General features: G+C 44.1%; 3 protein-coding genes and 1 pseudogene across 6 annotated transcripts in view; all 4 read left to right on the plus strand.

The window, feature by feature from the left end:
• The first annotated feature begins 17,037 nt into the window (after positions 1 to 17,037).
• GPR132 (G protein-coupled receptor 132) lies at positions 17,038 to 28,027 on the plus strand. The gene is made up of 2 exons (XM_063159377.1): positions 17,038 to 17,153; positions 25,642 to 28,027. The coding sequence occupies exons 1-2, from the start codon at positions 17,058 to 17,060 to the stop codon at positions 26,707 to 26,709; spliced, it is 1,164 nt and encodes a 387-aa protein (XP_063015447.1). The 5' UTR covers positions 17,038 to 17,057; the 3' UTR covers positions 26,710 to 28,027.
• Positions 28,028 to 42,427: 14,400 nt separating this feature from the next.
• Positions 42,428 to 43,960, plus strand: LOC134419721 (SHC SH2 domain-binding protein 1-like; annotated as a pseudogene).
• A 1,503-nt stretch (positions 43,961 to 45,463) lies between these two features.
• Positions 45,464 to 56,051, plus strand: CDCA4 (cell division cycle associated 4). The gene is made up of 3 exons (XM_063159805.1): positions 45,464 to 45,578; positions 48,717 to 48,797; positions 51,279 to 56,051. Exons 2-3 carry the CDS (start codon positions 48,759 to 48,761, stop codon positions 52,035 to 52,037), a joined length of 798 nt encoding a protein of 265 aa, XP_063015875.1. The 5' UTR covers positions 45,464 to 45,578; positions 48,717 to 48,758; the 3' UTR covers positions 52,038 to 56,051.
• A 4,506-nt stretch (positions 56,052 to 60,557) lies between these two features.
• LOC134420085 (SERTA domain-containing protein 2-like) overlaps positions 60,558 to 71,047 on the plus strand; it is a 14,074-nt gene continuing 3,584 nt past the window's right edge. The window contains exons 1-3 of one of the 4 annotated variants that reach the window (XM_063159807.1): positions 60,571 to 60,650; positions 62,464 to 62,562; positions 63,580 to 63,698. The gene's annotated coding sequence lies outside the window, so the exon portion shown is untranslated. Of the gene's footprint in view, positions 60,651 to 61,012; positions 62,257 to 62,463; positions 62,563 to 63,579; positions 63,699 to 71,047 lie in introns of those variants that run through there. The other 3 variants (XM_063159808.1, XM_063159806.1, XM_063159809.1) reach the window with 3 other exon arrangements.

Below are 71,047 nucleotides of genomic sequence, written 5' to 3' on the forward strand. Positions count from 1 at the left end.
TCTGAAACTTGGACTCCTTGGATGTCAAAGGCCTAAATGCACTTGGGCTCCTCTTCTCTGAGCCACACACACAGAGCTGTAATCTGAAACTGTGTATGCCTGCATCCAGGTCAGGGAGACAGCACTGGAGCTCATTTGCCTGACTCACTAACTTCCTTGCCAAGAGAGCATGAAATTTTCATGACACTGCAAAGTAGCTGATCCACAGCCTCTTAAATGTTGCTGCTCCAGAGATTTTATACCCAGAGAGCACCCTGAATAATTGATCTGCTTTTGGGATGCAGGATTATTTATTTATTTATTTATGGTAGTGGCCGTGTTAGTGATATATTAGGAAAAATATATTAAATGAGTTGGGGAAAACAAAGTCTCTATAAAAATTTGGGTGGGATGAGACCATGTACCAGCTCTAAAAATCTAGGACAAAGCACAGGAAGGTAATGCCTGGTTGTGATTTTAAGCCCGTCTCTGGGCCAAGGGAATAGTCTCCATCCTTGGAAATTGAATCCTCACCAGTCCACATTTTGAATATGACAGGTGTCAATCACTCAAATGAAGCTGCTGCTCCTCAAGGATGCTCTGTCCAAAAGCTTTGAAATGACAGCTGAAAGTGACCTCTTAGAATCATTGACAGCTTTGTAGGCTTTGGGGTATTCTTTTAAATTTGTGGCCTTAATGTTTTTTTTCCTTGAAATCACTAACGAAAGAAGGCGGATGGCCCAGGCAGTCAATCTGAGTGTTATCCACCCTTCTCAAAGCACCTGAGGAGAACAACAAAGGCCTCAAAGTCTAAATGCTGGCACTGCTCTTCCCCACATTTTTCTCATTGTTGGCTCACGCCACAGCCACAGAGGCACATGAACCCTTTCTCTGTGTCCCACTTTTGCAGCCTGAGGCTCACAGGGGCCTCCCTGACTTTGCTGACTGTACCCACACTCTCAGACCTTTTTCTGGCCAAGATGGAACATTTCCCAAGAGCAAGGTCATGCAGGCAGGCACAGCCAAGAGGAGCTGCGGCGGTGAGGAGCGGATCAAGGGGACAGACTGATGTCTCAGGATGCCCATTCCAAGCTGGATGGGGCTTTCAGCAAGCTGCTGTAGGGGAAGGTGTCCCTGCCCATGGCAAGGGGTTAAAACAAGATCATCTTTAAGGTCTCCTCCAACCCAAACCATTCCATGATTCTGAGCCTGGAAGATGACATCCATTCTGCAGGAACAGTATTTGTAGAGTTGGCCTGGGCCATTCCTGAATTCCTATGGTTTGAGAGGTTCAGACAAAACATCACCAATCAGTCAGAGGCTTGGAAGCCACATTACAAGCTGAGTCTTGCTTCCACACTCAGTGGGGCCCAGACTGGGCTGCTTTATTATTCAAACACACTACATCTTAGTCATGTTATTTTTTCAGCATGGAAACAGCTACATTCCATCTACCAGCAGAAAGGTTGGATGTGCAGCCTGAACAGCCAAGGCATGTCTGAATTTGCCTCTTTTAAACTCCTTGATAGCTTTCTCTATCCCTGAGTAGCTTGAATAGTTTTACAATGAGTGACTCAAGAAAAAACAAGAAGCTATCCCTGACTGCACAAGCTGTGAAGGGTTCTCTTTGGATTAACACATTGTTATGGCTTTTCTGTGCCACCTCTGAGTCCTCTGCATGGAAGTGTGTGAGATCCCTTCAGATATGCAGGGACAAGAGAATCTCAGCATGGGCAACAAGAAAATACCCTCAAAGGTATTTATTGAGGCAGCCAGGCTGACATAACACAGGGAAAATCTAAATGAGCACCAGCTTAGTGCTCATATACCAAGAGTACATGGGCTCCTCACCACCACTGAGGGGTCTCTGTAATAAATAGCCAAGGAAAAAAGGAAAAACAGCTTGATGGCAGCAGCAGGTAGCTCTACTGAGCTGCTCCTGGCCCAGGGTGAGGTTTCCTCCCCAATGGCTTCCTGGGCAGAGCTTGTGTGCTTCCTGTGCTTCTCCATGTGTGGGAATCTTTTGGACATGTGGAAAGAAATATATGGCCATGAGGAGAGAAGAGCTGTGATCGTCCATGAGCAGTAAAGAAGCAGAGTAGCAAAGCACAGAAGAGGTAAAATTTCTACTTTTAAGAGGTAAAATAAAATTAGAGTTTTTTCTTTTAAGTATTGGAAGTTCTCTTTCCCACCAAAAGCAGGGCTGCATTCACATTGTACATTCTCATGCAGCTTGTCAGACCTGAAGTTGTGACCCTGGCAAGGTGGCAGGGTGGTGACAGCCCTGGCTGTAGGTGTTAGGATCCAACCATCCAGGAGGTCCTGAATGGGGACACACAAGCAGACAGACAGACAGACAGACAGACAACCCAGTTCCCATCTGACATGTGCTTTCCCAGTGACCACTCTATTTCCCAGACATAGAGGAGCTAGAAAATTTCTTTTGCAGTTTTGATGCTCAAAAGAAACCAACCACAAAGCAGTTCTGATGCATGCAGAGAGAGCTCTCAGCAGGGCCTTGGGAAATTCTCTGAGTCATTGGGAAGACACCATGGGGCCACCAGTCACAGGATGGAGGGAAACCCCACAAAACTCCAGGCCACCACTAGATGTTCTCCTAACTCCCTCCTGGGGGGAGCTCCTAGGTTCATTTCCTCAAAACCCTGGAGTAGCTCTCCCATCCCTTTCCCCATTTGGGGAAGGTATGCTCAGCTCTCTTGTAGTCACATCTCATTTCCAAAAACTGGTGGCTTCATGCTTCACCTCCCAGGACAACTGATAGTGCCTGTCCACCTGCCCAGTATCTATTTCCAAGCTCCTCTTTACCATTTTCATCTCAGAGGAGAAGCTAACAAATCCAGTGGTGACTCCCTCCAGATCCTCCCTGGTGAACCTTCAGCCCGGTCTGCTCCAGGAGCTGGGCTTGGTGTCTGTCCCTCACATCAGCTCTGCAGGCCCTGCCAGTGAAGGTGCCACCACCATTTGCCAGTCCCTCCTCTGGCAGACTGATCCCAATTTCCCATCACAGTAACCACTTTACTGAGAAGGGCATTTTCATCTGCACTGCTATTCTCACCTCTCTGTAAGTGTGAGCTCTTGCATGGCCCTTGCATGTTCTTGCAGGAAGAGCAGCTCAAAGCCTGTTCTTCCTACACAAACCTTTCTTTTAGACCCATTGCCATTCCTGTTAATGCCTTCTTTCACTTTCATGACACATTCACTCTCCTTTTCTTCTCCTGTCTCCTTAACTTCTCCTTGCAGTCAGACTCAATAACTCCTACCTTTGCCTATAGCATCACCATTCTGGGACTTTTCTCATATTGCCCACACTAATACATCCTGCCCACACCTCCTTCACCATCCCCACCTTCATCAGCTCAAAATTCTTCTCCCCCATCTTCCCATCCCAAATGCCATGGCTGTAGAAACCCCCTTTACCTCCCTGCACCTGCCCACTCTTCCTGCCTCCTCTTTTTGTGCCTACTCTGGCTGTAATGCCTACAAGTTTTGTTCTGACTTTCTAGACATGGCACAATGATGACTCTTCTCCATTTTTACATTTCTTACTGCTCTCTCTGACCCTCTCCACACCCCCTAATGCAACATCCATGGGGTCTGGTCTCTCTCTGCCTCAGCAGCCCCCTGCCAGATGCTTTCACCTGGCTCAAGATTTCCATTATTTTCCCCCAGCCTATTCCAGGCTCAGCAGCCAGAAGCAAGGACATCTCCACCTGGGTGGGTCCTAAGTGGATTTGGCTGCCCTGCAATGGGGTGGGAGCTGGGAAACAGCAGCTGGGATGTCCAGGTGCTGCTGGACACTGCCCTGACATGTTCTGCAGCAGCTCCACAGCTCTCTGGCGCAGGGTGGTTCTCACTTTCCCCCATACACATTCACTGTTACTATCTCGTAGTCTCCTCATTTCCTCCTTCTGGAAAGACATTCCCACCACTACAGCTTGTTTCACAATCACTTTCCCTCAACCCAGATACTACAGATGATGTTTCGTTTTTCATTGCTGTAACAGCAATGTGACTCAGGAGCAATTTCAATTGTCAATATCCATGTGTATCAACAGATCAGCAAAATCGTTCTTGAAACATCCTAAAACTGAAGATTTTTCTCATGAACATTCAGGTCTTTCCTGTTTTCATCCTTCTAGAGTTGGCACAAAATAATAGCCTGAACACACACAAAAAAATATTTGTATTTGACTGAATTTTGGTGTACCAAAGCACAGCAGGACAACTCGTGAATAAACTGTGAATGGCCAGCACAATGAGGCAAACAGGTTTGTTTTTGCTTGTCTCCTGTCTTTGAGGAAGAGAGGTAACATCAGAAACAAGAAAAAAAAATACTGTCACATGTGGGTTGCCCACATTTTCAGAGAGAGCCATAGAAGGCTGGTTAGAGCAGCAACAATAAATATGCACTGCCAAGAAAGTGTGTGTCATGCAACTCCACACACAAACAGCAGCTTGCTGACTGAATGACGAAAGCACTGAATGACAAAAAAAGAGAGCTTGTGGTTGATTATATAGGTGCTAGAAGGGCCAGTAAGATATGAGAGGAACAGAAAGTCACTTGTGATGGAATTTGACGCAGCTGATGTCACGGAAGCCTGGTGAGATGACTGCTCTAATACTGAAATAAAACTGTTGATTAGGAAGGGCAGGCTGGGGGTGGTTCTGTTCAGCACCACTGTGGACTTGTGAGCTGCTGGGTCAGATTGACAAGATGCTCAGCAGAACAGGGAGAGTATCTGAAGAACAATCTGCTACAGACCACCAGACAAAGTCACTGAGTCAAAAAGCAGCATGATTGTTCTTTAAACCCGTTATTCATTTAACCCTCATCCAATTTGTGGACAGAAGAGTTCTGTAGGCACAGAGAGCTTCACGTGGGAGACACATGCTAGAGATGCAAGTAGCCAATAGAAAAACAGCATTTGGGTGGTGCAGGTGAATTCTCTAACCCAAGAGGGTCACACCCATGGTGAGAGCGTTCATTGCAACATAACGTGGTGAACCAAATCCTGGGTGGAAAGTTTGTTGGCCTCTGAATGCCAGGCATCATTGTGACCTGATTGTGACCTGATTATTTACCTGCCCTAAACACGCAGCTTTAAAAAGGTGCATTCTCTAGCTCAAAGGAAAATTACTATCCAGGTTCATGGCTAGACAAAATGTGGGTAGAAGAACCCAGATGAAAGTTCAGGCCTTTGATGAAGGGTTTATCAGATGGTCAAAAAGTCGGGATTTCCAAGTCAAGAGTGCAAACAGATCACACTAAAAATCTCATCCTGGTTCAGCAGCAAAGTGAAGGAATCAATGTGAAACTGAAAAGCAATCACAGCTGTGAAAGTGCGAAACAGCTGCCAGTTAACATAAAATAGAAGTAACTAAGTGAGAGAAATTAGTAAGTAAAATTAGAAGGTGTTCTGCACCTCAGAACAGAGCAAACAAAGTCTTTTTTCTTCTACTAAGAACAAAAGGAGCTTAAAAATAGTGCAAGAATATCACTAGAGAGGGCTAGTAAAATGAATGGCAATGCAAAAAAGAAAATTACTAAATATATATTTGTATTCAGAAAGAAATGAGACTATGTACATGTATAACACAGGGTTATAGATGAACATTTTTGCTCAGTTACATCAAGAGTCTCATAAGCAAGATCTACTAGGGAAAAAATATCTAAAATAAGCACTGTGGCTAATTAGCATTCCCAAAAGAGATGACATGATCTCTCTCCCACTTCCATTTGATGAAGTTCTCATAGTGTATCAATACTCCAAATGGGTAAAGAGGATGAGTGGGGTAAGTACAGTCAAACAGAAATTAATAGAAAATGGTAATTGGCATCTTTCAAAGAATAAGAATTACTTGCCAAACTGAGCTACAGTTTTGATGAGTTTGGCCCAGACATGACAGATTCAGTGTTTTCCAAGGCTGTACCATGCAACAATGTTGTGTCCTGTAAAACACTAAATGTTATCCCATAATTGATGTGAGAGCTGAAGAAGTGAGAGATTGCAAATTCTAATGAACAGTCACAGCACAGGGTCCCAGTACAGCACTATGAGAAAAGGGAATAAAGGAGGCATGAGTATACCCTGTTAGTGTAGGCATGGATGTAGGGACATTATTTCCATGCTCATGCATAGCAGTAGAAAGATCACTGCTGAAACAGTCCCTGACGTGCAGACCCATGGAGTGAGGGAGCAGCTCTGGGGAGGGGACACTGGGAGCTGCCCCCCTTGCACTGCTTTTCCCCAGGAGCTGCTTTGAGCCACCGCTGGAGGCTGGATTTTGAACCAGTCAAACCTTTGGTTGCCCAGGAACACCACTCTTGCTGCCTTCTGTTGTCTGCACAATTTCCATATGTGCAGTTTTCAAAGGAATCTAAAAAGAGGAAACCATGAACTACCTGCAATAGCGACCTGCAAAGACCAGAGCAAACATCACCCTGTGTGAGGTTCAGGACTCACTCTGCTCTTTGGTCTTTTATTTGCTTTATCCATCACATTAAATCTCTTCTCAGTCTACTGTGACTGCATACAGGCTAACTGCACAAATATTTCCACAATACACCACTTGCATCTTGAGTTCTTAACTATCACCACAGAGTCCTAACTGTGCCAGCACAGTTGAGCATGACCTTTGGCAGGGTGCATGGGCAGCAGGCATGTTTCAGACTCAGCTGTCAGGGCTGGTTTTCCATTTGATCCATTGCAGTTGTCAGTTAAAAGATAAAAATAAACTCAGCACCAGAGACTGGGACTTCCTTCTGCGAGCTGAGTTGCCCAGCCACAGCCAGCTCCCCACTGCTTCCCTTCTGAGACATTGATGTATTTTCCACATACATGGCCTGCTTTCAGTGGGAGAGGTACAGCCCTCACCCTCTTCCAGCCTCCTCTCTTCATCATGCCCTTTCTCCAGAGCAACCCAGATCCTGGAGGAACCCACAGGAACGTGGCACTGGCTGGGGAGCCATGGAATTATAGATCTGTATTTATCCAACTGTTTGCTGCGCATTTTGTCCAGAAGGATCCTGTGAGAGACAGTGTCAGAAGCTTTACTGGAATCCAAAATGATTACATCAACTGCCTTCCCTTGCTCAAGGATTATTATTATGACTGGCTACCTTGTCATAAAAAGAAATTAAGTTTGTCAAGCAGGACTTTCCTTCATGAACCTGTATTGGCTGTGACTGGTGTCTGCCTTGTCTTCCAAGTGTTTTTTAATAACTCACAGATTAGTCTCCATAATCTTACCAGGCACTGAAGTGAGACTGCTGAGGTGCTTTACTGCTCAGCACTGGCTCGTATGAAAATTCATCTGTAGGTATCTCAGGACCACAGAAAACAAAATGTGTGATTGCTAAAGAGGAAGCAGACTGTGGTTTAAATGTGGTCCAGAAAAGGGGGGTTCATGGTAAGTGTCTGCTAAGAATGGCTTCTAGGAGGAATGGCTGCCTTTGTTTTGCACCTTGAATTGACACGGAAGAAAACACCAGGAACTGAAGACTGCTTTGCTTTAGGTGGGAAGGCTGAAATAGGTGTGCTCCTTATGTATTAAGCAGGTGTATTCTTTTCATATCAACAACACAGTGTTGTTTGCTGGGTCCAGACTGGAAGAAAGGAGAGATTTCACCAGTGCTCTCTGATAACTGGGACAAAACACCAAACACATTGGGGGACTGGTGGGGTCTGCATCCTTTGCATGTCCAGAGCAAGGCTGCCCATCTCTGCAGGAGATGCTTTAACCCAGCAGGACCTCTGCAGACTCAGCAGTGACAGAGATGTCTGCAGAGATGTCCCAGTCCCAGACCTGGCCCACTGCTGCACACACAGAAATCCAGGGGAGCTTTGGTGAGAAGGGGATTGTTTGGGCTGGTTTTTCTTTTGAACCCTATAATAAGGCTGCTCAGGTCTGGCTGTGCACACTCTTTAAAGAGCTGGGATTCCCCCTTCTGATAGCAGCTACACAGCAGCCACTCTTTTCTTTAATCTCCACCAAACTATTATTTCAACATACCACCCACACAGCCAGATGAAAAAGCACTGGTGAAAGGGTGGTGCTGTTTTGTTCTTTCCTTCTCAGAAAAAAAAAAAAACCAAGGCTTAGAAGAAAAGCTCAGGTCTGTCTCTCTATTGTGCTAACTCCTTTCCGTCTGGAATTTCCCATCAGTTGTACCATAAACAAACTCCCTTCAAATATGCTAAAATAAAGTGAACTGAAATTCAGTAGCAGACATAGAATTAGGGACTACTTGTAATCTGGTGGTTACCAAAGAAAGATCAAGAGCTGATAGAATCTGATTTTTCATGTTAGACTGTTTAAATTTCTTATTCAATAAAGTAATAATTCACTTTATAAATTAGGTTACATTTGAATACAGCTTTTCATTTGATTTTATGATTGAGCTTGATAAGGTTTTTAACTAAAAGAGGTTGCTCCTTCATTCCCAAATAATAGATAATACTTTGAAGAGCAAATACCAGCATGTAATTGCCATTTTTCAAAAGGATTTCGACATCATAACAGATTATTTCTTGTTTTGTTGTCCTATCACTGATGTTTCTACTAAGACCCCCTCTAGCGTGAGACACAAGATGGTGCCCTAACAGAAATGTCATTGCTAGGAGAAAGGGCACAAATCTTAGATTACCATGATAGGCTCATAATTTTTTTTACAACAAACCACTATAAGGGAACCATAGAACTGTAGCAAAGAACACCAGAAGATGTCTTTTTATAAACAGTACAGCAGCTTTCATTACTCCTCCTGCTTTTCTTGCTTTGGATTGCTAAGAAGCTTTTTAGGGAAAGAGGCCTGGTATCCACTGTGTGCATTTTATTAATAATTTTTTAAAGTAAAAATTCAAGGCAAAAAGATTCGCTGACATATCCCTGGCTGTCATTCCACCAGCCAGCAAACAGAAGCAGGAAGGATTAAGAGACCTGCTAGAAAGGACTTTGGGGTGCAGAAAGCCAACCATGTCCTCAGCAGCAGGTCAAGGTAGGGGGTTCTGTCCCACTGCTGGACATCTAACTCTGGGTGTCCCAACACCAGAGGGATGTGGATCTCTTTGAGCAGGCCCAGAGGAGGCCATGAAGATGCTCAGGGTGCTGGAGCATCTCTGCTATGAAGGCAGACTGGAGAAAGTCGTAGATGTATGGCCTGGAGTAAAGAAGGTTCCAGGGAGACCTTGCAGTGCCTGAAGGGGCTACAAGAGAGCTGGAGAGAGCCTTTTTACAAGGAGTGACAGGACAAGGGATAATGGATTCAAACTGTCAGAGGGCAGATTTAGGTGCTGAGAAGAAATTCTTTACTGTGAGGGTGCTGAGGCCCTGGCACAGGGTGCCCGGAGCAGCTGTGGCTGCCCCATCCCTGGCAGTGTTCAAGGCCAGGCTGGAGGGGGCTCTGAGCAAGCTGTTTTCCTGGTCTTTAAAGAAGTCCTGAGCAAAGGGACTGCCTGGCTGTGCAATGTCAGGTTTCTCCAGGCCACCCCAAACCAGGTGCAGGATAGCAGTGGCTGTTCCTGCAGCTTCCCGCAGATATTCACATCCATCTCTCTGCTGCAGACATCAGTTTGTTTATCATTGCCCAGAGCCCCCTTGATGTTGTATCTCAAACATCCTGAAACCAAGCAGAGAAAAGACACTGCATTCTTTCTGCACCATCTTCTTCTGTCCTCAAATCCCTCCTGTTCCTGAAAGTGCCAGGATGTCACCCAAGCTGATCAGGCACCTCAGACAGGAAGACATTTCCTGGACACTCGTGTCTCTTGGAAATGGGAGACATTTTGTATGGGTGTGCTTGCATTTTTGTGGTTTTTAGTGCTTGGTGGCATAACAAGACACCCTTTATTTTCACCCATGTATTTGCTGTGTGTATTCCATAAGCTGCAGCTCCAGGATGATTCCTGCCAGTGACTCTGTTTGCCTGGGACCTGAGCAGTGATGCTCAGACACTTCCATTCAGCCAGGTCAGTGGGAGCACTGGCATTTGGTTCTGGAAAATTCTGAGATTTCCATGTCTCATTATATGTAGATATCTATAGTTGGTTGTTTTTTTTTAATTTGTGATAATAACTGTGTCTCTCACAATATCTTTTTGTCACTTCATCTCAAAATATCTGCAGAGGAAGTCTTTAAAAGAATTCACAGATGTCTTCTAAACAGAGAAAGCTAAAACTCAGAGATTAATGAAAAGAGACCACAAGAGTGGTCCAGAGTCCAGAACTGAGCTGTATCTGTTTTCTTCCCATTATTTGTTAGCACACGCTACCAAAGCTGACAGAGAATTATAAAATATTTGCATTTCTTAAAATGCTGAAACCTGCAGGTTTGGTTGAGCAGAGGTTTCATGCAAAAACATCCCACATCTGGGTAGCCTGGAGTGCACAGACAGCTGTGCTGTCAAGGTCCACCTGCTTCCACTCTGCAAAGTCACTCCAGAAAAGCTGCCACAGAAATCACTCTCACACACCACAGACAGACAGACAGACAGACAGACAGACAGACAGACAAGACCTCCCATCCCCAGTGTCACGTGTTAAAATGTGCCTGTGCCACCCCAGCACCAGGTGAAGCTTCACCATCTCTCCTTTCCATGAGGAATTTTATTTACAAAATGATTGAAGCTGCTATTGTCAGGAGAAAATAGGATGGAAGGGATGATTTTTAATGTCAGAGAATGTTTCCAATTTATATGGTTGCTTCACAAATGAATCTTCAAAAAGTAGATTCCCAGCACTAAGGAGGGCATGGAAATTGTACTTGGAAAACGAGGCTGTAAATTCATTGTTTAAGTGAAACCAAACTGGTGAACACAGAACAAAATCGCAGGTGTCTATAGGAAAACCAATTTATAGCAAGATATATTTATATTGAAAAAAATGTGCCAGAGCTCAAAAGTCAGTGTTTTCAAGGGTGATTTCCAGTAGATTTTTCTGAGCAACAGAGCACAGGGCTCACAACTCTACCCTCTGTGACTCCTCCATCGCACAGCTGAAGTTCAGATCAGTGGCTCAGGAACTGGAAAGGTCTGGTGTGCCCAGGGTGATTCCAGCTGTACACAGCAGGCAATTCAGAGTGCAGAAGGACCCCAAGATGATGTAAGTTGCCCATTTTTATAAAGACAGATACCCTTTTGAACCAAAGGGCTCACAATCCTGAGTGTCCATGTGTGACTGCAGGTTTCCACAACACACTGTGCTCAGGAGAAAACCCAGTACATCAAGTCCTGTTCCCAATGAAACCTGCCAGCCCCTTTTGTTGTCCTCTTGCTTTTTCCTCCCCCTCCTCCTCTGTTCCATTTCCTTTTCCTGTGTGCTTACATGGCAGCCCCTGCACATGTAAATCAGTAAATCAAACCATTTACATACAGAGCATTATTTCTATGTTATCTCTGTTCTGCAAAACATTTCCTGCTTTCCTGTCTGCGGCTTTTCTCTGAGGTGGCCCTCGGTGCTGAGCCCCAGCTCAGCCGTGCTGGGGTCACCCACAGGCACCTGCCAGCTCTGTGACATCCTCCCCCAGCAGGGTACCACCTTCCTAAAGCCACCCACCTGTGGGGCTGTGGTGCAGCTCTGCAGGGTGGACAGCTGGGATCTCTGCCTTGGAGAGCTGGCAGCCAGGGTCCCTGACCACAGCAGGAGGAGCTGATGCAATGCAAACACCAAATCCCTTTGAATCCCTGCTGCATCAGCCAGGCCCAGCCTGGCTGCACAGCAAACTGTTGTATTGAACTAAATAGCTTATTTAGTTGTTGTTTTGCACTGAGTGCAATATAAAGACTACTCAGATTTGCACTGAGTAGTCTATATTGCATTGAATTGTTTATGTTATATCACAGGGCTTGTTTTTCCCCTCTCCTATCACAGGAGCCTTCTTACAGAGCCTAAGGCAAGAACAATAGTCAAAAATATTTAGATTTATGGCAGACTGTTTGAGTGAAATTTGGTTTATCTGAACCCCAGGTTTGTCCAAGGCACTTCTGTGTATGTCAACTCCTTGTCCTTCAGCCACTCCGCTCCCTTGGGATTCATCCTTGGGGAGGATGAATTTTATGACTTTGTTTCCATGGTTGACACAGTTTTTGTATTAACTCAACATTTAATATCCAACAATATAAGAGCCCTGCAGTAACACAGAGCTCAGGGTAGCCATATTAGCTGTTTGCTGTTTGCAGCTTGAACTCCTCTCTGATCTGTGAGAGTTAAACCGATTTCAGATCTTGGCCCAGCACTGCCACTGCTTTGAGTTTGTAAAAAAAATTCTAATTGAGTGTTCTCTGAACCGCACCTTTTTCCTCCCCATGTGCTAACAACTGTAACCTTTCTACCCCTGCGGGGGTGTTAGGGTTTCTCAGTATAAGAGAAGAATTTCTCAGTATAAGAAGGAAAGCCAGACAAACCTGTCACGGGGCTGCACGTGCGGCGTGAGCGGCAGAGCCGAGCCTGGCGTGGCAGGTAGTGATGGGTGCCTGCTAACTCATCATGTTTTCAGTTTCCTTTTATTCTGACAGCTGGAGCTGAACAAAAGGACAAAGTGGATGGGCTGGAATGCTTGGGAGCACACATGTCCAGAGATTGAATTCAAAGTTTGGAGTCAAATTCCCTGAGCTGCAGCAGCACACTCGTGTGTCAGCTTCAGCCACACCACTAGCAGGCAGAGTGACCCAAAAAAGCTGTCAGATATAACCCCACCTCATCCCAAGGACCCTAAGGTACATTTTGGCACCTCTCCACTCTTACCATCAGAGGATAAAGCTGTTGTTGCCCCAGAGAAGTCAGTGGTGCCAAAGGTCTCTCAGAAGCTCTGTGTGACAACCAGCTGTGCTCTGCCAGCGAGCTCCTGACAGGGACCACGTCAATCCCAGCATGGGACAGGGTAGGACTGTCAAACACAGGTAGAGCTTTTCAGAGTGAGAGACCTTTCCTTGATGAGGGCATGATCAGTTGCATTCAACTTAGTGGATTTCCACCCCTGAGGCACACAGTACATCACTACACCGGTGAAAAAGGAGAACTGCCAAATTTCTACACACCACTCACAAAGCCAGGCAAACTTAAAGCAGGAGGGCTTTCCAACACAGATATGAAATGCAAGGATTTATGCAGATTGACTAAGCAGCAGAAATCTGACTGTGTCATCCCACCCATCACATGCAGGAAAGCCACTGAACCAAAAATCTTAGCAACTGACAGCCCCATGATTTTCATTTCCAGCAGCAGGACTTGTCTGCATTCCCTGCAGACTGCATGCTATGGATTGGGTGTGCATGGTCAGACAGAAATCCTTGTAAGCTCTGTGCTGGCTCAGCTCAATGGTTTTGCCACTCAGCTGGCCTGGCTGCCAGGGTGGTACGTGCCTGCACCTCGTGTGTAAGAGAAGCACTCTGCAGGTAGGAAATGACAGTGAGGAAGCTGAGCTTCAGTTTTATCAGAGTTTAACACATCCTGTGGTTGATCCTGATATAGACTGATATAGAAAAAAAGCACCATGGCCAGCTTTTGTCCCTGTGCCAAACCAACAGCATCACAGCCAGTGTCACAGACAGGCCAGGCTACTGAGATTCTTTGCCAGGCACAGTTGTGGATCACACCAGTGCAAGGGCACTCATACAGTGCTTTGGCCACAGCAGCACAGAGCAGAATTCAGTGCTCAGTGCTTCCTAGCCCCTGGACCCTGCTGTCCTAGAGACTCTTGGGCACTTTCCTGGCTTGCTCATGATTAAGAAAGTCCTTTTTGCCATCCTGCATGTGCTGCACTCCCCAGACAGGTTACAGCTCTGTTCCCATTCAGTGCACTGCCTGGTAACAGGAAAACAGACACACATTTGGCTGTTTCCTAAGACCTGTACTTCAAGATACTGTTTTCGTTTCCTCACTTCCCATGCTGCAAATTTAAAGCCATATTCTCTCATTTTCCAAAAAAAAAAAAGAACATTGGTTACCTACACAAAACAACTGTACAAAATTGTCTTCCTGGGTAATCTTTTGCAATACATGACACAACCCTGTATTCCGCTGCAGGTGGAGAAAGGAGAGGCAGATGATCTGACATTTCCTCCATTTATAGGTTCTTGTTGGTCACAACCAGGGGAAGATGACATTAACATAGAGCATTTTCATATGCAGTGGAACAGAGAAATATCTTACCTGTTTTTCTCTTGATAGTTTCTAAATGAAAGAAAAAGGGAGTGAAAAACTCAAGTCTATAAGTCTTTCAAACACATTGGATCCCATCAGCTTTCCACAGTTATTTCTGTTAACTGATCAGTGGTGCATAAGCAATTTCTCTATCATAGTGCTGTAAAAATTAAAAAAAAAAAAAATCTGTGTTATGTAGAACTGAGTTAAAACAGGGCTGGACCTTTTTCTCTCTTATTGTTTGAACAGTCACGGTACCTCAGCAGGAAAATGATGAAGAGTGCATAGAAAACATCACTTATGCAGCTTACCTTGCTTGAACACACAACCTAAAGGCAACTAACTAAAGAGCACCCAGAAATTTAATTGCAGAAAGAAATATTCTCAAAATGCCCAATCTGAACTCACTGAGGTTAAAAGAAACATTTCCATTTACTTCAGTTGGATTTGGCCAGAGAGTTTCTACATTCTGCTTTAAATGGTTCTTCATCTGATCTTTTTTTACTGACTAGGTGAGATTGCAGCTCAGACCAAAATTTATATTGCTGTACCGCTTGTATTATCTCTACCAAAACCAGAGTACACTTGACATATTTGTTTTGGTCTTGCCACCCACAGAAGGTCTACCTCAGTGTTCATCTCCAGTCACAGAAGATCTTATCAAAAGTTTTTGAAAGCATCTTCCAACATGAAATCTTCCATCAGTCTTCATCTTGCAAGACAATGGTTGTGGGTGATGTCAGCTGGGGCTGTACTACTGAAAGAAGCATGAAGAAGATAAATAGTGACATTTTTCAAGTCTGACTGGAAGATTCAAGGGCAGAGAGATGTCTCATCTTTCATTTCCCTACAGAGGATCATGCAATTTTCAAAGTTTCATCATTAAATCCACTTGGAAAATGCAAATGTGTCTCTGACTATCCTAAACCCAACATCATGGAGAAAACAATCAGGCAGGTATTTGACCCCACAGCTGATTGCAGCCAAATGGGAACTGTGAGCTGGTACATCACAAATACCACAGAGGAGCCCCTGGTCTCTGTGAGAACTCCAGTTCTTCAGGTCTCAGAGCACTCTGCTCTTTTCTATCCCACATGTCTGAATGAAAGACAGGCACAGAGACAAATCAGCTGTAGTCATCTCAGAAACATTGTTCCTTCATTGTGTTTTCCTTTAGGTTTAATTTCTACTCAGAGAAGGAACAACATGAAGTCACACATTTGAGGCAGTGCACAGACAGGTTCCAGCAGTATGTCCAGTCAAGCTGAGCTGGCACAAACAAAAATTTCATTTATTCTCCTCCACAGATGGAAACCAGCTTCAGCCTCTTTTTTCCCCAATTCCTTCTGGTTCCTGAGACTAAACTGCTCTTTACAGAAAGACCCATCTCCAGAAACCTCCTCCAGAACAGAACCAAAGTAACCTTTTTACACCAGAATGAAAGTACATACCAAGCATTTCTTTAATTTTCAGAATAAATGTTTCACTTTCAATACAGATACCAAAAGTAAATTCAGTTTTCTGCTTACCTTGGGTTGCCACCCTACAGTTCCTTCCTGTCCTCCTTAGCCCTCAGCAGTCTGCAAGCACTGACAGACCCTCGTGGGGTCCTGTGAGCACCTCACTGAAAGTGGAACTGGTAAGAGATGATGGAGAAGTTGCCTGAAGGTCGTAACTAACTTTGACTGAGTCACACACAGCATCTGCAAAACCACAGGCAACAGGTCTCACATACTGGCACTGTAATATTGGGGTCTTCTTCCTCCCTCACATAAAGCCTGAACTAGGGCACTTGGTAAAGATCATATGGTCCTTCTTATCAATGCTCTTTGCTATTAAGGAACTCCTGCAACTCAATTCTACTTCTAGAAGGTGTTTAAACCACCATCAAATCTCCTTTAGCTTTCTCAGTCTTTGCTATCCCAGCTGGAACCAGAATAGCCTTTCCCTCCTATCACCACACAATTTATTGGGCTCTAACACTGTTTCCCATTTTTCAATACCCAGCCAATTCACACATATTCAGGTGAGTTCATTCCCAGAGTGGGAATTTCCTCCACTGTAGGAACCAGCACCTCCTGCAGGTGCTCTGCCCCAAGGAGCCAAGGGCTTGGGGCAGTTCATCAGTCCCTTGTCTCTCTGGGGCATGTTTGCAGTGAGTTAGGTGCACATCCAGAACAGGGGCCCAAACAGAGCCTGGCAGTCACCAAAGCAACCTCCCACTCGCTGTACAACCTCCCACACTTGTGCAATTCTGTACAAGTGACAGAATTTGACAGCAAACAATTTTTAAGGCTGCTTCTTCTCCTAGGTGCTCTGCTGACACTGGGCAGCCTCTGCTTTCTGTGCACACCCTAGAAGTGACACACTTTTGGAGACTCTGATGAAGTTGTGCCCACAGAAGCTCTTTTAGCTCACAGCACTCAGGACTGCACGTGGTATCGTCAGCTACTTCCTCCAGCTCAGAGCAGCCTCTGAGCACGGCACAAGCTGGAGCACTCCATCATCTCCTCTGTGAAAACCAGGGCAAAAAAAAGGGGCAAAAAAGGTAAGTGTTCTATCTCTGAGTCAAGGCATTGCTTCTATTTGGCAGGGTTTCCCTTTTGTTCTGTTCTGGTCACTGTTTCTCCGTGCCGTGTGTCTCTGCTCAAGAAATGCAGATTGTGTTGATGCCTCACCACAGGCTGACTCTCCTTGTGACTGATGTAGTGCCTGGGTCTGTAATAATTAATTGCAATTGAGGCAGCCCCTCCTACCTGTCTTCCTTATAAATTCCCTTTCCTATAAAAAACATATTTATCTTAAAAATCAACTTTAGTTCCCATCAGGGATAGATGATTACTAGGATTGGAGGATTTTGGCAGAACAGAGGTTGCTGTGAGGTGAGCTTTAGCTATTGCTGCAGTGCATGAGCCATGAATGCAGAACTATAATAGAAATATGAATGCTGGGTTTCTTTTCAGAAGAATTCACATCCAGCCTTTCCTCTCATCCTTCCTCTGCTGGCAAAGCAAGGTAGGCATTTAAATGTCAAGTTTACCTGCTGGTCTATAAAGACTAATTGGATACACTACATTCCTTCTTTTTCTCCAACTTTTATTCCCACAGCACTGCTGATATCTGGCACTCAGGGATGTGGAAGCTAACTGGAGTTTAAATTAACTTTTTTTTGTCAAATATTTTCAGAGTTGACTACTTTTCCAAAGACCAAAGAGCATCTGTGTTTATTTTAAACCTGTCTTTCTCATAATCCCATTTAGATCTGCTGCTGCCTCTAAACCAGCAGCTCTTTAACTTCCAGCAATTTTGTTGTGGGGAAGAGGGGTGTAGGGGAGAAACAAAAAAAAAACCCAAAAGAAAGTAAAAAAAAAAAAAAACAAAACTCCCCTCCTCACCAAAGAAAAACCCAACAAAACCAAAACAAAACCAAAAAATCCACTTATTGTGCTCATTAGCACACAATGGGCAAGACTGATTTTCTTCTGAGAAGTTTTCCAAAGTTCTCTACACAGGACACTATATTTAGAGAAATTTAAAGAATATTTAAAGAAATTTAATTTTAATTGGGCACCCCCTCTGCACAGATTTCTGCCTGAAAGTGCAGATGGCTCTTTCAGGTTCAGCATTTCCCAAGCCTCTTGGGAGACACTGATCTTACAGCCTTACCATGATCATACAAATAATTTTGCTGTCAAGTGTCAGGATGCTTTGGGAAATGTCTCCTTACTGGGATTTTTACATTAACAGCTTCCAGGATATACCCAAAGTGTGCCAACAAACAAAGGTGCTCATTGTGGTAGGTGTAGAGAAGAGATGGTGGTAGAAGAGATCAGAGATGACGACTCAGACAAAATACCACAGATTAGCAGAAGTGAGTGTGCCCACAGAGATGTCAGAGGTGTGTGTACATGCAAAGAGGAACCTTTGAGCCTTTTTTTTGGTATCACTAAATCTTAACAGGAAAGCCCTGCTGTTGGTATGGTAAGGTAGCTACAGGAGGTGACCTAGATGTCAAAAAGGAAAATGGAAGTTCTCCAATTAGCCGAGAGCAAATCAGAGGACAAAAAGGAACAAAGAAATTATGTTTCACGGTAAATGGAGAAGGGGGAAATATTTGTGTCTAAGTTCATATCACTGTTAAATACTATTTGTAGGCATTGTTAAAAATAGGATTGTTTCAAGTAAAAAAGGCACCATGGTTTTTGCAAGGCTTTACAAATCCTACTTGCTCAGAGACATCCACTTTAGACAAAAGTAAAACAATTTTAATATTAAACTACCTGAACTAGTCAGTACCAGCCATTATGTCAGTGAGCCCAGGTTTAACAGATCATTAAATTATTTTGAGCAACTCTGCTCTGTTTTTCCCCAGCACCATCTTTAGTACTGATGATGCCACCACAGCAGCTTCCATAGAGACCCATGAGGGCAGGGCCAAGATTCCCATCAGGGACAGAAAATCTACTGCCACAAGGTCAAAGCCCAACACTATCTTCAGATTTTCCTACTCCTGGAAAAAGAAGCCACCCTATCTGTGCTCACTCTTTGCAGCACAGTTAAGCCATGCTCTGACTGGGGGATTTAACAGGGATGAAAGAGACAAATGCATTTTGGGGATGCAGAAAGAGCCTGTGATCCCTGTGACTGTAATGATTGCAGTGAAGGTGTCAGTGAAGGAAGGAGGGGACACTTGTGGATTTGGGAGTTTGATCAGATGTGTTTGGTTATGAATATGTTCAGTTGCTACCCCAGAGATGATTTTGAGTCACAGCAGGTTGGGGTGGACATGGCTCTGGACTGGGCCTTCCTATGGCTCTTAGTGTGTTTCTCACTGCAGGTGCCAGAGGTCTAGCAGGAGTCTCCTGTTTGAAGGCCTGGAGGCCAAGAATAAGGAGGATGATATCAGCAGTTCTGGGGAAATCCTAAAATCTAAAGGATAACAAATCACCTCTTTTTAAGGGTACACTGGTGGGTTTGGACAGAGGTCTTGGTGCTTCTTTGCTCAGCTGCTTGAAGTCAAATTTTCCTTAAACCTGGCAATAAAACACATTCATCTCTGACAGTGTGTCAGCACAGCCAGACCTCCTCACCTTGTTAAAACATCCTGTTCCCTGATATCTCAGCCTGTTCTCCAACATCCCAGCCTGTTCTTTTAGTAATCCAGAGCAGTATCCATCCACTTCTATACCCTTAGTGCCAAATCTGCTGGTACTTGTCTGTGCTTCAGCATCCTTGAGCACCCTGATGCAGGAGAGAGGACTGGGAATCACCACTCTCATCCTCCTCTAAAACTTCGTAGCTCCAGCACAACCAGAGGGAAAGTTTGGTCAGCTGGGTTTCCAAATGGGCCCCTTCCTTAACAGAAGCTATATACAATTAGCCCCCAATGTCAAGGCCACCAATTAAGCTGCAACAGCTTTAGGGAGACATTGAGTGCTTGGTGGTTTCAGGTGTGGTGAGGTGTGAAGCAGAGCTGCTCTCAGTTGCTCACTTTCACTGCTGCTGCTCCAACACCAACACTTACCTCAGCCTTTTGACTTGACACGCTTTACACTTTAGCCCCAAATTTATGACAGCCTTTCTGGGCTTCCTGTTGCTTCTCCTGGCCATGGAGCCATTCCTCTGGCTCTGGGATCTTTTCCACACAAGCTGGTGGGTACCAGGGAGTAAATCTGCCCTGCAATAGCTGCATTCTGAGATGCTCTCAGGGAGGACTGAGAAACTTTGATAGGTCTGAAGTCACAAAATCCTGACTCATAGTCTTTGAATCATGAAACCAAAGTCCCCTGGTACAGGTGGATTTTGGGGTCTATTTCTCACCCGTGAACTTCCTCTACCTACAATGTTTAAGCAGTTTTACCTGCTTTTATATATGTTGAATGACGTGGTCTTAAACCCAGTACAAGGATCTTTTGTCAACATTTCTCCCACATCCACCAGACATTCTTCTCTCCTGTGCAGTCCCTCTTCAGGTAGCAAGGCACTAGGACACCCAGATTAAGGAAGGATCACATTTTAAAACTGGGCCTTTGTCAAACCTGAATTATGACAGTTCCCCTTAGTAATACCACAGCTGCTCATTTGAGCAAAGTAGCACATTTAGTACTATTGTGGGATTTCTAGATTGTGGAAAGGGGGAAGTGGATGTATGGATTTATGTGATAAAAATCTACAGTCATTGAGAGTTCACAGCTATGAACAGTGTTATCTTGAGGTAAATCAAGTATCTTTCCCTCCTGAGGGAAAGGCTCCTCCCCTCCTGAAAGGCAATTGATTAATAACTTCTCTCTTCTACCATCTACCTTCTTTATTTTTATATTTATTATTATCTTCATATTAATATCTTTGTAATATGATGCAATATAACTGCTTATATCTGCATTACATCTCATATCTGCAACACAGAATTAAATATAAAGGCTGTGTAGCTAATCCCAGGGTATTGCTGCTTTCAGCTACAAATGCTGAAACTTGTTTTAACCAGCACTAGTCAAGAGAGGGATCATCTGCTACACCAGTGGAAGAAAGATATTTTAGCATAGAGTTGTGCTCAGGCTGGATTGCCAGGATAGCCTTAAAAGACTTTTTTCTAAACAGAGTTTTGAAACTATATTGTTCCAAGATTATATATTCATATATTATGTTCAAATTTGAAAGCAAGTTGCTTGAAAATGGGTTTATGTTCAAAATTCAAACTATACAGCTTCAAATCCCACTGTGTTTTGTGTGTCAGTAAAAAGGATTGGTCTGATGGGTAACCAAGTGCAGCCATGGCACTTGGTTTCTCCTTTTTATGCTGAGATTTGCTTATAGGAGTGACTTCATTTGCTAATTTGTTTAAACTAATAATGGAAAAAAAAATATAGCAGTTCACTGACTTGCTGGGCATATGGGCCATGATCTGTTTCTATTCAAAGACACCATAAACATTTTTTCTTCCTTCAAGAACAGCAGAGCAAATAGCACAGCAATTTCTTAGTTTCAAGTTAAGAGACACAAAAGTTTATCAGTTGATAATTTTCAGGCAATTATTGTAAGTTCTGCATGAGGAGAAGCCCAGGTTCAGATGTTGGAGGAGTGACACTGCTGGTGACAAGCGCTGTAGGCGGCAGAAATGTCACATCTGGGAACTGATGCGTTTCAATATAGATCTGAGTGTCCAACTGACGTCCTGCTGGCACCCTCATGTCAAACCCTTCCAGCACCACATCCTACCCAGGAAAGCACACAAAATCCCTCAGGAGAAACTCAGGTCCTCTTTCACTGAAGGCTGATTTATGCTTTGAGACACTCAGGTTGTTTTCCTCTACAGATATTGGGGACAGGAAGGAAAGTGTGAAGGGAAAGTATGTTTTCATTTTAACCATCACAGAGGTTATTTCACGTTGTTCCTAATATCCTCATAAACTCCTCAAAACTTTTGGCTCTAACAATAATGCCTGGAAGAGATGGATGATCAGAAAAATATTAGAAAATAAAATAAACATTAATTAATGTGCTTTGCTCATGCAATTGTACTCATGTTATGGATTTTACTGTGTCCTTTTTTTTCTCCTGTTCCTGTGTATCTCAGATGAGTTAGTCCAAAGACTTCCAACCAGTCTCTGTCCAACTACTGTGCTTTGTAACCATAACTGTAATTTTCTTTTTTTACTTTTTCTAATAGTGGCTATTTTTATCACTCCAACTTCTCCTTTGGAAACTTAAACAGTTTCACATGAGTAGTTCATACACAAACAACAACAACAAAAAAAAAAGTAAAGCCTTTTGCTTTCCCGTTTGTTTTCATTTCCCTTTTCTTTTTCACTTCCGTGTTACTGAAAAGACTTTTCTTGAGAAAGGATTAATGCAACTGGCCCAAATGAGCAGCAGGAGCCACTGCATTTTAGGAGTACGAAACATAATTATCCAGTTGTCTAACAGCATGGAGACAACATAAGAATATTAGAAATGGAAGAGCGTAAATACAGAGCAGGCATGCAGCAAATCTTAGCAGATTACCCCATCTCCCAGTGATTTTTGCTCAGGTGCTTCGTGATCTCTCTGTCCTGGAAGTTGAGATGTTTCACACATCTTGAAGGTGAGAAAGGTGCACGTGATAACTGCGGTATGTCTCGTGCAGTGACACTCTCAGAGCAAGAAGCCTCAGAGTGCTGATAAAAATACACTGAGCTGCTGATGCAACACACAGCAGCTGTAACACCTATGATTGGTGAGACCTACCAGATCAGGACAGGCCAAAAAAGGTGAAAACAGCTACTGTGGAGAGGATTGTTCAACTGAAGGATTCAGGGCAGCAAACATAACTCACTGGAACAGTTTGTGTCTCACAAATGCTTTCTTAGATATTGCTCATCTGTGTCATCATCACTATGTTTTACCCTTTATAAATGCTTGAAAATTGCTGGGTGTGATAAATCTCTTGAGTTCTGGTGTTCAAACCAAGGCTGATCATCACAATTAATAGAAAATGGTGTCTAGTTTTTTTTTCACTGGTGTAATTATTGCTGTTTTTCATTTGAATTAATATTTGAGGTGCAGGTTAGCCTCGACATCCCAGAGAAAGACAAAACTGTGAATCGTCTGGGCTGAGCCAAGTATCAAACTATTAAACTCTAAAGGTCTGAGAAGACAGGAATATGCTTTCAATTGAAGAGGGCTGTACAGGCACAGAAAAGTTGACTTTAGTCACAGGGTGGACAATTGTGGTGTTACTTCCTTCCCCTTAAGGGTGTGTCAACACAACAGAAAATGTCACCAGGAGAAATGTCATAAATTGTCTGCTCAGTGCTGCTTTGTGGAGAAACCTCTCTGCAGGCGTGGAGAACTGAGTGGAGAGAGTGAAGCTCTGAACTGGGGGTGGATGCAGTGGCCAGTGGAAGAAGACTCTTCCCTGGATGGGGCTGAGAGCCTGGAGAAGGTGAGGAGTGGAACAAATGGCCTCCTCTCCTCCTTCCTTATACTGGGCTCCGAGTTAGAGCACTCCTCCTCCAAAGCTCCAAAGCTGACAGGCCAAAGCTTCAGGACAGTCCTTCAGCACCTGATTTTCTTTTGAAGGGTAGGTCCATGCCCATGGCTGCACTTTGTCAGCTGAGGCGTTGTGCTTGGCACTGACAGCCATTTACATGTGAAGGTCTCTTCAGCTCAGCCGCAGCCCTGTGGCTTAGTCCATATGCCAAACACCAAGGAAAAATGCCTGCTCCGGGCAGGTAGCTTAGAAAGTCACAGGCATCTCCTTCCTGAGGCTCCCTCAAGGGTGCTGAGCATGGGAAGGAGACTTGGAGCAAAAGTGGGAGAGGAGGAGGCAAGACAAACAAGCATTGGGAGTATGTGTCCACAGAACTCTTCCACTGTTTGCTGCCCTGCACCATCACTGACTGCTCTGGGGGAAGCTTACAGAAATGAGAATATTCAGACAAGCACAGGATGAGGAGAAGTGTGCAAAACCAGGAGGAGGGAAGGAGAGAGCACCCTCAACCACTCCTGAAGGTGTTTTTATTGAAGTGTGTGGGTAGACAAGCTGATGAGTAACTGAGGTGGTGTGTGACTTGTACCATGTCCCTGCCCTGGATGTCACCATCTGCCTGACTGTGAGCTGTATTCACCTGTTGTGCTTTACCATAGTAAGGGAGGTCTCCAAGGCCCTCTGTGGTGTGCAGTGTACAGCAGCTCTGTGGTGTTCAATGTACAGCAGCTCTGTGGTGTGCAGGTGTACAGCAGCTCTGTGGTGTGCAGGTGTACAGCAGCTCTGTGGTGTGCAGGAGTACAGCAGCTCTGTGGTGTGCAGTGTACAGCAGCTCTGTGGTGTGCAGGAGTACAGCAGCTCTGTGGTGTGCAGTGTACAGCAGCTCTGTGGTGTGCAGTGTACAGCAGGTCTGTGGTGTGCAGTGTACAGCAGCTCTGTGGTGTGCAGGAGTACAGCAGCTCTGTGGTGTTCAATGTACAGCAGCTCTGTGGTGTGCAGTGTACAGCAGCTCTGTGGTGTGCAGTGTACAGCAGCTCTGTGGTGTTCAATGTACAGCAGCTCTGTGGTGTGCAGTGTACAGCAGCTCTGTGGTGTGCAGTGCACAGCAGCTCTGTGGTGTGCAGTGCACAGCAGCTCTGTGGTGTGCAGGTATACAGCAGCTCTGTGGTGTGCAGTGTACAGCAGCTCTGTGGTGTTCAATGTACAGCAGCTCTGTGGTGTGCAGTGTACAGCAGCTCTGTGGGGTTCAGTGTACAGCAGCTCTGTGGTGTGCAGTGCACAGCAGCTCTGTGGTGTGCAGGTGTACAGCAGCTCTGTGGTGTTCAATGTACAGCAGCTCTGTGGTGTGCAGGTGTACAGCAGCTCTGTGGTGTTCAATGTACAGCAGCTCTGTGGTGTGCAGTGTACAGCAGCTCTGTGGTGTGCAGGTATACAGCAGCTCTGTGGTGTGCAGTGCACAGCAGCTCTGTGGTGTGCAGGTATACAGCAGCTCTGTGGTGTTCAATGTACAGCAGCTCTGTAGTGTGCAGTGTACAGCAGCTCTGTGGTGTGCAGGAGTACAGCAGCTCTGTGGTGTGCAGGTGTACAGCAGCTCTGTGGTGTGCAGGTATAGAGCAGCTCTGTGGTGTTCAGTGTACAGCAGCTCTGTGGTGTGCAGTGTACAGCAGCTCTTACACCACCAGGCATGTTTCGAGTCAGGGACACGCTCTGTATGTCAGTTCACAGACGAGGCTTGGGCAGAGAACCACTGCTGACCCTGAAATCAAGCACCTTTTTTATCCCCTCAACACAGCAGATTGGTAGGTGGCCCAGAAGAGATCCCTCTTCCTCCACCAAAGGTGGCACATGCTTAGAGGCAGCAAAAAAAGCATCACCACCAGCCCTCCCTTATTGTATCCACCATGCTCATAAGTTAACACCAGCTCAAGCACCCTCTCTGTTAAGAACCTTTTTGCAAAAGCCAGCCTAAACCTCCCTGAAACCACTTCAGGCTATTGTCTCAGGTCCTGTCACTGGTCTGAGTACTGTGCCATCTTCTCCACATCACAGTGAAGATTCTTTTCTCCAGTCATTCTGAAGATGGGGCAATACTGAACCCAGCTTTTTTTTCAAATATGTCTAAGTTGGTCCACAACTTCATATTCATCTGCCTTATTTCTGTAGGCTGATCCCCATGTGAGAATTTGGGTGCAGGTGACACTTGGCATGAGGAATGATGGCAGTTTTAGCATTTACAGCATGATTTTAGAATGGGAACTGACAAAAAGGAGATGGTTGATTTTATGTCCAGGGACAAAAGTTCAGATCCCCCTTGAGAGAGCTTCCACATAGCCACCAGAATCCAGTACAACTCTCAGAGGTGGAGGGATCTTGTGACCCTCTCTTTCTCAGTTCATGTCTGAGGAGGAACCTTTCAAACATCCTCCATTCTACTTGCTCCACAAACATGTCAAGTTGGCACCTATGGGACCATAACCTTTACTGACATATTTTTAAGTGATGCAATGCTAACTTTCCACCTTGTCTTCTGATTCTTAGGAAATATCAGCTGGAGAAAGAATAATGGAACGCTGTCTAAATGAAAATTGTAACTCCACTTGCCCAGAAATTCCTTATCAAGAGAGTCAGACACTTCTGGTTGCTGTTTACAGCATTGTTTTTGCAATAGGCCTTCCAGCAAATTGCTTAACTTCTCTGCTGACATTTGCACAAATCAAAAGGAATATAGTAGTTGCCATCTACATTTTCAGTTTATCATTGTGTGACCTGATGTATTTATGTACCTTGCCCGTCTGGATTATCTATGTGCAAAATGGGCACGAGTGGACCATGGGTGACACTGCTTGCAGGATAACAGGATTCATCTTTTTCTGCAGTATCTACATCAGCATTCTGCTTTTGTGCTGCATCTCTGTGGATCGTTACATGGCACTGGTGCATTCTCTGGAATCAAGGGGAAGAAGACAACAGAAAAATGCCATCATAATAGTCGGTTTTCTCTTTACTGTGGTTGCAGGAATCCACACGCCGGTATTTTTTATGGAAAATGGGCAAAACTGTACAGAGGTGAAAACCTGCTTTGAGACAGTGCCCCTTAACTTATTATTGGCTTATTGCAGCTGTGCTAGATTCCTGTTTGGATTTTTCATACCCCTCCTGATCCTGATTTTTACAAACTGCAAAATTTTCAAAGCTACAAAAAGAAGCAGCAGCTTGACTTGTCGTGAGAAAGCCAAAGTGAAGCATGTTGCTATTGCCATTATTACTATTTTTGTGATCTGCTTTGCTCCATATCATCTGGTTCTCATAGTAAGAGCCATATACTTTATGTTTCATCAGGACTGCCCATGTCCATTTGAAAATAAGATATATTCAACTTTTACAGTGTTTCTGTGTTTAGCCACTGCAAACAGCATTGCTGATCCAATCATCTACGTTCTGGTCAGTGAAAACGTCAGAAAAGACTGCTATAGGAGCCTGAGAAGATTGAAATTGAACACATCCAAGCCAAATTCATCCACTGATCGCAATACTGACAACATAAAGTTGGAAACGCTAAAAGAATCAGAGGAAGAGGGCCAAAGTAAAGAAAACTCAAAGAAATAACAGATTCATCTGTCATTCAGAAGGCCTGCACCAGTGGCAGAGACCAGGAAAGTGGCAGCTAGCTGGTAGCTGCTGGAACAAATAAGAAGTTCCCAATGCCAGCTGCAGGACACAAGTTTTTACATGCTGACATCATCTTGCACATCCTGCATGGGCCATTAACTCCTTGAGGATGCTATGGGAGCAATAATTCACATTTCTGTTTGTCCCCTACAATAAACTTTGTCCACCAGTATCACTGATGAAAACACTGCTTTGCTAAGGATATGTGAAATAAATGAAGTGATTTACTTGGATTAAAAGTGGGATCTTAAAAGTTTTGGGGGTTTTTTGGACTGACTCTCATATGAAACAAAACCATTTTTATCTTCTGAGCAAATTTTTTTAAAAGCATTGTAGAGGAGAATAATTTACTGTTCTTAATGTTGAAATTTTTGCTTCTTGAGGAGGTACATGCTCCAGTTCTCATACATCACTCTGCTGTTACCGTTTGTGGTTAACCAATGGAAAATATTAAAAATGAGTGAACCTTTTCCTCGTACTCTAGCATGTGACTTCAGGCACATCACACATTCCAGGAGAATTAGATGGCAAAAAAAATGCCTGATAACACAGACCAACAGTACTGCTGCTGCATTAGTCAAGATTCTGCACTGTCCTGAAATTCCTAAAATGTACAGTTCTAATGCTTGATAGCTTACAGATAGCAAATTTTACTTGTTTTGCAGTCAGACCAAGAATGCACTGAAATATACAGAAAATGTATATATTTCCAAATGGAGTCAGGGACTGCTTTTATGCCATCCCCAAATATTTGCTGAACTCGTGTTTCATTTCTGACTAAGCTAACCCTTCCCTTTTGTTATTGATCCTAGTTTTACTGTGCAGGAGTGTGCAGAAGCTGTGGGTAGGCTCACAGATGGTGTGGAAGGTTGGCAGTCTGGAGAGCACAGTCCTTCCTCCCCACAGCTGGAACTCCCTCAGACATGCTGGGGTAAATTCCACTGTTGCTGCTGTTACTTCTATTATGAATAACTTGTTGATGGTAGTACCTTGTGCCTTCTAGCAACTATTTAAAAAATAAGAATGGTACAAATCTGGCAATGTTTATCTAAACAACTTCATATTTTTATGTGATTCAACAGACAGATCATGAATCATTTTGAGTACAAGTTTGTAGAGTGTTTCATAGCATCATTCCATTTAATCTGTGGTGTTGTATTCCTGTGACATGTTGAAATTGTTATTGACATTGACATTTCTGCATTGAATTGATATTAATCAGTCTTAATACAAATGCAATACTTTTTATCTTAAAACTGCCATAGATATCTTTGTATGTTATATTTTTATACATTCTTACATTTTGTAAAGAACTTTTATGCCAAAATTATATTTCCTCAATTCACTATTTTATTACATATTTCATTTTTTAATTATTGAATGACTCCTCTGGTATTTATATGTGAAATGGCTTTGTCCTCAAAAGTAGTCCATATATTACTAAATTGGAGATTGTTTCTTTGAAGAACCTGACATTCTGTTGAGGTGCTAATTAAAAACTTCTGGATTTCTATTTTTATATGCATCTCAGAGATCAAATTCTCTAAGGTATCATGGAGAGAGCTGCAAGGTGCTGAGTATCTGTAACTTTCAGTTGCTGAAGAATTCTGCAGCAGCAGCAGAACGTGGCTGCTGACAGCCCCTGCCAGACAGAGCACTGGTGACTCATCTCGGAAGATGTACATGCAAACCACCCGACCTCAGGATTTTCATAGTCTGAAATCAAACCTTAATGAAAAGCGGCAGTGAATTTAGAAGAAACCAGAAGTACAGGCTTCTGAACTCATTGACATGGATGTAAGTTAGCTATTGACCTCGATGAATTTAAATATCTCTGATGATTTTCCTCTGATAAGGAGTGAGTGTTGAGGGAGGGGATTGTCCCGCCCTGCGCTGAGCTGCTGCGGCCTCACCTCAAGTCCTGCGTGCAGTTTTGGGAGCCACCATATAAAGATGACATTAAACTGTGGCTCTCCTGCAGTCACAGAGTGTTGGAATGCTGGCTAGCAAAGCTTCCTGAGTGACCAGAGGGGCACACAGGAGAGGCTGCCCCTGAGCCTCCACCCAGGCCTTTCAAGTGGCAGTGGGTGCAGCGCCGTGGGTGACACCGCAGCACGACACCACCAGGATCCCAAGGGAAAGAGCCAAAGGAGAGGACACTCTATGCATTCCAATGAAGCTTTATTCAAAGATGGGTTGGGGACGAGTGACAAGGGAACAGTGGTCCGGCTAGGGTTTTTAAAGGAGGCTACCTTAGGGGATGGGAACATCACATAACCAAGGGGAGAACACTCAGGGAGGAGCATGGGATCTAACAAGACCAATGGGGTTAACATAGGGGAGGGAGAAGCCTCTAAAACAAATCAACTGTTAGAACCAGGGCATCAAACATTCAGAAACAAAAAGGGTGGATCTAGGTCGATGGACAAGGGAAGGGGACAGCACAGCTTGGATAGACAGGTCTACACCAGGGAAGGAAGGGAGAGAGGAGCAGGGAAACAGGCAGGGTGAGTGGCGGCTAAGGGCGGGAAAACTTAGGGGTAAACAACTTGGGAGAAACCATTGTGAGGGGATAAAACGGGGGTACAGGGATCAAAACATTTTGTTTAATTAACATTGAACCACTAACTGTTGCAATTGGAACAACTGTAGACCTCATAAAATACACTGCCACATCAAGCTATTTGAGAACAACCAAAGGAGGGCCATGAGGATGGTCAAAGCTCTGGAGGGGAGGATATGAGGAGTGTCTGATGTCACCTGGTCTGTTCAGCCTGGAGTCTGAGGGGAGACCTCGTCATGGTGGGAATCAAGGGAGCAGGCACTGGTGTCTTCTCTCTGGTGACAGGGACAGGACCTGAGGGATGTCCTGAAGCTGAGGCAGAGGGGACTTAGGTCAGATGTTAGAAAAAGGTTCTTCACCCAGAGGGTGGCTGGGCACTGGAACAAGCACCCCAGGGAAGTGGTCACAACACCAACCCTGAGAGAGTACAAGAAGCGTTTGGACAATGCTCTCAGGTGCCCTGCACAGAGTCAGGAGTTGGGACTTGAGGATCCTTGTAGGTCTCTTCCAACTCAGGATATTCTATAATTCTGTGAACCAACATTAGAACCCAGCAGCACAGATGCAGGGGCCAGGGATTATAAAGGTCTGATGCAACAGCTACAGTTCTGCTGCCTTAATGAAGGTGCATGCTGTTCTAAATTACTATGTCATTCTGCATCCTCTCTTCATGAAAATCCTTGGAGTTTCTTTGTTCAGCCACACTCTGAAACAAAAGCTTTAGAAGTGACAGACTTGTGCAGCCTGATATAATTTAAAAATTTACCTAGATAATCTCCAGTGGTGCTTTCCAAGTTATAATATTCTGTGATAAGATTACTGAAGGGGTTAGGGGCATGGTACCAAGCAACATAACCACATGGGAAAACTGCACATGCTGACTTATTTGGATAAACCAAAAAGCAGCTTTATGGCTGAATGAGGGCATCAAGAAACATTCCATCTTGTTAAAATATCCCACCAGATAAAGTGACTGTTTCTTGTCTGGTAATTCAAGTACACTGTTATAAATGACCAAATCATGAGCCAAACTTATAAGAAAATTTAGCCAAGATTTATTAATTTGTCTGCGAGACCGAAGTTCGGTCGTCGAAACCACCACAGAGTCAGTGTCAAGCCCAGGATCGGCGCTGGGTGAACACACGGATGTGACTTCCGAATGCCAGAGTCTCCCCAGTTCACGAATGCTGCCTCGCAGCAAGTTTTTATACACTTTATTCTGCCCGAGGCAGAGATGACCAGATGTTCTTTGTGTCTCTTCACATGCATCGCCGTGGCTTTACATGTGCAGAGCTGGGCAAAGGTTCAGTCCAGGTGTCCCGATGTTGTCAGTCGATTCTGGGGAAGCCATGTATTCGCACGTATCAGGGTGGTTTATCTTGGAAGATGTAATCAGTAAGGCGATAATCACTCTTAGGTGGGCCCAGCGACCCAACCCGACCCAGGGAAGCCAGCGATTATCGACCTGGAAACTTCTATTCTTACGTTAAAAGCCCGATGTTTATCTTAACGTGCAGGGATCTCGATGTATATGAATAAGACACTGCTCCCGGCCAGGATGGTCAAAAGACATAGTTTAGATTTTACAATATTTTATACATTAATAGCATGAATTATCTCTACTATATACTACATACACAATCTATTTTTTGTCAGACAGTATGTGACTGTGCCACTCAGGCAAAGGAAAGGTCTCAGCGGTGGCACAAGTGTGAGGTACACAGCCAAGGGCACTCTTCTGTTCAGAGCAGATCTGAGGGGTGGATTGATTGTGTGGGTCTTTCCACCCTTTCCTCCTGCAGACACACCACCAGTGAGCCCACAGGGGCTGCTTCATGCTGTGAAGAAAGGTTCACCTGCTGCATCAGATCTGCAGTTCTCAACACAGCCATCTGGATCTGTACCCATATGGATCTGGCTCCCAACCTCCCCAACTCAGTCCAAGCTATGAGTTAGAGAGAATACAAAACAAAACCAAGGCTGTGCCTCCCAATTTGGTCTATAGATGGCCAGGTCTCCACACATAAGGCGCCGAGCAGGTAAACTGCTCACTGCTGTAAGGGGGTGGGATTAGAAAACTTCACTCTTTTATACTCAGCATTTACTCAGGTATAACGTCAATCATTTGACTAAAAGAAGAGTGGGATACTGTATAAATAAAACATTATTTTATTTTTACATGTGTCTCAGACACTTATAATGTACCTGGGAGATAAGCTCATTGCTGATTATTTTAAGTATGATTAGAAAACACAAAGTGAATAATTTCTGGCTATGAACTAGAGCTGGCCAGACTAGTTTTTGCAGACAATATATGTGATTTGTTTGCTTATTCAACAATTTCAAGTTATATCTGAAGACTGCATTTTTTTTTAAGTAAATGTTTAGGGTAACTCATTTATAAAACTCTATTCCTGACTAAGAAACGCTCTCATGTTCTGTATTAAATTTTGCCACAAGAGGATTGCTACAATTTTGCTACAAAGCTGGCAAAACACAGGCATGAACTCAGACTCTCCATGTGTGACAAAGTTTCTTGTGCAGTTGGTCACCTTGTGACTGTACATGGACAGACATTAAGTTGTACTCATGTACAACCTAATGTCAAATTTCTGCTGGGTGGTGAATGATGAAATCTAACTCAGAACAAGGCTTTCAGAAACACCCACAACTTAACAGCTTTTCTGAGTGAAGATACTGTCATTCTACAGCTCACACTGTGGGACTGGACCTCTAGGAAACTTCCTCTGTACAGTGAAATTATGCCAAAGTTCCCTGGCAGTTTGGAATGCCCATCTTCTTTTCAAACCAGCACAAACTAACAGCAGCAAACAAGAGTGGGGGGACTGCATCAAAGAGATGCAATAATTCTTTTACCTCTCTGGCATGCAGGGAAGCATACAGGTGCCAGCATCCCCAGAGCTGGACCTCCCAGCATGTGTTCTGCAGCCGGGCCTAGAGGATGTGACACCAGTTCTCACCAGTTCTCCATCTCTTCGGTGCCTGCTGGAAGTGGGTGGTTTGCACGGCATTGCTCTCCCTCCTTCCCTGCAAAATGAACCTCTGCACAGGAGAGGGCGCTTCTGCTTGCAGCAGGGATGCAGCACGGCCTCAGAGTGACAAGAATGTGAAGCACAAAAAGAGAAATGTTATCCCAAACTGGACTCATACTAATACCCTGGTAACAGCTGTCAGTAGCTGCCATCATGAGCTGTTGGTAAGAAAGGATAGGGATCTGAACTCATTATGTCTAATCTGTAATTCACATCACTGAGAACTTCTTGGTCTTTACACTCTTACTCTGTCCTGTAAGAAATGCTCAGAGGTGATGAAGCAAAAACCAGCCTTTCAGACAGAAAGTCTGCTGAGGACATATAATAAGATGTCGTAAAAATTTTACAAAGCATCACATGGATATTGCCTACAAGAGCAACCTCTCACTGCACCATGAAATGATCCATCCTGTTAGGTAGTCTCTGTCAGTGCAATTCAGCCCATGATCACAGAGCATCCCTCTATATTCAAAGGTCTGTCTTGAAATATTTTCTTGAGGGCAATGAAGAATCAAAAAGAAGACAGATACTGTGGCAAGAGGGTTCTGTATGATATACAAAGTCCTTAAAAACCTTGTAAACCTTAAGTCACAGATGTTCTGAACAAATATGCAAATATCCATGTTCAGAAAGCTACTTAGAAATGCAGCAGCTTGTATCACAGTTCCCCATCTGTAAAATGTGAAATTTTTTCCCTTGAGCATTGTCTGGCTCCTTGGTTTAAAATACAAGCCCTTGCAGGAGATACTAGAAAGTGTGAGCAGGTGTGTCTATGCATATTCAGAGCTTACTGCAATGGAGCAGAGAACAGTGTGGAGGCAGATAGGAGGTATTAAAACACAAATTCTAATTAGTCAGCACTTTCAGGGTCAGATTCAAAGTACTTTATTTGCTTCTATTTATGCTGAGGCATCAGAAGAAAATATACACAGGCTTTCATTTTAACTTTGTGTCTCCTTCTGGTAACATGGGCATTAGACCCTTGGGGATTTTGCTGGGATTTTCCTCACTGTGATATTCTAGTGTTTGGAGGTGTCTTGTTGTTTTCAAAAGATAAGAGTGATACTGATCTGCAGAGTTGATTTCCAGACTGGAAACACTCAGTGCCAAGCACTCACAAGGCTCATGTACCTGTCTAGGTATAGGACTGAAGACACCAGTAGCACTATTGCAGTGCTGTACACAGGAGGCCACCAGCAATAATCTCTAAAATCCCTAGTTCTTGAAGATCTGTCCATGTGGACTCTGCCTCTCATCTTCCCTTCCTGACAGTACTTTCATGAGTTTGGAAGCACTTTCTTAGCACCAGTTTTCTGGGATGAAGTCTCTGACAGTGTGAGTCTGACATACTTGAGACAACAGAACTATTACTTATCAATTTGATTAACTGGGGGCAGGGGAGTGTTGCCTTTCTTAAATATAGTCAAGAAGATGAGGCTCACACTACCCACTAGAGGTAATTTTTATTCTAGTATGTTTGACATTTATAGGTGATGAGGCAATGTGTTTGATACAGGAAATTTGATAAGGTATAAAAAATCCTGTAATTTTCTGTTTAGCTGCATGTATGGCTTCAAACTGTCTCGAATTCTTTTGTTCAAATCCTCCCTAAAATAAAGCTCTCGGTGGAATGGTGCATCACTGCATCACTGGCAGGTACAGCTGTATCCCAAAGGGGACAAATCCACAAATTTCACACTAAACTCAGGACTGGATGGAATGGTATGGAAAAGGGAAGGAAAAAAGTACATTAAACAGCAAGGGAGCTCAAGGAGTATCACCAAATCTTGCTGTCTTGATGTGGGGGAATGGCCCACCAGCAAACTCTAGGAGACTCTAAGACAGGCTAAGAACAAATCTGAAGTTTCAGCAGAAACAAGAAGAAGAGAAATGAGGATCTTCCTCTGTACACAGTGGTGTGAAGCAGATACAGGCAGACTGTAAAGTCAGAAAAGTTTGATGGGAAACTAAAGGTCAGTGGGTGACTTCAGTGTACACAAAATCAGAATTCAGAGGTGTGTGTGATTTTATAACTCAGCATGGGGCTTTCCCTAGAGAGGCTTAATGGACACTTCTTGATTTCTTAAAGGATGAGTCATTGCCTTTTCTGACCAGAAATATTCCCCTCTTATGAGAGTGGGGAAGCTGGAAATTATGCTAAATGTTTTTCTTCAGTTTCAGATACTAGAAAAAGTTCTTAGTCAAATTCAGAAAAATAACACAGTAGAAGAAATCAGAAATCCCAGAAAGTATTTTTTTCTTTTTTTCTTTTTTTTTTTTTTTTTTTTTTTTACCCCTGGAGATACTAAAATCCATTCCAAATAAATCAATGTGAAATTAAACCAAAGCCATGAAAATAGCCATCCTCCTCCTCCTCCGTTAAGGCTGTGGAAAATTAAATGTGAATCTGAACTTTTTTTGCTGGACCATAGTTTCAGATCATGACTTAAACCTCTCAGAATTTGGAGAATTTGAGTAGTTTTTAATTTAGAAATGTAGTTGGACATAATCTTCCATTATGCAAGGCAATATTAATGTATAACTCTGACTTGTCCATCCTTCAGTACCATACCTAGCTGATTAGCATGAAGAAGAGTTTTTAGGAAAGCAACATGTCATTGAAATATTCAGTATATCAGTCAACTCTGAGTTGTGACTACTGCCTCTATTCTGAACCACGTAGAATTTTCATCTCAGAAATAACACTGAGAAGTTAATTCACCCTTTTTGATCCTTCCAGCTTTTGTTTAGGATCAATTTCTTTGTGTTTTCCAGTGCAGTTCACGCTCTGACCGCTTTAAAGTCAGAGTATAATGTTTTTCCAGTAGTTCAATGCAGTCACAAGAGGGCACCAGACTCTATCCTATTTCTCCTGCTGAGCGTGGTGGACTTCACAGTGAAAGAAAAAACATTAGTACCTCTTATATCCCTAAAGTTCACATCCTGTAAACATAATCTGTAAGAGTTTGTGCTGCTCCTAGGTAGAACAGTCTGTACAGAGGAGTGTGCCTGTGTGCTTATCCTCACCATACAAATAGCTGTTGAGCCACACACAAGATCAGGCTGTAATATTTATCCAAATATGGCAGAAACACAACCTTTTGCAAAGGATGGCTACAAACAAGCTGAGAAACAAGAAGAAAACAAAACCAAAACAAAAAATCAGGGAAATCACAGGGAGAAAGAGACAACTCCCTTGCATTAAAATAAAAAAAAAATGGAGGATGATGGAACTTGCCAGGATGTGTCCATGATTCCCTGGACAGGATGTAAGTAGCAGGAGGCAGGCAGACCATCTAAGGCATTCAGCTGAGCCCCATGCAGTATCTAAACACCCAGCAAATTCTAAACAACTCTTTGATGAGCCCCACTTTGCCTCTCTGCCTCAGCAAACCTCTCCACATCATCCTGCACCACTGCTCACAGCAGCTCCTGCAACTTTATCCCAAGTCTGTTGGCATTTGGTGCTACTTGTAAGTAACACCAATTAAAGATTTATTATTCCATTAATATGAGAAATGTTGAAATGATTGCTGGGAAACCACTGGCTACTGGCAGGCCACCAGGAGACAGGAGTTAACATTCCTTTACTGCTACTAAAGTCAAGGCTGTCATTCCCATCGAGGTGCAGGGCCAGAGCAGGGAACAAGACCAGCTCCCAGCCTGTTATCTCTGTTCATAGTCAGAGATAATCGGGTTCTAATCGGGTTAACCCTTTAAACACAAGGTACACATGTGTTAGCAATCATTCTCTTAGGAAAAAAAAAATCACATTTTTAATATGCCTTTTCATACTTTACCTACTTCTTATCCTCACTTTTTGATACTCTTAATAATTTGTAATTGTTTTGTTCCTACTATAATTTATATTTTTACAGACTATGGCGTTCTGCTAAGCCACCAGCAAATCAACATCAGCAATAATTTGTGGCTACAGTATACTTTCCTTTTAACTTATTGATTCATCAGACTCTCAAATAAAATTTGGAAACAATCCAAACACTCCAGTAAGCCATCACAGCTGCTTTCTACTCTTCAAGGCTCATAGAGGGTCATTTTAATTTGCAGATAAAGCATTTATTTCTATAACCAGCATATTTCTCTTACTGATGCCTCATTTTATTCTCCTTGTTGTTTATGATGGGTCTAAAGAAAATAGCATTTCTGGTTTGGAAAATGTAAAACAACTGTCAACAGCTTGTTACTGAAGTCTCAACCACCAGAATTATTATTGCATATGAAACTCAGTGTTCTTATTTTTCTACTTTTCCCCCATAGATTTCATGGTCCAAATGCTTACCAACTTTAAGGTAAGCATAAAAATAAATAACTACACCACATATTCCTAAAAGTTTTTTTTTTTGTTTTAACTGTGCTTTTGAATTATAACTCTCTAGTCTGCCATGACTGCAGAAATTAGTTTCCCACTGATATTGTAATTTTCAAGGACACGGCTTGTAGGAACAGCACGGTGCCTCCTGAAAGGCTGGTTTCAGGAGCAAAACACTGTCATATCAAAAGATGCAGAACAGAAAAGGTGCAAGCTCAAATCTGGACTAAAAGATTTGAAAGCCACACTCTAATGTATGTTCAAAAATATACGAAAAAAGGAATTATTCATTAACTTCTTCAGCCTGCAACCACTGCAGGCTATTTTGTTCTTACAGTATCTGCTGTTTCAAAGGAAGGTAGAGCTGATGGGGGAGAAAAGATCTTCACATGACCAGCACAAATACATTCATCAGAAACAGACTAGCTCCTGAGATGAAAATACTGTTCTTAGCTGGCTGAAAAGAAAGGAATACCTTGTGTACTGACAGGCTGCACATGGTTTTTCAGCCTGTGGGTGCTATTTAATAGTAGATGCTTAGTTGCTATAGCAACTGTCATAGCCTATGGTATTTATGCTTAGATACAGAACACATATTTTAAGCAGCACCAGATAACATGGCACTCAAGTATCCAAAATGCACGTTTAAAAAAATCCCTATTAAGAAGTAGTTATGTTCTTTTAGTTATTAAAATTCCTTTCTAAGGCAGCACTTTCGCAACAACAAAACAATCTTGTCCCTCACAAACGTAAACCTGAACTATCACAATGAGCTACCTTAAAATAAAACCCCAAAGGACATTTAGGACTTTAAAATCCATCTTTGCTGACTGCTAGTGCAACATTTGGAGACTTTTGCTGTTTGGTCTAGTGCATGGTGCTTTGTCCCTAGAGGTTCCTATTGCCATTAACTTGGTATCATCTGGGCTTTGGTATCATCTGGGCTTTGTTCCTCCCTGCCAATGTCCACTACAATACACTTTTCACCTGCCATGGAGAACACATTCTCTGAATTGGCTGGCAGCTGTAGATCCTGCTGAAAACACTGATTTTTACTTTGATTTTGTCACATCGTCCTGGCTGAAGAGATTAAACAAATACTGTAATGAGGGCACTCCCTTTCAGTGCCTTTCCACTGTAAGAGGAAACTCATAGTCACTGACTTCAACAGTGAGGGCCTGTGAGGGGTCTTTAACTCCAACCAAACCATTTTATCCAAGCAGGCTAAGAAAGTGAGTGGACTACTGCAAGCCTAACTGCTTCCCTGTGTCCTGTCTTCACTCTATTTCCTGCAATCAAAACATACAAATACTTCTTAGCAGTTTATTATTGGTTCCATAAAGCTGCTAGCTGGCTTGGGTAAAAAGAGCAGGGCTGCTTTTAGCTCACAGAGTATCTTCGTCTGTACAAGTTCTTACAAAGAACTCATTTCTTGGCTCATGTCACTGCTAATCCCCATGGCCTCCTTGCAGATAGATCAGATACAGCCATAAAACCCAAGGCCTGAGGCTGGTGGCCTGAGGCAGACAGATTTGTGCCTAGGAACAGAATGCTTTGCCATTGTTATGCTGACAGCCACACTCCCCTCCCATCACCTGCCTACTACCACTGCTCAGTTTTTCAAGCCCCAGCTGAGCCAACAGTGTCATATTCAGACATGTATTAGCATCTGCATGGATTAGCTGGGGTGATGAATGCTCCGACTGTGCTATTCTCATTTTGTAAGCCACCTACATTTGATGCCAGCACCATTATCATCCAACATCAAGCTACAGTTAGCCCACAAATGTTCACTCGCTTATTACAAACCTTTTGGTTTGTTTTACAGGCTCCAGTTGCCCACTGCTCTTTGTTTAATTCTTCCTACAGGTAGGAGTAACAGCCAGGCCCAGAGCAGTGGAGAGAAGCCTACCCTCACAGAAGGCTGAGAAGTTCCAGCCACCTTTGGTGATCCATGCATTAACACACTGCAACGACCCAAAACCACTTTCTCTCACATTCAGTGCACTGTGACTGCAGACAACGCAGTGAAGTTGGATCCTGTACCTGGCTTATGGGGCCCAGCTGAGCTCCTGCTACAGGCTTGTTTCTTGAGGAGCAGCCACATTTAATTACTCCTTAGCTCTTTTTCCATCTGCCTCTGGATTTTTTAGGGGAGCTCTGCTGCAGGAATGTGCTTGTCTGCAGAAGCACTCAGGACTGATTCATAATGCTGCCTATCTCAGAAGTAATCAGAATTTGCCAGGTTGGGCTTAAAGGAAACTATGTGTGCTAGGAATGGGCCTCCTGCCGTACTCTAGAGCAAAATTAAAAAGACAAACATATCTTAAATGCTTTAATCAAACAGTAATTATGAGAGAAACAATACAGACTCAGAACAAGTCCACGTTGTCTTTAGCAGGCAGAGGCAAGCAAGCTCTGTCCCTGCTCTGAACCAGTGGGATCACAGCCAAAAAACTCTTCCAAACCACAGGCAGTTGTGCTGGTAATGCACAGAGCTTGAGCTAACACACCTTGTCTCTCAAAGAGTCGCCAGCCAGAGCAGAGCACTGCACTGGCGACAGCTCACAGCTTCCAGTTCAGGGCTGAGTCATGTCTGGTTTTGTTGGGTTTGGGGTTTTTTTGTCTTTTAAAAGGGTGGTGTCAGTCGTGCTCCTGGACACTGCGTTGCTGTTAATTTTTGCGGTTTTATAAACATTATCCAGCTCTAAACAGCTTTCCCGTCACAGCCAATGTGTGAAAGACTGGCCAGCTCAGCAGGGGCCTGAGCAGCTTTGAGAAAGGAGCAGCAAAGCTCCCGAGGCATCAAGCACAGCCCAGCACAGGCTTGCTCCAGACGGGAAGGAAGGGGGCTGGGCGGGAGGGAGGGAGCAGTGGCTGCTTTCCAACGCCCGTGGCACGCAGGTCACACCAGCCGGTACCAGCCGCGGCCGGAGGGAGAGGCAGGCAGGGCTCCCGGCCTGCGGGCGGGCTGCAGGATGGGGACAGCCGGGGCTGGCTGCGAGACGGGGAGAGCGGGAGCTGCTGCGGGATGGGGAGGGCCGGGGCTGGCTGCGGGATGGGGAGGGCCGGAGCTGGCTGCGGGTGCGGGATGGGGAGAGCCGGAGCTGGCTGCGGGATGGGGAGAGCCGGAGCTGGCTGCGGGATGGGGAGAGCCGAGGCTGGCTGCGGGGTGGGGAGAGCCGGGGCTGGCTGCGGTTCAGCTTCCGCACCGCGGATGCTCCGCTCGGGGAGGCGGCACGGCACGGCACGGCACGGCACGGCACGGCTGGAGACACGCAGCTCTCAGGGAGGGACTGAAGCCAAGCCCGTCCTTCCGCCGAGCACGAGGCATCCGCTGCCCGGCCAAGGGAAGGCAGCTCAAGGCAGCCGCTCCGCTCGGGCCGGCCCTCCTGCTCTGAGGCTGGGGCTGCAGCTCAAATCACTCCCTCCATGTGCTGAGGATGGATCTACACCTCAGGCCTGGTTGGAAAGATCGAGGCAATGCCTGCTCCTGTTACACCAGCCCTGCTGCCTCCTGCTTCAAAGAGAGCATCCCATTCATATTTTATACAGGCTGCCAGTGCTTTTAAATCCCTTCAGAACTTCCACTCGCTCTGGAGATCTTGCTGCATGTCAGTGGTGACCCGGCTTCCCAGGAGAGACCTGCTGAGCTGATTTGCACCATTGTCCCTGTCACCCATGTTATTCACTCCCTCAGCAGGCAGGCTGCTCTGCAGTGTCTTACTAGGTGCAATGCCTTCCAATTGTCTAGAAGCTTTGGGTATATGCTCTTGTGAGAAATGGATTTGTAAAGAATTCTTAAAACCTGATAGAAAGTTCACACAATCTTATACATTTGTATGTAAACACTTAGATAAGGTGTGTTGATTTAGGAAGGCTATAGAATAGAGATTATATTGCTGAGAGAGACTGAACTACAAACAAGTTTCAACAAGTTTTAAAATATGGTCTTGTAAAAATACTAGATATTTTAAAGAACTAGAACTATGAAAGATGTAGTAGGACTATGTGGGGAAAAAATATAAGTGATTGGTGTTAGAAGTAATAGTAGCTCTCCTGATGTTAGGAATATTAACACACAAACACCAGAGGTTTATGTCCAAAAAGGAGACAGAGGAGTCCTTTCTGGCTTTATTCGAATAAAGGGAGAGGCCAAGGGGCATTCCCCTGGGATCTCTCGAATTTTTGGAGGACACAGCGTCATTTTTAACCTAATTTCCCGGCCGCATTTCCTTTCTCTCTTTCCCCATTGGCTGAGGTACTTGAGAGGTACAGACTGCCCGATAACCTGACACCAAAGATCTCCCTTTAATGTAAAACCCTCCCTTTTAATTTTTAATTCTTACAGAATTTAGGGTTTTTTCTTCCCCATTGTTTCTGTCATCTCTCAATGTCTAATTTCGTTTATCAGCAAACCTAAAGTTTATTTGTAAAAGCAAATATCTTTTTCCATTCATCAATCAGTGGAATCCTTCCCATTGTTTCTTTTATTTTCCAGAGCTAGTTTTATGTACCAACATACCCACAGCTTGTTTGTAAAGACAAATCTGCTGTTCCTCTCACTGACAATCCTGGCCAGTGATTCCCTCACTTTTTTCCTTTTCTTTGTATGCAGTTACTTTCTTCATTTCAGGTAGTTTTGCAGACATCTCTTTCCAGCTCTCTAGTAAATACTTCAGGCTGCATTGTTTTGCAAAGATCTGTCCAGATTCTTCCATTTTGACTTTTCAAGTTTTGTTTTTCACATATGTGAGATGTGAGAGCTGCTTTCTGCTGATAATCAAATGAGGAGACATCACTAGTTTCTCAGATTTTTAACGAAGATAGAGAATCTTTCACAATTTTTCTTTCACTGGTTTAGTCAGAAATAGATTATGTAGTTCTTAAGCCATAAAACATCCTCCAGTTTTACTGAAGAGGTTATTGAGGGGGAAAAAAACCATAAAAATGTTGTGTAGCTACACAGAAAAAAAAAAAAAAAAAAAAAGAAAAAAGCATCAGGAGAGGGGACTTTAGTACCTTACTCTACATAGATGATGCTATCACTAGGAAGGGCAATGCAAATGAACTCTCCAAGCTGTGCTCCTTCAGGGAACAGCCCCCACACTGCCTCCAAAGGGGCCTCCACGGAGGCTCCAAGGTTCTTGCAGGATTGTTGTGGGAATACCTATTTGAATTCCTGCTGAGCAGGGACTGCCGGGGGCCGCGGGAGGAGGGTCGGGCCCTGCTGCCGCCAGCTGTGGGAGGCGGTGCCCTGCGGGAGCAGCCGAGGCAGAGCCTGGATCAGTCTGCTCCAGGAGTGTGATGGCTCCCGGAGTGACTAAGGCATCATCGTGACAAACCAGGCACTGCTTTGGGAAAGACTCTGCCCAACGGGAATGTACTTTTTCCAGATATTTTTCACACTGACCATCTTTTGTTTCACAAGCAGTTTAGAGATTACCAGGATTACATCTTGGCTGACTGCATGTTGGGGATTACAATGTTAGAAATTAATTGTCTAGGGTTAAGTTTAATTGTAACTTGCTTTCAGTTTAGCATGAGTGGGTCCTGCTCAAAACTTGTGTCAAGGAACTTTAAGTGAACTTTGTCAGCATGGAGAGCTAAGCAGGGGAGTAAACAGAGAAAGACTGGGTATCTTCAGATAAGAGCTGAGATCTTGAAGGGCCCCAGGATGGGAGATAAGAACAATTATGGCTTGCCCACATGGACATGGAGAAAGAATTCCATGAGGTGTTAGAAGACTCCAGACCATAAACCACCATTGGGCACAGGAAGATCAGGTGCACAGACTGTGGGATATAAGGGCCCAGGAATTTCTTGGTTTGGGATTCTTCTCCAGAAGCACCACCTCAAGCTGAAAGAAACAAATTCTGGCTCAGAACCCAGGGTCAAAACTCTTCCTTAACATTGCAAAACTTTGGAGGTGACGCAGTTCACAGCTGAGCACCTGGACAAAGTCTTTGCACCTGTGGACAGCAGGAGATCTGGCGTACAGATGTGTTTTAGGTTCTTGTTGGTGTGGCTGGTACTCAGTTCTGAAAGCAGAAGCTCCTTGAAGCTTAAGGGACACCAGATACCAATGTGGGAGCTGTGGGCTGTGTACAATGACTCAGGAGAGTTTTACCAAACAGTACAAGCTGTAGAGCACGTCAGGCTCTTCCACCAGTGCACGTGGAGGACTGGGACAGGGAGGAGGAGGAGGGTAACTTGGATTACTTTGTGTTGAGCCTTGACTGAGACTGCACTCTGACATTGGAGAACATGGTGTGATTCTGGGCTTGTAGCTGATTGTGGTAAAGACCTAGAAATACAGTTTCACCATAATCCACTGACAGCTGGAAATGCCTGTTATGAAGGAGACACAGCCATCATCTATTGAGTTCTAGAGGGCCTGTTCTGCAGTGCTGATTCAGTTGAACTCAAAGGCTTTTATGCCTTAGTGCCTTTTATGTTGACAAAAGAAAGGAGACATCTTTCTTGACTGTACAGAATCCAGTAAAAGGACCTCCAGTTTGAAGTGTCACATGAAGTTGTGAAGGGGATTTTAAATGTCCATCATGGGAAAACCACCCTGGAGAACTGTGTGTTAGAGTGTGAAACCAGAGGCGTAACAGTGCAGATATCAGCCAAGCTATTAATGAAAAACTCAGATCTGTGTGATGCCAAAGGTGCTGCTATGGAAATACATCCAGGTAGTGCATGCACTCTGTTGAACAATGCTGCAAGAAGGGAATACTTATAGACAACTTCTTAGATGAGTATTATGACATTTTCCAAGGTAACCATGGTCAACAATGCGATCCACAATAATAAAGGATATAGCGTGTTCCTGGTCAGATCAGTGATGGTCTCTGACATAAAGGATGTTTCAAGCAGCCAGAACAAAAGGGAACACAGCCCACCCAGTCGGGGGATGGCCAACCTGTGTAGAGGCTTCAGGCATGAACAACTACCTGAATGCACAGGAGAGAGCTGACATTTCTGAGCAAACTGAAAGCAACTACGAAGTTGCAAATTAACTTGGGGCTACTTCTACAAAGAAGAGCCAGAAGAAGTGAAAAGAGATGACTGAGTCTTCTCCCAAAAAGCAGATCTTGTTGTGCTATGGAAATATTATTTCTTCCTGCTTTACTGTATGCCGCTCCAGCTCTGCTGTTTCCCAGCCTTTCCTACAGAACCTCAGCCGCAATCCTCCAGCTCCGGCTGCCTATCCCACCCTTCCTCCAGCTCCTTCCCCTCCCCGTCCCGCCGCGCCCGGGGGCGGGAGGCAGCAGCTGCCGCCTGTGCGGCGCTCGGCAGCCCGGGCCAGCCGCGCCTCCTTCCCCCGGGCTGCTCCGGAGCAGCCGGCACGTAGCGGCTCGGCCGGGAGAGCGACCGAGAGACGCTGCGGCGGCCTAAGTGCTTGCAGATGTGCAGCTGCATCGGGCTGGGGTCACGGCGGCCAGCAGGGTTTGGGGAGGGGGTTTTGCTCAGCAGGGCGGCGGCAGCTTTAGGACAGAATGAGTTAGGTTGGAAAAGACTTCTGAGATCGAGCCCTGTCAAACAGGACCTTGTCAACTAGACCACGGCACTAAGTGCCATGTACAGTCTTCCTTCAGCACCTCCAGGGATGGTGACTCCACCACCTCCCTGGGCAGTCCATTCCAGTGCCTAATCAACTTTTCTGTGAGGAAATTCTTCCTAATGTGCAGCCTAAACTCCCTACAGCACAGCTTAAGGCCATGTTCTCGCTTGCGCTGTCACTCGTTCCCTGGGAGCAGAGCCCGAAGCCCAGCTAGCTGCACCCTCCTGTCAAAAAATTGTAGAGTGATAAAGTCCCCCCTGAGCCTCATCTTCTCCAGGCTAAACACCCATAAGCTGCCTCAGCTGTTTCTCATAAAACTTGTGATCCAGACCCTTCACCAGCTCTGGTCTCTTCTTTGACACTCCAACCACCGTAATAGCCTTCCCGAACTGAGGGACCCAGGACTGGGCACAGCACTCCACGTGTGCTCAGCACAGGGGGACGATCCCTGGTCCTGCTGGCCACACGATTCCTGACAGAGGCCAGAATGCCCCCGGCCTTCTCGCCCACCTGGGCACTCCCTGCTGACTCGTGCTCAGACGGCCGCTCCCTGCGGGCTGTGAGGCATCACCCCGCCCCCAGCACGCGGGTTCCTGGCTCTGGCTGCGAGACCCGGGGCTGTCGGCCGGGCCCGAACAGGAAATGCCACAGGCCTTGCTAATAGAGTGCTGAGGCCTCCTGTCACCCCGCGGGGCGCAGCTCCGGGGCTCCCTGGCCCTGAGGGAAGTGGCGCCTGACGGCGGGGAGAGCCTGGACCGAGGCGGCCAACGCTCGCTCTCCGCTCCCCCGCCAGGGCTCCCCGCGGGCTGCAGCGCGGCCAGGTCTGAACTTGTTCCCGCCGGAGCCCGTGGCCGGGAACCCAGACTCACCGCGGGGCCTTGGCTGCGATTTGAAATCGGGGCGGCCCCGCCTCGCCCCCGCCCCCGCCTCCCTCAGCCTCTCACGGCCGAGGGGCAGGGCCCGGCTGCCATGGCAACCCCACAGCCTTCGGGGGCGGAGCCCGAGGGCGGGACAGGCGGGCGCTGTAGCCAATCGCAGCGGCGAATGGCGCCTGCAGCGCCTGGCGGCAGCCAATAGCAGCCGCCGTCGCTCCCTGGTGGGCGCGGTCTCCGGGAAGGCCCGCCCCCGGCGGACGCGGGTCCCTTTGTGGCGTTTGACAATAAGATGGCGGGCGGGGGGAGGCGGGGCCGGTTGGTCCCGCCCGTCCCTCAGGCGCGGAGTGGACGGTGAGGCGGGAGCCGAGCGGGAGATCGTGCGCGGGCGTGCGGCGGCGACAGCAGTGACAAGGCGGTGAGTACGATGGGCTGGGTCGGGCTGGGCTGGGTCGGATCCGCGGGAAGCCGGTGCCGGCGGAACCCGTGGAAGAGACGGGATCGATTCAAAATGGCGGCGAGAGCGCGGGGGATGAGTAACCGCCGGGAGCGCTGAGGGGGCCGGGGCGGCGGGACAGGGGACCCGTTCCGCACCTCTCCTCCGCTCGGTCCCTCCCGCAGCCGCACTCCCTCAGCGTCCGCGCCTTTCCCGGGCGCTCCGCTGCCCTCTCACTGCCGGGGAGCTCCCCCTCGCTCCCCGCCCCGGTCCCGCCTCTCCCCCCGGCTCTGCGGGCTCCCCCTGCCCAGTGCTCCCGGCCCCCACCTGCGTGTCCCGGAGCTCCTGCCCCATCCGCTCAGCCTGCCGCCCTTCCTTCCCCGGCTGCTGGGACCCCTTCCCAAACCTCTCGAGTGCCGGAGAGGTGCCTGCCAGCCCCCTACGCCCCGGGGGTGGGCAGACCCCAGTGCTTCACAGGGGCCTTTGTTCCAGTGTGAATAGCGATGCTTCTGGCCTTACCATCCCTGTGCTGTGACTGCATCCCACCTTGTACCTCGACACCACCACATGGGCAAACGTGCATGGCTAAAGAGGAGGAGTAGCTCTCTTCCCGTCTTTTTCTCCGCTGTTACACAGAGTTCTTCCCACGGTTCTTAGAAAAGCCAGTGTTGGAGTGGAGAGGATTAGTGTTAGTAGAGGGGAGATACGGCCCCTTCTTGCCTTCCCGTGCTAACCATCATCACTGTACTTACGGCTGTACAAAAAGCAGCACCGTGCTTCACTGAACCTCCAGCACTGGCCTAGGTACGTCTTGTCTGCTTTCTCCTAAAGATAAGCACTGCTGAAATTCCCTATCTTCTCTGTTAGCCCAGTTAGTGGGAAGCAGCTTTTTTCCATTAAGTACTTAACTATATCTTTGGTGGGATATCACTACGAGTCTAAATTGAGTATGAACCTGGAATGTCTTAAGTTGATGCTCTAATAAGAATTGGATCAAATTTCAAGCACCTTTTTTGTAAAGCAGACTGGGAATTTGTTGATCCTACAAGCAAAATAAATAATGCTGTGCTATTATTTATTAAAAAAAGCAAAACAACAAAACCCACAAAACTTTTCCCTGAGTGCACTGTGCTGCAGCTAGCTGCTGTCTCCTTGACAACTTTTCTTTTTGCATAGCTGTTTCAAACAGCAGTTTAGTTGAATACACAAAGTTTGGGCTCATGACACTGAGGTAGCAGAGGAAGAAAGGAGATGATGTAGCTCATCCAGATGCTGCCTCTTGGATGGAGAAAGGTGCTGCTTGAAATTATCAGGGGATTTTGAACACCTTGACTCTGAAGCACCAAAAAAGGTTTTGCACAATGGCTAATGCATTATACTAGCAGAGGTGCACGTGGTTTGGTTATTGACCTAGGGAAGAACCTGGAATCACATGCAGCAGGTTTTGCACATTATTATATTGCATGGGAAAACTTTCCCTCTGTAGTATGTAAATAGATAAGAGATTACAGACTGGCCTGGCCTGCCAGCATCCCCTGTCATTTAGGCTGTGGATGTGATAATGGCTCTTTCACCAACAGCAATGGTCCCCTCCTGCATTGTCCAATATCTTGGCAGGCAAACAGCCACAGCCTCTCCTTCTAAAATTGTCAGATGTACCAAATATCAATTTGTTTTTCTCATGACTGCACCATCTTTACCTGTAGTTCTTGGCAGGGGGTTGGGGGGGATGTTTGGTGTTGGATGTTTGTTTATGCCCTTGTCACCTACCCTCCAATAAAGTAGAAATGTTGGGATTCAAATAGTTACCAGACACAGGCTCTCAAAGAGATTACTTTTCATTTACAGAATGTGTTCAAAGTGTACCTGGGGAGCAAAAACTTCTGAACTTTTACAGTGTCATAAAGTGTTTGCCAGAAATAAGAGATAGTTTATTGCCTTGATAGGGAGTCTGACTGAAGTTGTAGTTCAGATGCCTTGAGACGCTGTTTCTAAAGCTGCTGAGAGCTCAGTCCATTAAAAAGAGACTATGAGTTGTTTGAAATACAGTTTCCATGACATAACATCATTTAGTTTGGATATCTGGGATCAAGTCAAAAGCTTTTGGCTTGAGCATGTTAAAGGTGTTTTTTTTCTCCCATTGTAGTATTTTAACGAGTATGCAGCTTCTTGAGGAAAAACATGTTTTCTGCTGTCCCACCCCCAAGTGCTTTGTCATCCACCTTCTTCTCCCTCCATTTGAGAACAAGCAATCTTGAAAAATTGTTTATGACTACACAAAACAGAAAATAAGATCAGATGTCCATGTGCATCCTCTTAATTTGTTTCTTTTCCAGGTATGCATTTCAGTTGCAGACACAGAACTGTCTTGTACTGCACAGACATGTCTAGAAAAGTATCTGAATTGTTTCCATAGTTTATTATAAAAGTTTTTATAGCCTGTTGGAACAACATCCTTTTTCATTTCAGTAGTTCAGGGAATTGTTGCATGTGATGGGAATTTGTATTTGAGATATCAAATCTTATTATGATTTAAATGGGTTTTCAAAAACTCAGCCTTTATTGTTAAAGCAGTTTAATTACTGTCATTACTTTCATTATTGTCATCTTGCTAAGTAAAAATTAGTCATAAAGTTTCTATGCAGGTAAAGGAAAATTCTCTCATGTTTTGCTGTGTTAGAGTTTTGTGTTTGTGCCACCTCATTTTCTCTAGATGCTACAGAGATATACATGGGTTTGTACAAAAAGTGAAAACTATAGTTTTGTAATAAAATTGCTTTCATTACCTTTTGTTTGTGTACACTTTAATGCTCATATGAAAGATTTTTGTTTGCTCTTTAAGTGGCAGAGCTGTAGCCATAAGGCAAATGCTGGTCCAAAGGTCAGGGCAGTAGCCTAGGACCTGGAATTAACCTGGCATTTTCCTCCTGCTGCAGATTCTGGGGGTATTGTTGGCCAAATCACATTTGTGCTCTAACTGTGCATTGGGTTTAATGGTACTATTCATGTTTGTGGGAATGATGCTCACATCCTACAGGACAGACATACTGAAGGAAAACTGCCTTGTTCTGCATCTCCTGTCCCTGCCTGACATCCTGCTTGCTTCCCTGTGCTTGGCAGGTGGTGCTGTCACTTGTACTGCATGGACTCTTGCTCAGTAGCATGGGAGAAGAGGAAGGACTGCATCAGACACCATTCCTGGTATGTCACTTTTTGCTTCTTAAATGAAACCCTGACCTGGCACTCTGTGCAAGAACAGGATGGCAAAAAACTGTACTGGCTTTATGATGTAAGATACTAATTAAGATTCTAATTGAAAGCAAGTGTTAGAAAAAAATCAGTGAATGCTGTGAAAGGTTTATCTTTAAGAATAGATAAATGTTTTTCCTCTGCTTCTAGGGGCCCAAGTGTGTGTGATGTATTCTTTCTTATTCTTATTTTCAAGTTTTCTCCTGTGCTCTGTTCTCTTGGTGTGCCTTAGAAATGCCAAATTATAGATGTATGAAAACCAGGTTAACATTCAATTGAAGTTTTAATTACTCTTCACAAGAATGTAAGTTGAAATAAAAGAAGCTTCAAACTCTGCACAGTGTTTAATGTTTGATGATGTGATCATACATGATTTGTAAACAGTCCCCAAAGTTTCTAGAGGTTGTTTCACAAGGGGGAGGAAGGGTATGTCCAGAAATTACTGCACATAGAAGTGTAGGAAAGATTAAATAGGATATCCTCTGATAGGAAGTTTGCAGGAATGTCTGAAAATCTGGAAAAGGAACTATAGAGCAACAACAATATCCCGTATTTAAAAGGAGTAATGGAAATATGTTGGCTTTCAGGATGAAATTTCAGAAGCAACATCCAAAGTATTTAATACATAGCTAATCCATGGATAGCTTTTAAGAAGTTATGAAAAATGACTGCAAGACCAGGTTTATTCTATATTGTAGTCTCTGCACATTATGATTTCTAAAGAGTTTTGTACCTTCACTGCAAAGAAATCTTTTAAGAGTTGGCAAATCCCACTGAAGGTTATTTCATGGATATATACAGCAATGTTACAAGTGTTGTTCAGAGTCAGACCAAGTGTTTATCTAGCTACTGTGCTATCCCCAGGTTTTCACAGTAGATAAGCATGTAATGTATTTTGAAAGGAACAGTGTTGTTGCCCTTTGGTGGATTTTTGGTGTCTCTGAAAAAGCTGAGAGAAAATTCCTTGAAAATACGTGGAATGTACCGTAGCAACCAGAAAAGCAAGGCAGAGTTTAAGGCTTATCTAGGAAGATGGGAGATTATATAGAAAGACACTGCAATAGTATTTTGGTTTTATTAACTTGTAGTTGAAAAACTGTTTGGGTCACTGCCTTGAAAAAAAGCCCCAAATATTGGGCAAACAGGAATTCTAAGGACAGAAGACTTAGAAGGAAAACAAGGAAGATGCATAAATGTAAAGATCAGGTATCAGCTTTCATTTGCAGCCCACTTTTTATAAGACTTAAAGAGATGCTATATACTGCATTAAAAAAAATACTTTGTATTCCAAGAGACCACCTGCACTGCAATATTTGCACGGGGCACTGTTGTCAAAATTAGTGCAGTTCAGAAGAGCTGAGGCTGGTACTTGAGAGGTACCCCTTGTGTAATTCAGCAGGTGATTTTAGGTGTGAATACTGAATAGCCTGCATGCACTCTGTGTATTTTTAGCTGGTGAACCCAAGCTGTGAATACAGGAATTTTCCTGTCTTACAGTCAGTGGGAAAGGAGTACAGAAGCCCATACAGAGGATGACTGGGACTGTCCTTACTGCACTTGCCCAGTTCTTATTGGAATTACTCAGTTCACTTACTCACCTAAGGAAGGGAACCAGAAGGACTGCCTTGGGCACCTCTGCTCAATGTCTCAAGTTACATGGAACAAATCTAGATATTGCTGTCTTTGTAGCCAAATATGCTAATCTTTTCACATGTGCTGCCCATGGGGTTTTTTTCATGTTACTCTGTTAGGCATATTAATGTTCTGGAGGGATCAAATCTTTTAAAGATGGTGTGCCAGGTTGTATTTTTATTTCCAAAATCAGAGGTTAAGCATGCCAGTAGAAACTCTACTGGCAGAGAGGAATGAGGAGAAACTGCCTGTGTAGTAGAGTAGGGGAAATGCAGCAGGTGAGATGTTTGCTTCTGTGCGAGGCAGCAGCTCCTGGGTTGCATCAAGTGTGGAGCTCAATGGGAGCTTTCTCCAGTGCCATGCCTTGTGGGAGCCAGGAGCTGGGGGCCTCTGCCCTCTCTGATGCCTTGTGTGAGCCAGGGGCTGGGAGCTCCAATTGCAATGCCTTGTGTGAGCCAGGAGCTCAGAGCCCCAGCCCTCTCTGATGCCTTGTGGGAGCTGGGAGCCCCAGCCCTCTGTGATGCCTTGTGGGAGCTCGGAGCCCCAGCCCTCTCTGGTGCCTTGTGGACCTGCTCACCCCTGGTTCCCGGATGTCGCCTTTGGGACCCAGTCCACAAGTTCCTGACCCCTGTTGTACCACACTGGCCATTCTAGAACATGGTATGACAATTCTGATGTTTCTTTTTAATAAAAGATTAAAGTTCACTGTTCTCTTTTTTTAGTGTCATTTTTTTCCTCCTCCCTCTTGAACTGTTTATATTGTACATGATTTTTTTTTTATTTGTTTCGGTTTTATGACAGGACACAATGTTTGTGCGAGGATTAAAGAGAAAATGTTTTGATGGTGAAGAAGATATTGAAGGCAGTCTGGCTGGTATTAAGGCTATTCCTTCCTACAATCTGCAGCGGCAGTCACTCCTGGACATGTCCTTGGTTAAACTTCAGCTGTGTCACATGCTGGTGGAACCCAACCTTTGTCGTTCGGTGCTCATCGCCAACACGGTACGGCAGATCCAGGAGGAGATGACCCAAGATGGGACTTGGCAGATGATAAATACACAGAGCACAGGGCAGGCATCCCTGGATCGTCTCGTTTCCACAGATATCCTCTGTCGTTCATCTAGGGATCACCAAGCTGAGGGAAAGCATGGGCCAGCCTATGGTACCTTCAGTAAAGACTTTGAGAGTGACCAGGCACAAGATAATTCAGAAACTATGTCAACAGCCCCTGCAGTGCAACCACCAAGAAACCTGCAGAGCAACGTGTGGGAAATGGAGAGTCCACAAGAAAATAAAGGAAACTTTCAAAAATCTTTAGATCAAATATTTGAGACACTGGAGAATAAAAGTCCTAATACTGTTGAAGATCTGTTTTCAGAAGTTGACAATTCTTATTATGATCTTGATACTATGTTAACTGGCATGATGAGCAACACAAAAATGGGACACTGTGATAGTCTTGAAACATTTTCTTCTCCAACAAATACAGCTTCTAACTCTAATTGTAAATCTGATCTTAATGACCTTGATCATATTGTGGAAATCCTTGTTGAATCCTGAAACTCCTTGTGTGGAGGTAAAGATGTGTTAGTGGGAAGAAAAGACTGGAGAGAGCAATTTCCACAGTTGGTTCTATCAAATCTGCACGAGTATTTTACAAATATCTATATATTATATAGATACATATATTAAGAAGCACTTCATATTGCAAAATAGTGTTAACTCTTAAAGTTAACCTGCAACTTGTAGTGTAATAATCTGATTTATTGTCCACTGAACTGTAAGTACATATGGTAAATGTTTCTATGTTGGGGGTCAAAGGCTCTTGAAATTGGATTCCTTTTACCAATTTGTTTTAGCCTTTGATGGAGGATATCCTCAGGGAGAGGGATTCTCTTATCTTCTTACACTTCTCCCATAAAAATGGTAATAAACAGAAGAGAGAAGAAGTTGGATAACTGGTTTCCTGTTCCCTCCAGTTTCCACTTTGTTACATGACAAAACTCCTACCACACCTGCTGCTTCTGTGTTAAGTCCCTACATGGCTCTTAAAGAGCAGTATGCAATAGTTCTTGTTATCCTTGCTAGCTTCTTCTGGGTTTTGCTACAATTTTTACTTCAAAAATAGTTTTAAAGTGTTTATTGGTGTTTAGATTTTTCCAGGTATTTTCCTAAAATATATTTTTTACTACAGATGTTATGTCAGCTGCTAACTTAGTAACTTTTGATCATATCTGCAGTTGATGTATTTTTTGCAAGATTTTCAAAAAGGGATGTTTTTTTACCATGAGCTACCCAATGTAGTTCAGTAAAGTGTATGTAAATGTAAATATGCAATTTTATACTTTGCATTAAAATGTAAGAGCTGTTTTCATGATTCTGTTTTATAGAGTAGTACTTTACTAAATTGAGAATTGTACATCTATGCTTTTCATACTCCACATATTTGAGTATCACTATAGGAAGATCTTTGATCTAGCTAGACACAATTACATTTAATTCATTTCAGACCATACTTTTTTGTTAACTACAAACCTAAATGATGCAGGTTTTTATTTATGTGTATTTATATGTAAATGTCATCAAGTGAATTGTTTATCATTGAAGTCTACCATCAAATATTTGTTTATATGGGATAACTATCTTGCACTAATTACTACAAAAAGTGTTATTAGTGGCCTTTAAGTCTCACTGGTTGGTATGTCATGATGTCTTGTCATAATTAATATGCTCCACTCTTACCAAGGGTTTCCTCTTGGCTTTTTTAATAACAAAAAATGTAATACAACATGGGATGGTGGTCTTTTCTTCCAGCACATTTGGTTTAGAGTGTATCTAACTAATCTTCTTTCTAGGAGACTTTTTTGGGGGGAAAGGGATAATTTGAGTATAGCCTGTGATTTCATTATAAAATAACAAATGTTTCCCATCAGAAGCTGCTACTGGGGAAAAGCCCCAAGCTAGCAGGATGTAGGGAAGGGGGGAAATATGGATTGGTTTCTAGAATATGTGGGCCATGGCTGTGCCAGGGGAACACATCTGTCAGTAACAAGTTGTTTTCTGTAGATCTGAGCCAAGCCAGCTGCTGAAGAAGAAAAGAGAACCTTGCTGTGTGTGACAGGCTCTGCCTTGCCATGAGTGACCTCACCTACAATGCAGATTCTCAAACCTGAAAGGGGATTGGAGGTGCCAAAGGGGTGTTAGAACATCTGAGTATCACTTCAAGAATAAGGAGACCACTGAGCTTACCTGCTCTAGAATCATCTGCTTTGAGGAAAGATATCATTTAGCTAAATTTTGCAAACTCAACAGTCGAATGTGTATTGGCTCCATCTTCTGAAACCATGCACTTAGTGTGAGTCTTCAGTGAACTAGAAGATGTTTCCTTGTATTAAATTTGGCATAAGATAACTTGTAGTTGCTGTAATTAAACTTTGATTAATAACTTCATATTAAAGGAAGAAATAGCAAATAGGCACTTGCAAGTTCAGTCTGTGGGATACAGCTGGACCACAGAGAAGCCCATGCCTTAACAGAGAGATCATTTATAGGCATTGCAGCAATAAATGCTGATTCAGCAGGATCCAAATACAGATAAAAACTCATATCTCACAGTGAAAAAAAAGCTGGCTTATGGGGTAGTGTTTGTTGTAGTATCAGAAAGTCTTACAAAAATTATAAATCTGCAGGTAATTTTTCTTGATGCTTTTCTGTGTGTGAACCACAGAAGTGGAAAGCAGATGCCTTAGGGTAAAACAGAACCAGTTTCAGTTTTATAAAGGGAACATCAGCATTGATTGGAATAATTAAATATCTTCTGTTCCTCTGGGAAACTTTTCCAAAACTGCTCTGAACTGTGTTGAAAACCCACAAGTTTGAGCAACTCTGTGTGTTCCCCTCTGCCCCCATACCCTCCATTTTCATTAAATGTGCAATTTCATGTTTAAATATTTTAAAAATGCTCTTCCCCACCTCCTTAGTGTGCATCAGTCTACAAGTTACAGACAGGAATCAGAATAACTTGTTCATAACTGTTAAACTGTGTATGTCAAGTGCACATGTGTGTATTTATAACTCTATACTTCATCTAGCTGGGTGCATTCCTTTACTGAGGAAGCTGTGCCTACTAAAAACAATTTATAGAGTCCACTTGGCTTAACAGGAAAGCTGTTAGGTAAGCAGGCATTTGTGGAGTTGAGCATTTAGACAGAAATATATATCCTGTTTTATTACATTCTTAAAACTTATGCCAAATCTTATGTGCTCTTACAAGCCTGGTATCTTGGCTCAGCAGGGTTAAGAATTGGTATTGCTGAAACTTGCACAGTCACCATGCAGAACTGTTGGGTGCCTGCAACTGGTCTGACTTTGCAGAGACCAGTCTGTAAAATCAGCTTGTCTCCCTATTGCTTTAATAATGTGTCTCACTCTAATTCAGCTTCTCCTGGTTAAAAAAAAAAAAAAAAAAAAAAAAAAAAAAAAAAAAAAAAAAAAAAAAAAAAACAACATAGAAAAAAGAAGCTTTATTTTTTTAACTGCTATTCTCATTTCTTTAGTGAGCTGTTACAACAAATGGTGAGAGATGATATTTGCTGCTGGGGATCTTCTTAATTTCTACATGTAAATGGGAAATTTAAAGAACATGGCTTCTGTAATTAGGAAAGGCTTCTGACAGATTTTGCTGCCACTCCCAGCAGCCTTTTTTCTCTCGTGCTCCTAGGGAAGAGTTGTGGAGCTTGCACAGCATCAGTGCCATGTCAGACAGGGCTGTTGGTGTGCTGATGGCACTGGGCTGTGGAGCTGCAGCACAGCAAGCACTGTCAGGCACACAGCTCATATCCAATCTGCTTCCTTTGCAGGTAGCACTGAGTATCTGTGCCCTTCTTCTGTGCCTGGGGTTTTATTTCTCCTTTTCCCTTGCCAGAAAATCAGAGATCAGGCACAAGAAGTGCAAGGATCCAGGCTGCTGTAACAATGGCTTGTCTGCTTATTGCTTCTCTGTTTGTGTGGTGTTTTTTAGTTTCTTTTAACCCCCTCTCTCTGTGCAGCTCTGGAAGTTTGCCTAGCAAAAAACATCACCTGTCTCTACAACCAGAGCTGCATTTGCCTAAAGAACAAATTTGGTCAGTGAAGAGAGAATCAGTGTTGGAATTTAAAAAGCACCTTTCCTGAGCAGACTGCCTTGGAGGCACAGCAGTGAAGGGTTTCAGCCTGGAGCAGGTGAGGGATTCACACACGAGCTGAGCCTTCAGACTCACCAGGAATTACCTGTTCTCAAAGCTGTCCTTAGACTTTTTTGAAGTCTTGGGTATGTCTGGGCTACTGTAGTAAGCATTTTAAAAGGCATTATTGTAAATTGACTGAGAGTATAGTTTAATATTGTAATTATCAGACCATCATGGATTTTTTTGTGTCTCAGAATATTGATTTGTGTGACTGCTTTACAGTCTTGCAGCTTATTCCATATTCCCTTATAGGTAAATGAACTGTCAAAAGCTGGAATGAAAAAAAAAACCCAAGACATTTGCTTTCTGACATCCATGATAAGACAAATAAAAATGCTTTCAAAAATTACTTTTGTTCAAAGTGAAAATATGCTTGTGTTTCAAGCCTGGGATGTAGTCCCATATGCAAAAAACCCCCATGACTGATGATGACAAATTTTGTTTGCTCATCAGTTCTTATATGAGTGTTATTTCACACTCTGACTAATACTAAGAGTACAAAGCCACCAAGTTTCAAAGAAATGAAATAAACATCTTGGGAACATGCACATTTTTGTCAATCTGGCTTATTAAATACAAGGTTTTGCAAGGATTGTCTGAACTTCTTTTGGTGTCTCTTGCAAAGCTGACAGCTAAGATAAGTTTTCCTACTTTTTTCCCAAGGAGTTTTCATGGAGAGATGAAATCCCATTGAATAATTTGTCAGAAAAGAGACTTTTTTGAGATGTTTGTAAAAAATCTTTTGTTTTGAAAAAAAACTAGTGAAAAATACAAAAACTCCATTACTTGACATGATTTTCTTAACTTTGTATGGCAGCTCTTAAAAAAACCAATAATTATTCATTTGCTTAGCCAACATTCCCCCAAAAGGAGTGGTTTATGACCTGAAGAATTATTGAGGTAAATGTCCATGCATGACAAACATGTCAACAGGAAAACCTAATGCCAGCAGCTGCTTTGCATTGCTAGGGAAACATTTGAGTAATTTCAACTGGCATCTTTTTAGGGAAGAGTAATTGAAGGTACAGGTGATTACATGACTGCTTGCAAAACCAGAATTAAACAGAAATTGTGTCCCCATGTATGCTGTGTTTGGAAGTCCCCGTGGAGTGGGAAGTGCAAGGATGTACTGCAGTAGTAAAATGCTGCAGCAAAGGAAATAGTATATACTAGTTTTCATGTTCCATTCACAGACAAGATTTGGAGAGGAAATCAAGAAAAAGTAACTTCAGCCTGGAGTTGTACAAGCTGACAAAACAGGACTTCCAAAGGAAAGAGTGGGTATGTTGATTAAAAAACTCTAAACTCAAAAGAGTTTAACATGTAAAAGAAAAAAAACCCAGTGCTTGTAACAAATTCACTTTTCTGTGTTTGAAATCATTACTGAGAAAAAGGCTAGACATGGAAAGCACTGGGTGTTTGCATTATTTTGTGTCCAGTGAACTGACTGAAGTTTAAGACAAAATTGTTGAATGGTTAATTATTTAAATTGAAGCTTGGTACCATCATTTGCTTTTTTACCTCTGCTTTGTTTGAAGGGTATAGGGGGAAAGTGCTTTTTCTTGTAAATTGTGATTCTTTTGACAAAAGAGAACAATGGCTAATTTCCTATCTGAGAAATATTCAATAAGGTGTTGTTAGGTTTTGTAATAAGCATCTTGTGTCATGGCCTTTCTAATAAACTTGGGTAGGTGTAGGAATAGTTTGTTCACAGAGGCTTTACACCAAGAAGAGGTGGTAAAACTAACCAGGGTTTGGTGCAGTGTGCTCTGCCTTTCTCACTTCCCCTATGGAAGGGTGGCATTACAGGATCATTCTGCCATTCAGCTTTAGAACAGCTCTTTCATTTCAATCAAATCCATCAGATCTCACAGTCACTACATTTTTAGAATGTTTCCAAGCGTGGAGAAATCAGAAGAAAACAGCATTCTGTACTGATAACCAGTAATCCAGATAAGGGAGAGATAAGCTTCCAGGCATGAGACCAGCTTCAATTAGAGCTCATACCTTAGACACAGAGTAATTAATCATAGGCATAAATCCATAGGAAAGCAGACTTCATTAGTTCTTGTGTTCCTGAACTGTGTTTTGGAATAGATGCCGAGTGTGAAGGTAAGAAGAAGTAGCAAACCCCCAGCATTCCTTTCAGATGAGTTATATGGAGATCTTGATTGGTTTGGGGGTTGTGTTTTTCCCTGGTTTATGTGAAATTTGCTGCAAAAGCAAATATGCTGTTCGTGAGAATGGCATCCTGGCCTGCTGCAGTGAGTATAGTCATACTGAAAGCCCGTGTTTAAAGCTTTAAAAAATCATATACAATCCTTGGTTTGCCTCAAGGTTAGTTCAATTCAAAATGGGAGAGCATTAGACTCCTAGAACATGACCTCATTTGAGAATGTAAGCACTTTTTAAAGGAAGATTTTTGTCAAGAAAGATCTTGTATGTGAGCTCAGCCCTCTGAATTCTTCACTGTGTGAGACAAGCATGGCTCCTCTAGCACAGGAGACATTAAATATTGCCAAGCTAAACGAGGTTCCAGTTCTTTTATGTGAATCCCACTGTTTACAGAAGCAAAAAGTGACCAAACCCTTTGCAAATAATCACCATATTTTGTGTCACTTATATTAACTTCTTCGGCTGTTAAGCCATGAATCCAAAGTTCTGATGCATGCGTTGAAACAATTCCGGGTTCTTTTTTTCTGTAGCTCTTGTCAGATCATGCTTGAAACAACTGACCTTTCTAGAAACTCCCACTGTAGAAGGCACATTCAGCCTTTTCTATTGCACAGAACAAAAACTGCTTACAGAACAGCTGACCACCTCAGGTTAATCACTCAAGCAAGAGTGAGGAGAGCAGGGAGACCAGTGTTGGTGCTCTCTGGAAGGTCTGCTGGGCTGGAGGAGAATTGCTGTACCAGAGGCTCAAGCGCTGAGCTGGAGAGGGAGAATTGTCCAGGACTGTCCTGGTGCTGCAGGGATGCCCAGAGGTCACAGACTTTTGGCCAGCAGGCATCAAGTCTGCAAAGCCTAATCTTGGCTCAAGCTCTGGGGACACTTTGGTGGTACTGCTAGTTAAACTATCCCTTCATATTCTGTATTAGACATAATGATTCCAGGTCCATCCCTTCTGCACCAGCTCCCTTTGTAGGCCTGTCCTGTGTCTATTCCTTGGAGATAATCCCCAGCAGATGGCAGGGGTCTGTCCTGGTGCCACACTCCTGGCTGTCCCTGGTTGACTTCAGCAGACAGAAGAATCCTGAACATCTCAGAGTTACTCCTCCACTTAAGCCACAGTGTGTGGTGGAAGGAAGGGATCTGGGGGAGGTGTTTGGTCCACTCCCCCCCCTCAGAGCTGACACTGGTCCTGCACTTACCCTTGGTGCAGCAGATGGACCATGGGGGTCGGGGTGTCACCCCCAGCTCCGGCAGCATGTCAAAAAGGATTCATTAGTGCTCCTCATGGCAGCACTCGCTCCCTTCTGTGCTCCCTGACCCCCAGCAGCGAGGTCAGAGCGCAGCTGTGCCTGGGGAACTGGGGACACCATGCTGCAGAAGAGAGGTGGCCTGGAGAGACGATGTCCCTGTCCTCAGCAAGGGACACCTCACCCGCGGGGGGTCACCCTGGCTTTCTGTCTCTTTGCCCTTCGCCCTCATAGCACACTCCTACCCCGAGTGCCCATCAGGAGACACAAGGGTTAAAATCTGTAGGACCTGAGGGTTTAAAAGAAAAAAAATCTCCTTTGCTGAATAATCACAAAAAGCAGCTGATCTTTCCTCGAAGTTGTAATGTATCTCCACCAGAAAACTGCAAATGTTTCTGCAGTGTTTATGAGACCGACATGGAAGCTTGTGTGTGAGCTTGGTCTGTGCTTGCTGTCCATGTAGGAACCCGTCTGTGCAAATGTCCTTGAGTTAGTTTGGTTTTAATGTCCTAGAGATTGCCTCTTCCAGAGATGGGTTTAGATCAAGCAGCTTTGTGGGATGCATCAGGTAACCAGCTCATGGCAGGGTTCGACAAAGGACCAAAATCGATCTTTACAAATACTTCAGTGTCAGATTTTGAAATCTGGTTCGTACAAACGCTCGTGTCAATGTAACTTGATTACGCAAATGCCCATGAAAAGCAAACATGAGGTTTGAGCACGGCTAAAACCACCTCCTCTTTGAAGGGAAAAAAAAAATCAAGTGAATATTCATAGGCGAATTGTGCAATGTTTGACGTAGCTGTAGGGCTGGTCGGAGACGTGTGCGCCTGGTTTCCCAAGAGGCCTGGCACCGGGGCGTTGTAGGAACGCCGCTCTGTAGAGGCCCTGGGCGTGCCTTTCACTGAAATTCGGTAGTTTTGGTCACAGACGGACTGCGAGTTTATACAAAAAAAAAAAAAGGGTGGGAGGGAACGGGGGTGGTTGTGGGCTTGGGTGCGGGCTGGCCGGTGGCTCCGCGGTGGTTTCAGGGCGGCAGCAGCGGGCGGAGCAGCGCGGTGCGGGCAGAACCGAGCCGAGCCCGGCGCGGCCGCTCCGCCATCGCCGGCAGCGCGGGCGGGGCCGCCCCCGGAGCGCCGCGCCGGGAACGCGGGACTCGGCGGCGCCCGCGCCCCCATTGGCCGAGCCCGCCGGGAGGCCCCGCCCTCCCGGCTCTCCCGGCTCTCTCATTGGGCGCCGCCGCGGGACCAGCCGTAGCCCCGCCCTCCCGGCTGGCCGGCCAGTCAGAAAATGGTTGCCGGGCAGGTTGAAAGGGCCGCCGGCCAATGGGAGGGCGGGCAGCTGGCGCGCGCGGCGCACGCAGCGCCCCCCCGCGGGAGCCGCGGGCGGAGGGAAGGGCGGAGCGGAGGCTGCCGGGGCCCGGCGGGGGTGGCGCTGCCTCCGCCTCCTCCCGGCCCGAGTCCCAGCCCCGCCGAAGGGAGGGAGCGCGGCCGGCCGCGAACGAACGGGGCTTCCTCCGCTCCCAGGTGGGGCGCCGGGCGGGAGGCGGCGGGAGGGCGCGGGGCTGGCAGCCGCGGGCAGGGGGAGGGCGGCGGCGGTCGCGGGGTGACGGCGGGGCACGGCGGGAGGCCGAGGCGGGGGCGGCGGGAGCCCCGACGGCGCGGGGGGGGGCCTGCCGGTGAGGGGCGGAGGGGCAGCCGGCGGTGCGGAGGGAGAGGAGGGGACAGCGGGGACAGGTGGAGCGCACGGCGGGCCCCGGGGCGGTGCGGTGCGGTGCGGGGCGGACAGACGGCGGCCCCGGGGAGCCGGGCTGGGCGCGGGGGCAGAGCGGCGCCGGGTGCGGGTGCGGCGGCCCCGGGGAGCCGGGCTGGGCGCGGGGGGAGCGGCCGGAGCGCGGGCGGCGGTGGAAGTTGTTCGCGCAGTTATAATTAGCCCGGCCGGGGTCCGAGCGAGCCGGGCGCAGGGAGGAAGGGGGAGGAGTGTAACTTTTCGCAGCTCGGGAAGCCCAAGGTTGTCTCTGGTTACCGCTGCCCGCGGCCGCGGCGGGGGCGGGACGGCCGCAGGAAGCACCGACGCTCCTTCCACAAAGGCCAAATGGTGGCAGAGCCGCGGGAGGGCGGCAGGAAAGGGCTCCCCCCGAATCCCGGGCGCTCCATCCTGGCTCTCCTGATCGCTGCCGCTCCGTACTTGCGACTCATGGATAAGCTGCATTTTTAATAGCAGGTTTTGCTGGGTTTAATAAACGTGTGTTAGTCTGGGCTACGAGCAGGTGGATGGGACTGGAGGAGAGTAAGATTGGTCGCTGTGCATATTGCAGATTGAGCTCGCGAATAGGTGCAGTTAATAATTTCTGCCCTAGTTAGGCCTGGAATTTTTCGAACTGTGTTGGAATGCTCGTTTCTAAAAGCATAGGTGGGAGCCTTATGCAGTAGTTTTCCACTTTATTTTTGATGTGGCTAAAATTCCATAGTTCGGGCAGTTAACTGTAATGTGGGAAATTCCATTAACACTTAAATGATGCTGTAATTCCAAATTCTAAAGTGACCCCTAAACACGTACTAGAAAGGGAAGACAGAAAGTAATCTCTAATTCATAATGATTTGCAGCTACTCTGTCTTCTATAGTTGTTTTTTTTTTTCCTAACAGATTGTAAAAATTACACCTAATAACCTTACATTTTGTACTTCTTCCTGACACTTAACCCAGTGTGCCTAGAAATCATACAGGGCAAAAGTCAAAACCTCCACAATTACTTCTGCAGGAATCCTTTGAAGTATCTAATAAAGAAATTAAATTTGAAAACTTCTTGACTTCATCTCCTTCTAGCAAAATATTGGACTTCTAAACCACAAGTAACAGTTCTATTTTTTTTATCCAGTGCTTCTAATTCTGTTGGGTTTGGGGTTTTTTACCTAAGGTGCTGAAATCTAAAACTTTTCAAGATTTTGTCTTGCTTGTTAGCGTTGTGAAGTTGTTTTAGCATTAAAGAATCCTAAAACTCTAAAACATGTGTTTTTATATTTAGTGTATAGAAAATGCAGTGACTGCACACATCTCCCTGTGACCTAACAAGTACACTTAAATGAACGTCAATAGTGACCACCTGAAGTCCTGCTGTTTCAGAGCAAATAGGTTATGAATATTCATTTATCTCTTTATTTGAGTTTCTTTATTTTGTAATTATTTACAGATAGCGTGGATATCATTATACTGGGAAAGAAGTCAGCTTCGAGGAGGAGGAGGAGGAGGAGGGAGATGTTGATGTGTTTGTTGCTGTGGGTTAGGTTTGGCTTGCTGAGGTCACGGGCGTTTTACTGCTGTTTTACTGCATTTTTACAGTTCCGAGGTTCTGTAAGCGGAGGAGCCCTTTGCTAGCATCAGGCTATGAGTTGCTATGTAAGATGAACTGTAGGCGTTTACTTGCCCGTCTGTCTGAATGTAAGACTGCCTTTCACTATGTATTATTTTGAGATTTGTGCAATAACGTGTGAACTCTGGGTTTTTGCTCACCGAGGGCTGTGTTGTGCAGCCAGTGCTGATCCTTGCTCCTGCGGTGCATTTTGTGATTTGAGGTTTGCCGTAGCTGGGTCAGGTGTCTGTGTGTGTGATGTGCACAAGCTGGCATGTCGCATCCACTGCTGCCTGCAGGCTCTTAGCCCCTGCAAGGCCTTCCATCCTTGGAATTTGTGCACTGTTTGGTGCTCCAGGTGGAGGTGAGACCTCAAGAGCATGGATCCTGCGATTCCCTCCACGTTTCCCAGCCTAGCCCACAGTTTACTGTCACTTCAGCCTTTTCACGTTTCCCAGTTACCAATGCCTTGAGCTAATCGTGATTTAATCCCTGTAGTCTCTGGCCATACTGCAGATGTTGCTATGTCAGGGAGTTTGATGGAACTGCTGCCACATTGAACATTAGACACAATCACAGGACTTCTTGTCAACTGCCTCCTCATACTGGTTTTGTGTATGCTGAAAAAGAGGAAAGTTGGAGAATTAAATAAAAATCTAACTGCTTTTGCAGCCTGTAAGCATTACGGGATAATTGTGAAATGTAGTTCTTCACAATGCATGGTATTCTCTCTCCTGATTATGTAATTTTGGAGATGATTGCAATTGTAAATTGGTGTTCAATAACCTTAGGAAGTAGCAGTGCAAGTCCTTATCCTAAAGCCTAATGCTCAGAGGATCAGCATTCTGCAATACTCATTTACAAAATATAATTTCCACATTTTATGTGTTCACAGGTAAAACTGTTAGCTCCTCTTATTTCAGTGTATTTGTGAATTTTAGGGGGTTTAACCCACATTTATCTGCTTTAATAGAATTTACCACAAATAATTTAAAAATTTGTATTGAATTGTGTGCTTAATGCTTCTAGTTAAAAAAATTAAAAACCACGACATGGTAATTAAATACTCTGATTTTGTTGTTTTTTTTTTTTGTTTTCCTCTTAAGTTGCCTCATCCTACCTCGGTGGATGGCTTGGCCTCTGGGATAGCTCAAGGCTCTTGGATGACCACGCTTTATGCAAAATCCAGAATCTTCCTGCCTGGACTCCTCTCTGTTTTCTAAGGGTAACTACTTCGTATGTTTTTATGAAATTGTATCTTATGCCTAGGACGTGTTCTGATAATGGGCTGCAGATGTTATATGTGGATTAGAATGGTAAACTGAAATATATCTTTTAAAAATGAGATATATAATATAAAGTGAGGTAAAAACTTTGGTTTGAGTATTCTGAATTTCCTTTACTATTTTTTGCTTGATAAGGAGGGAATTATTACAATGCAATAAAACATTGCTTTAAGATCACATTCTTATTGGAAATTACTTAACTGAGATGTCACTCTTATGGTAAGATCCACTGTTCAGCTGCTAAAATTGAGTGTTGCAGTTCTGTCTTGTGAGAAGGTGGCACTTTGGATACTGAAGTAAAGTTGTATACTACAAGAGAAAATTCAATGATTTCTGATATGGTTATTGAAAGAATAAATGCACAGTCTTCTATCAGGAAAGGAGCTTTTTTTCTTGTTTGCTTTCACTGTTAGATCCAGTTTTTTCTGTTAAAAGTATGGGCATGCCAATTTTTAACATTTAATAAGCTGTAACTTCCTTTATTAGCAGATCTTTTAGATCACTGTAGCCCTAAAAGGTGTGTCAGTGTTATGTAGGGGAATGCATCTAGTATCTCTGTTGGAGGCAAATGTGGGATTGAGAACTGTTAGTTGACTAGAACAAGCTGTGAACAGGTCTGGCATTGCATTTACAGCTCGAATGATCCTTTGTTTCTCCAGTGAAATGCTTTGGTGGAACCATGGTGGTTTGGTTCTTCTTGTTTCCTTTATGAGTCTTAGGTTCTCATTTAATTATAGTTTAGTTTTACTATGGGAGTTTCTAGGTTTAGTAACTCTTGATTATGTATTAGATTTTGCCAGCTACTATTGATTCTTATTTTAAATTATTCCAGGCCTTTCTTCCACTTAAAAAAAATCCACCCAGAATCCCTGAAAAAACCTTCCTAAACACACTCCCATTGAAAATATACACACGAGATTTATTAATAAATGTGGAACAAGATACACGAGTGATAGGGGTTTAGTTTGGGGTTTTTTATGGGTGGAAGTTTCTCTGTACTGAGCACTGGAACCCACTTGTTGTAGCTGTGGAAGGTACAGATCCTAACAGAGTTGCTTTTTCAGAGTGAGATGCCATGCTCTGAAACTCAGCTGCCACAGTTTGTAAACCAAAGCTCTTATCAGTGCTTTGTGAAATGAAATGAGAGTAAGGAACTTAGAAAGATGTCCTTAAGTGCAGGAATTTTCCAGATCCCAGTAGACATAACATAAACAGGTTGTTTTGGGGGTTTTCAGACTAACTTTTAAATCAAAGTAAAACTCCTTTCCAAGTGCTTCCTGAACATCATTTCAGCTCCTAAAATATTTGTGTATGATACAGGTTTATTTTCTACTTCCACACATAGTGAAGTAGCATTAAAGAATCCTAAAACTCTAAAACGTGTGTTTTTATATTCAGTGTATAGAAAATGCAGTGAAAGACAGTGGGAACATTATTAATTCCAGAATAATTCTGTACTAAACTCAGTCTTCCTCTCATTCCTTTCCTGTACCTAATGAATGCTATTCAGGCTAGTCTGACTTTCAAAACGTGGGGAAATCCTTAGGTGTGGGGTTTTTTCTGTTTTGTTTGCAGAGTTGTGTGTGTGTTTGTTTTGGGGTTGTTTGTTGTTTTTGCTGGGGTTTCTTGAGTCTGAACAGTAGCCTGTCTTGGTTCTGTGTTCCAGTTCTTTGTACCAGACTGTGGGTGTGTTATAGGTCAGGATTTGTTGACCAAAAAGTTGACATTAAGTGTTCTCTCTTTGAGCAGCCATTTTCTGGTGATTTGACTGCTGTGGAGAAGCTGTTGCATAGGAGTTTAGGTATGGGAGTGAGCTGGTAGGACTGCACTCCTCCCTGTATGCACACTTTTAGTCACTCGTGCCTTCTCCAGCAGTTACTCATCTTGGCTAAACTGGGGCAGGGCTGAGGGGGATGGGGAGGCAATGGATTTAAGCACACTTCTGTACGTTTGGAAGCATCTTCAGGTCTGAACTTTTTCCATTTGGTGTTCCCTAAGGCAATTAGTCCTTCCCTCATTGCTCAGGGTAACAGGCAAGATGTAGTGTGGGGATCTCCAGCTCAGAGATGTTCTGTGTGCTCTGACAGCTTACACTGTTATGTAAGGCATGTCCAAGTGATCAGCACTAAGCCTGGATGGGAGGAAGGGATTTGTGCTGTGTCTGTTAACTGCACCTTCAGCCTTTCCATTTCCTTGTGCACTTTCTACTATGTGAAATACCAATAGCCAGTCCAGCACTCGATTAAAACTGCTTGTGAAGTTGTGTTGCCTAAAAATGTGTGTCAGGTAGGGGAAGGATTATCATTAAAAATAGTGTACAGCATACATCAAATAATTCTGGGGAACAGCTGTAACTGTTGGGGTGTTTGTCTTCCTTTGCACTTCTGCAGATGGATGTGTGCTTGTGAGATGTGTCCATGGAGAGAGGGGAAAGCAGAGCACCAGGTTGTCAGCCAGCCTTGGTCAGTCCCTAACACTGATCTACAGCCCAGAGAGTCTGTCTGTCTTTACCCTTACATGGTTTCTATAGTTACAAGACAAAGGAGACTTTGAAAGGGAATTGCCCAAATTACAATAGCAAGGAGTCTCTTAATTTTGATTTTAATACCTAAGTTGTATTACTGCAAACTGGACAGGCAGCTTTCACTCATGAGGTGCTTACACACCTGCAAAGCTGGTATTTTTGTCCTGTAAGAAAAAGTAGTATTTCAAAATTTGAGACAATCTTGTTCTGAAAAATACAGCAGTGTGGCTGTGGAGAAAGGATCAAGCAAGTTTGAATTTAGTAATACTCTAAAAAGAAAAGCCATAAGGTACCACTGTGAATTCAGTTATCTTTACCTGGATCGTAAAGGCCAGGTACAAGGCCAGATACTTTATTGATGATCTTGCTATTTAAACATATTTAGTGGTAAATAAATAACTGTTGTGTAGTTTAATACAGAGCATGAGAAGTTTGTGTTCAGACAATATTAACCGTGACACTTGTGTTTCATACTCTCATTTTTAAGCTCTTCCCTACTGAAAATAAAAGCTCTGTGAGGTCCTAAGTTCTAAACATTGTTTAACTTTTTAGTTCTCCCTCATATTCCAAAAAAGTTTTTTAAGTAGTAGTTTGCCCAGCTAGAAGTAATTGAGGGTTTTCACATGTTGCTTTATTCCTTGAGAGTGTTCCCAGCTGTGCTTCAGCCGTGTGGCAGTGGCAGCTGCACTGTCAGGCCGTGTGACAGATGGAGCTGAAATGGTGGCACGGGCCCTGCATTGTCCACAACACGTTGCAATGTGAATTTTTCTTGGTAGCCTGGAATGTTTCTCCTGAGTAGCTGCGCCCTGACCAGGCCTGTTTGTTTGGTATTGTGTGGATTTGCCAGCCAGGGACGTGATTCCTCCCTCCCAAGTTTTTTCAAACCCTGGTATGGTGTAGGATTACAGTGCTTGGATGCTTCTTCCCATCCTAGCAGGGAGGAGTTGCAATGAAATGTCCTCCATGGAGGACTGGAAGGAACTGAGGAACATGCTGAATTTCCATGTAGACTCCATTGTAGTTCAGTGATGTGAATAGAGGGTTTGGTACTCCCAAATACTAAGTTCACTTTGCTTCCTTTTCTCTCTATCTGAAAAATTATTTTCATTAAAAAGGCATTCTGCCATAAATGGGCTGTGGCTCAGTTTGCATTACTATAATGGGAGAGGATGAGAAGATGCCAGGAAAAAAGTTGAGATGTGTTGCTCCTTATTGTTTCTGTGTTTTTCATGACAAAAGATTTTAAAATAGATCATCTGAACAGAAAAAAAAAATTGTTGTGACAGAAAAAAAAGATTGTTGTGGAACTTTTTCAAGTTCAAGAAGAGGGTGACTTAAGTTTGCTGCTTTTATAATTGAACAGCTATGTGAGGACCTTACATTTGAAGTTGGCATCAACTTTTCATTTTTATTTCGTTTATTTACTTACAAATCACAGAGTTATCAGATTGGCACATTCCAAAATCCTGTTAGTTGACCCAGTTTTGTGAGATGTGAGTAGGTTCCTGGAATTAAGCTGGAGTGAGGAGAGTGCAGTTTTTGAAGACTTTGCTTTGGTGTGCCCAGATTGTGCTGCTGTGAGCTGATGGAAGGGCTGACACTGCTCCTCTCTGATCAGCAACTGGAGGTTTGTGTGTGCACGGCTGCTTGTTTGCCTCACCACCAAAAATTGAAGTGGGATAAGCATTGCATAATTAAATAATGCCATCAGCATCTTCTGCTGCAAAGTAATGCTGTGAAAGAGAGCATTTGACGGTGAATTTTGGGTTTGGGATGAGGTGTCAATGGCAGTGCTGCAGCAGAACAAGGTACTTAAAAATACACAGAAGTGTGTTAAGGATCTGATCCCATCAGAAATTCTCGTGTTAGAAAGTAAAGCAAAAGGCCTGATAAAATGTAGATTAGCTGCTAACAAAGGGGCTTTGTGTCTTTTGTAGGTCAGCAGCTGAGTGTGTTTGACAAGAACTGAAATTTAATGTCTCCTGTAGCAACCATGACACTAGTCATTTTAAAATCCACTGTACCAATGGTACTCTGGTTTTTATTGGCCTTTTACAAATTTTTGTGTAACCTCTGAAGTCATCTTGCTCCTGGAGGGGAGAGTAGAGGATCCTTACTGTTAGGAAATAAATCAGTGTTAGGCAGAATTTCTGAAATGTAAGGTAGTACTATGTTTGTTTATTTTAAAAACACATCTTGAGAGTGGGGAGTTAAGTAGAAACATTTTAAAGTTGGAGTAAATAGTGTTTCTTGCACTTCGTTTTCATAGTCAAGTGCTGTTGTACTCAAGCATTGTTTCATGTTTGTAAAATGCTCTGGGACAAATTTTATGAAGGAAATTTGTGGAATTAAAAAGGGGGTGTCTGCCGATACGAGCATGAAGTATTTAGTCTAACAAGACTACTGTTTGAATTGAAAAGTAAAACATGTGATATAAAGTTGTTTCTGTGAAATTATACATCCTTGCATATCATAGTCTGCTTGCTCTTTAAGCTTGCTTACAGAATTTAAATACTAGCACATTTTTGAGATGCTAGGAATTAACATCATTTTTATAATTCAAAGAGATAAGAATAGTATGTCCTGTGTGTCTAACAAAGTATAAATGTGTATTTTAAAAATATATTAAGAGCAGTAAATTATCAAAACCAAGCATTCTGAATGTGTGATATGTCAGAATTGCTGTTTCCTGTGTGGTCATATCTTCATTCCCTTATGGGTGTAAATTTTGGTCGGTTTAATTAATTGAGAGATAAACAAACAAACCCCACTAGTGTGCAGTGTATGGGAATGATGGTGCTTAGTGAACGAAGAGCTGTTTTGTTGCATAACTTTTGTTCTTACAGTGATGCTGTGAGGTAATGCTTGAGGTAGTACACAACATTTAAATGCTACTTGAATGGAGAGTTCTCAGTTTTATTGTGAGTTTATGATTTGCATAAATTGTTTCCACTACGACGGTGTATTTAGCTGTAGTCTACTTGTACCACATAAATGTGATTTTCCATAGATTGTGTCAAAAATTAGCAGTTACTGACATTATTGTGAATAGTTTGAGGATCCTTGACACACACACACACACACACACACTGCCTCCCCAGAATGCTTTTATATTTTGTGCCTGAACTTTGTATCCATATTTGTTCTGATTTTGTTGTAATGGCGTGCTCAGTACTGGCTGAGTCTGTTTACTCTTAATGGGGTGCTGGAGTGGGAGAGGGATACATGATCAGTGTGGGATGATGACCCAGGTGAACAGGTACACCACTTCCAGACACCTTCTGGTTTTCAAAGAGATTCAGCTCGTGCTGTGGCACTTCAGCAGAAAACTTTGGAGAAAATCAGAGTTCCAAAGTTAAAAAGTTGCAGAGGTGGTAAGATTGCAAGTAATTAAAGTTTGTTGCTGTTTCAAGAGTGACTGTGCTGAAGATAGACCAGGCTACTCCCTACTAAGTAAAAATGCAGTCCTAGGACAAGTTGAATTTTATCCAGATATGTCCTTAAAAGAGCAGAAAGTGTTTACTATTGAGAAGTGTGACACCTAAAGTCCTGCAGCAGCTGTTTTCTCTCATGTGTCTTGCTGAGGAGGATGCACTGCTTGCTTGCTTTCTGTTCCTCCAGAGGAGCAGAGTTCTCCAAAGCCTTGTGTGGGCAGATGGGCATAGCCATGGAGCCCTGCAGATCTGGAGAAACCCTGAAAGTAAAAGAGGCTTTCTCCTGCTGCCTCCTCCTTGTCCCCAAAGGTCCAGCAAGAGGCGAGCAGCTGGCAGCTGCAGCCATCAGCTGAGCTGTTGCTGGCAGCACCCAGTGCTCACACGAAAAGGAACTTGGGAGGCCCTCAGCAGCATGCAGGGTCTGGATCATTGTGCATGAAGGATCTGCCCTCAATCTGCCACTGGTGTCTAATTTATGATTGCTTCATTTTTTTTAATAGTTTAGGAACAAGGTGTCTGTATTCATGGACACTTTAGGATGTGTGTAACTAAGATTTTACCAGTGTTTTCTGTGCAGAGTACACTCCTTTTCTGTGTTTATATGAGTGATTGCAAAGGGCTTGTTGTCCCTAATAAAACTCTGTAGACTTGGGATGGTAATTGCAAAGTACCCAAGCAGATACTTGTTTGGATTTTAGATCTGTGTGTACAGTTTTTTTTTACCACATTGTTCTAGACCTACTGTATTTCAGTGCAAGAGCACACAAAGCAGAATGAAAGCAACTAAATTCTATTTTTTTCCCTTCCCAAATGCTGTTTGATAGCTTCCTGCCTGATGTTCTTAGTGTGAAGTCAGTGGCAGGTTGTGAACCCATTGTCTCTCTGTGAGCTCAGTGGCCCAGCCAGATTTCCTCTCACATTTAACCAAATTACCAAGATGTGGAATGGATATAAGGATCCCATGGAAGGCCCTGATGTTGGTCTTGCTGTAAAACAATTTTGGGTCACCAAAGAAAAAAAGAGAAGAATCAGCCCTACATAGTTCTGTATGTATGTATGTTCTCAGAGATGTTAGAGCAAGACATTAGAATGGCTTAATGAGATCAAAATGGGTGTTGAAAACCAGCTTGAAATCTTACCTGCTGTACCCAAGAATGAACTTTAACATAGAAATTATGAAATATTCTGTAGTTTGATCCTTAATACAAGCATCTATTTTATTTCATGTGGACAGTCAGATATACTTAGAAGTATATAGCTTTATAAAAAAAGGGTTAGTATATTTCTTCCACGCTTTCTGTTTAGGAAGAAAGTTGCCATGAAACAATAT

This window comes from Melospiza melodia, chromosome 6 (genome assembly GCF_035770615.1).
Source record: "Melospiza melodia melodia isolate bMelMel2 chromosome 6, bMelMel2.pri, whole genome shotgun sequence".
Lineage (NCBI taxonomy): Eukaryota > Metazoa > Chordata > Aves > Passeriformes > Passerellidae > Melospiza > Melospiza melodia.

Coding starts and splice junctions, on each gene's coding strand:
- GPR132 (XM_063159377.1), top strand. CDS start 17,058: ATGCAGAACTATAATAGAAATATGAATGCTGGGTTTCTTTTCAGAAGA. Junction 17,154..25,641: donor TCCTCTGCTGGCAAAGCAAG/GTAGGCATTTAA, acceptor TCTGATTCTTAG/GAAATATCAGCTGGAGAAAG.
- CDCA4 (XM_063159805.1), top strand. CDS start 48,759: ATGGGAGAAGAGGAAGGACTGCATCAGACACCATTCCTG. Junction 48,798..51,278: donor TGCATCAGACACCATTCCTG/GTATGTCACTTT, acceptor GTTTTATGACAG/GACACAATGTTTGTGCGAGG.